The sequence below is a fragment of the Eublepharis macularius genome, chromosome 12 (assembly GCF_028583425.1).
Source record: "Eublepharis macularius isolate TG4126 chromosome 12, MPM_Emac_v1.0, whole genome shotgun sequence".
NCBI lineage: Eukaryota > Metazoa > Chordata > Lepidosauria > Squamata > Eublepharidae > Eublepharis > Eublepharis macularius.
The window spans coordinates 80493154-80556240 of NC_072801.1; the positions used below are offsets into that span (position 1 = coordinate 80493154).

A 63087-nucleotide genomic window follows, 5' to 3' on the forward strand; every position below is an offset into this window, starting at 1 on the left:
GCAGGCAATGAGAGGTAGCGTCTGACTAGGCCGTTCTCTCTCTGGGAGACCTTCCATGGCACAGCCAGGATTGGAACCCCACCTCAGTCCAGAGGAGTCATCCGTGCTAGTCTGTAGCAGCAAATAGCAAAGAGTCCAGCAGCACCTTTAAGACTAACCCACTTTACTGTAGCATCAGCTTTCGAGAACCACAGCTCTCTTCGTCAGATGCATGAGAGCTGTGGCTCTCGAAAGCTTATGCTACAGTAAAGTGGGTTAGTCTTAAAGGTGCTGCTGGACTCTTTGCTATTTTGCCACCTCAATCGGGCATTGTAGCCGCACACACCAGGGGCCCCTCACTTTGGCCCTTTAGACTGTAGCTCTGCAAACGTTGCCTTTCGGGCGGTGCCACGTAGCACTGCAGGCTGTTATCCAGACGAACCGCCTAACCGACAAGGAACCACCAGAGCGCTGCAACCGGGGCAGGCCAAGAAGCCTTGCCGGGGCAGGGAGTTCCGCAGGCTTCTGGAAGCGCAGGGGCGCCGAGCGTGGAACCCCTGCGCGGCACCGGGGGTGGGGGCGTCGGCCGGGCCGGGCTCAGCACCGCCCCGAGGGAGGCGCCCCGGGCGCCAGGGCGGAGCGGTCCCCGGAAAGTCCCGCGGGAGGGAGGCGGCGGCGGCCCCGGCAGGCCCGTCCTTTCGCTTTGCCTGGCTGCGGAACGCTGCGGCCGCCATGGCGCCGGTGGGCTGGGTGCCCGCCCCGCTGCTGCTGCTGCTGCTGGCCCTGCTGCCGGCGGGCCCAGGTGAGGCGCCGGCGGGGCGGAGGCGAAGGAGGGAGCCCCGCGGCTGAGCGCAGCGGAGGAGGGCCGGCTGCGCGGGCCCCGCGCTTCAGCCCCGAGGGCAGGGCAGGGGGGCAGGGCAGGGCAGGGCACGGCCCCGGGAGGGAGGGCGGCAGCCAGAAGGCGGCTGTGCCAGGCGGAGGGGGGGGCGCCCCGGCCGAAGGGGGCCACCGGAGCGCGCTGCCGAGCTGGGCCGTCGAGGGGCTTCCCCAGGCGCCCCGGCAGCTGCTCTGCTCTGCTCTGCTCTTCCCACAGCCCGGGGGAACGAAGGCGGCGCCGCCGGGAGCTGCAGGTGCGAGGGGCATCGCAGCCCCCCGCAGCTCCTCACCCGCTTCGCCAGCAAGCTCCAGGCCTGCGACACCTGCGGAGACCTCGCCAGGTAGGCGCCCGTCCGGAGCGATCAGCAGCCCGCCCAAGTTCTTTATTATGATGATCGTTCTGGTTAGGATCAGGCGCGCCACTTATAGTCGGCCCCGCTGCTCTCCGCGCCCGCCTCCCTCTTGCCCTGCGGACCCCCGGCCTTTAACTCTGCCCCCCCCCCCACTCGCAGGTTCAGCTTTCCAAGTAAAGCCGTGTGCGGCCTGAAAGAAGCCCAGTGGGTCATCGAGTTCAGAAATGCCCACTGCCCGGAAGGTGAGCGCCCCCTTCGGAGTTTGGGAGCCCCCTCCCCTCTTCCCCCCCCAGGCAGAGTCTCCCAGCCTTGGGGGAGGAAGTGGGTGGCTGTTTCGGTTCCCCTCTGCAGAAGTCCCTGCTCATGGGGGGGGGGGCGGTCCATGTTGTGTCTTGCCAAGGTACACAGTGGCCCCCACCATGACCTGAGGAGGAAGGGGGAATTGTTTATCTGGGTCCCTCTCCGCTTTTGGACCCCACAGCCCTCCCCCGTGCCTGCACACAGGGGGTTCCTGCCCCCCAAGCATCGGGCCTCCATCTCTGGAACTGCCCCAATGCCCCTCCTCTGTGGAGCCTGTGCCCTCCCCTCCATTTCTCACTCTCTCTATCAGGAGGCCGAGAAGGCAGAGCTGCGGGGGCAGATGCCAGCAGGGGGTTTCGCCTGCCCGCCCCCACCTCCCAAATGGCCATAGCTGCTCAGACCTTCCCCAGCTCAGCCCCCACCATCCCTGAGAAGAGCACGGAGATGCCACAGACTGCACACCCCCCCACGGATGTGGCCTGGGCGCCTGAGATGGCCAGGAGCACCTCCCACCCCAGTGCTGGTGAGTGAGGGATGGACTGCGGAGGCCCCCCTGCCCTGCCCTGCCCTGCCCTGCCCTGCCCGGAAGGGCTTCTGGCCCTCTCTGGAGGCCCTGCAACAGCAGTGCTTTTTCTGTAGGGGCCGTTGCCAGGGAAGCCAGCCAGAGCCCCGTGGAGATGGAAAAGGCGGCTCCATCCCCAGATGCCAGGGTCCCCATCGTCTCCCTGCTCGCCATTGCTTTGGTCTCCGTGGGAGTCACGGTCTTTGTTCTGTGCCGGAGGAGGAGACGGCAGCGCAGCAAGGCTCAGGGCCCCTGGGACCCCCCGATTCCTCTCGGAGAGCAAGGTGAGAAGGGGAGGGGAGGGCAACCACTCCTCGCTTGCCTCTTGCCCTCCCTTGGTTGCCCCTCATCCATGAGCCCCAGTGCATCTCCAGCCTGCCCCCTCATCTAGCTGCCTCTGCTGGTGGGTTGCGCCTCTCCCGGGTCCACACTGTTCCTGTACCTCTTGAGTCTCCGAGAAGCACTGAACCTCTTCCCTCCCCCTCCCCCCCAGAGGAAGGTCCTCTCTGCCTGCCTGGGGAGAAGACTTGAAGCTGCCCCCGTGGACCACGGAAGTGGGCTGGATGAGTGCGCCTGGGCCGAGGAGGCTGCTCGAAAGGCCCCCTGGCAGAAGAGGGGGATGCTGCGGAGGAGCGGCACTTGAAAGACTTGCAGATGGGTTGCGGATGAAGCTTCTGAGGGCGGGCGGGCGGGCGGGAGCCCCCCTGACCTAGGAGCGCCCCTTCATGCCCCTGTCAAAGCAGGCGCCCCTCCCTGCACCTGGGGCTGCGCGATCCGTGCCCGAGGGCTCCTGGGGGCCGGGGAGCGTCCAAGAGCGCCTTCTGGTGCACTCCAGACGGGGCTGGTTCTTAATGGTGGGGGGCAGGAGGCCTGGCAGTGGCCGAAGACCTCTCCCCACCGTGTCACTCTGGCCCCGGCACTTGCACGGAAGAATAAACATCGTCCCGTTTTTGTAAATATGCTGATATGATTGTTGTTGTTGTTATTTGTAGGCCACCTTTCTCGTTGGGATCCAAGGCGGATTACACACTGCAAATGATATAATGTAATCAATAGCTGGGCCATTAACCAAGCAAAACACAATTATGGTGAATGAAACAAAAGATGCAATTGGGCATGGCAGCAGTAAACTTGAAATCAAGCATGAAGTTGAGCACAGAGATGAAACCTTCCTAAAACAAAGGGTGACTAATTCGCACGACGTCTTTAACAATGTGGAAACTATCTAGCAGGAGCATATCTGCACCAGCAGGCAGTACTAATAGCCTAGTCCACGTTCCTCATGGCACAGCCCTATAATCTGGGCAGAAGGCCCTCCCGAACACGTGTGCAGAAAGGCAGGGGAGGGGGAGATGCATTCCATTCGGGGGGGGGGCACCGCAGAGAGAGCACTTGTGTGTGTGGACATTCCCAAGATGGGGCTGAGGAAGAAAGTCTACTTTCAGTTCCGCAGGTTAGTTCCTTGTGGCGTCATGACTGAAAAATGCTGCCCTCCCGCCTCAACCTTCCTTCCTCCAGTGATGCAATGGGTTTTCCCCAACTCTTCTCAAGACATGCTCAAGAGGGGAAAATGCAAGCGGGTGTGTGTGTGGTGGGGAGTGAGGGCAGCCAGAGGGAGCCAAGAGTTGCAGCAGGCGCGTCCCCCCCACCCCCGCTTCTCACTAGGAAGGTGGAACGGTCCAGAGGCGCTTCGTGAGAAAGCAGGTCTGGTTCTTGGCACATAAGACCCATCAGAACGACGTGTGGCAGAGGAGGAGACAAACTCCGTGCGGGGGAGGACAGCGGGGGGGAGGGGGGTTGCAAAAGTTGTTTTGAAACTCCTGTGGCCACGCATTGCAGACGGGGGGGGGGGAGTGGGCGGCAAGCAGCCAGCACTGCTGCTCCACAAAACCAAAAGGCACAACACCCGGGGACAAGCCTTGGATGCCCGAGACGTCTAGGAAGTTCTGCGGTGTGGCATTTTACCCGCTTTCTCTCTGGTGGCCCCCACCTTGTGGACTGCTCTGCCTGAAAAGATCAGGGAAGCCCCCACGCTCCTGGCTCTCTGCAAAGAGTGCAAAACTGAATTATTCTAGGGGGGCTTTCTACCCAGATTATAGGGCTGCGTCCTGAGTAGGACAGAGACACACCTGGGGAAGAGATGGACTACAGGCTCTGCTACTGGGTTCTGCCTGCTGAAGATCTGCTCCTGCCAGGGAGTTTCCAGGTTGCTAAACATGCTGTGTTAATTTGTTGCTCTTGGTTTCAGAAAGTTTTAATCTCTTGTGTTTAGCTTTATGCTTATTTTGACATTTTCTGCTACCATCCCCTACTGTCTCTGTTCACTGAATATCCCAGCTGGATTCTAGTGCATTTTGCTCAGTGAATGTCGAGTTTGGTGGCTGTCTTGTATTCACGTGCACTGTGTAATCCGCCTTGGGTCTCAGTGAGAAAGGAGGACAACCGAACAAGACTCATTCGCCCACTGCTGGGCGTGCCGGTCTTGGCTGGGGAGGGCAGTCCTCGAGGGCAGAATCACCCCAGCTGCTCTGGTGGAGCCTGGAGGCTGCAGGTGCCTCCTGGGGGGCACCAGGGGCTCCCCATCTCCTCTGGCCTGCCCAGCGCTCATGACGCAGGATCCGGAAGCTGTTGGCTGCCGAGTTGTCTCTGCCCAGCCAAGGTGGATCAGCCTGTAGATAGGAGGAAGGGGAGGGGCGCTGATGGCATCTGTGGACTGAGGGGGCAGCAGGAAGATGATGAAAGCCACACAACCCTGTGGGGGCATCACAGGGGTGCCGCCAACATGGCTACCCACCTGAAACCATCTTGGTTGTGCCCAGAGAAAAGTATTCTGTGGAGCGTGATTTAGTTCTGAACTTTTAGACGGTGTGCTTGGTCGGGCAGGGACTCGATCTTGCTCCCTTCCTCAGTGAACTTCTGGGTCCGCTGAAAATGACATGTCCAATGTAAATGATAAGCTGCAGAGGACAACGCAGAGAGAAGGGGCCTCTCAACCGCTTTCTCCCTTGTGGTCCCCCCACTGAGGCATCACGCTGGAGAAACACCCAGTTTTTCCAGTGTCAGGCATGGAAGGCTGGCACAGGGCTTCCCTGGCACAGGGCAGTTTTATACTCTGGGGAGGGAGGCTGGGCCGGGAGCTCTTGCCAGTCTCCAGACTGGCAAAGACTGACCCAGAAAGCAGGAGCCTGGTGTTGCAGGGAAAGGGTCTGTGCCGACTTAACCGAAAGTGGTGGAAGCAAAGGGCCCCTCAAGGTTGCTGCAGGGTTGGGGAGGGGGCGGCGGATCCCATCGGAAGCAGCCTCTTCTGCACAAAGTTTTCCTCCCCCCCTCCAAAAACTCTTCCATTTTTATTAAAAGGGGACATAATCCTGCCCCCAAACCTTGCTGAATGACTCTGGAAAATTTGGTGTACATTGTAAGATTGTTAAACTTCAGGAATGCTACTTTTTAAAATAAAATCATGTTTATTTGCCCAGGAACACCCCCTGCCCCCGCTTTGCCCACAGGTCTCCTGGGATCCCCATGACTTGCCATGGCCTCTGCAAGCCTCTCCCCCTGAAGCAGGGCAGAGGAGGGGGGGGGGGGCGCTTGGCTGCCTGCTCTTCTGGACAGGGGTCAAGGGAAAGTTTTGGCATCTGTCTAAAATACATAATTGAAAATAAATCTCCCTGCAGTGAGACATGCCACACAGACAGGATGGTTAGGGGGTATTCTGCCCCCCCCCAACATTCAACTGCTTCGGGTGCAGAGGTGGCAGGGCCGCTTCCCTAACCCTCCTGGGATCTGCGGCTCACGAAGATGTGTTCCGATTTCAGCAATGGAAGAAAAGCTTCCCTTTCTCCGGTCTCCCTTCCCTAAGCCACATCCTTTCAGCCTCATTCCCCCCTTCAGTAAAAGGAGACAGCAATAAAGAAATCAGAAGAAGATTGAGACTCAGAAGAGCAGCTGCGAAGGAGCCAGAAAAGATCCTCCAAGATAAAGGTCTCTCTCTGGGAACCAAGATCAAGATAATCCAAACTACGGTATTCCCCATTATGGACGTGGAAGCTGGACAATGAAGAAAGCTGACTGGAATGATGATGATGATGATGATGATAATAATACTTGATTTATATACCACCCTTCAGGACAACTTAACACCCACTCAGAGCGTTTTACAAAGTGTGTTATCCTCACCACAATCACCCTGTGAGGTGGGTGGGGCTGAGAGAGCTCTGACAGAGCTGTGACCAACCCAAGGTCACCCAGCTGGCTTCAAGCAGAGGAGTGGGGAATCAAACCTGGTTCTTCAGATTAGAGTCCCGACGCTCTTAACCACTACACCAAACATTTGCAATGTGGTGCTGGAGGAGAGTTTTTTGGCTACCACAGATGGCCAAAAATATAAATTAAGTGGATACTTGATGTAATCAAGCCTGAATTCTCCCTAAAAGCTAAAAACGACAAAACTGAGGCTATTGTAATTTGGTCGCATCATGAGAAGACAAGATTCACTGGAAAAGTCAATAATGCTGGGGAAAGTGGAAGGCGGGAGGAAAAGAGGAAGACCCAACATGAGATTGGCTGGACTCAGTCGAAGAAGCCACAGCCTCCAGTTGGCAGAGGATCTCAGCAAGTCTGTTAAGGAGAGGGCGTTTTGGAGGCGTTCCTCCACATGCCGTCACTCACCAGAGAACCAGCAGAAGGCGGGCAGGGCTGCAACTCTGCGTTGGGTCCCAGGGTGCTGTGCATCCTTTACAGCAGCGGGAGTTAACACACCATGCTATAAAACCCACACTGATCCACATGCTCCAAAGGTATGTGCAGTCACCGTAGCGGCAGAGATTCCCCAGGGCAGCCCCCCCCATTTTCAAAAATCCAGCCATTTAGCTATATTGGCACATCACTATAGCATCGCAACCCTCTCTTTGTGCCGGATCTTTGTATCCTCAGATTTAAAAAGAACTTTCCATTGTGGAGAAAAGCCTTTCCCCTTATATGTCTGCAACGAAAAAGACAAAAGGCGTACTTTTCTGGCAAAAAATAATTCATGGCAGGCAGTCCTTACAAGGTGGGAAGGCGCCCCCCCCTCCCCCCTCCCGGGAGCCGGCTAGGCGTCGGGCCCGGGCTCGCAGGCGCGGGCCAGCTCCCCCAGCTTGAGGCGGGCGTAGTCCACGCGGTTGAGCGCCATCTGGCAGTCCTTGCGGGCCGAGTAGCTGGAGCCCTCGTGGGGCTGCCCGGTGGCCACCTGCCGGGGGCGGGGGGAGAGAGAGAGAGAGTTGGGAGGGCGGAGTCAGGGGGGAGGGAGGGGCCACCCGCCGCCCCCGCCCCGCGGCCCCGCCCACCTGCGTGAGGTAGCGGATCTGGGCCGAGAGCTCCGCCTCCACCTTCTGCACGGCGGCAGCGAACTGCCCGGCCTGGCGCTCCAGCAGCCGCTCGTTGGGCTTCTCCTTCGACAGCTCCAGGATCACCGTCCCTGCGGGGGGGGGGGAGGAGGAGGGCGCCGGTGACGTCAGAGGCCGAGGGCGGGGCCAGGCCGGGAGCCCCGCCCCCGGGGAGCCCCGCCCCTCGCCGGCCGCTCACCCGCGCACTGCAGCGCCGCACCGATCTCCCGCTCCAGCTCCTCCAGCAGACGGAGCCGCTCGTTGGCCAGGCCCAGGCTGTACGCCCCGCCGCCGCCGCCTGCCACGGCCCCGGCCGCCGCGCCCGACGCCATGTGCGGCCCTCGCCGGCTGCCGTCGCTCCGCCCCGCGAGTAGCGCATGCGCAACGCGGCTCGCGCTCGCGCTCGTGCGCTTAATCCCACAACGCCTCCGGCGAGAAGGGCGCACTCACGTGACCCGGAGCGGCGGCGGGCGGAAGACGGGCATGCAGCGCGCGGCCTGGAGGCAGCACGTGCAGCAGGCGCTGGAACGACGCGAGGGGCGCGCGGGGCGCCTGCGCGGGCTGGTGGAGCGCCGTGAGTCCCGGGCACGGGCGGGCGGCTGAACGGCCGGCGGGGGCGCGCCTCGACCTCCCCCGACGCCCCTGACCGCCGCCTCTGCTCTGCCCCCCCCCGCCCAGATGAGACGCTGCAGGACCGCCTGGAGACACTGCTGGGCGGCGCCGGCGCCGGAGCCGAGTAAGCGCGCGGGAGGAGGGCGGCGGGGCGGGAGCAGGCTAGCGCCCCCGGTGACGCCCCCGCTTTCCCCCCACCCAGGCACCTGCTGGCGGCGGTGGAGCTGCGCCGAGAGCGGGAGGAGGTGAGTTCCTCCGGCCTCTGAGCGCGACCGGAGCCCGCCGGGGAGCCTCCCCCGCCCGAGGCAGTCTACCCCGGAGAGCCCTGTCGGGAGGGCCCGGGGAAGGCCGCGTGCAGCCGGAGGGCCCGGCCTCACTCTCCCGCTCCCCCGCAGCTGCGCCAGCAACTCGCAGTGGCCACCCAGAGCCTGGAGCGGGCCGAAGCGGAGACCCGGGAGCAGCGGGCCAGGTGGGAGCGGCGCGGGGCGGGGCGGCGGGGCTCTTCCCGGGGGTGCCCTCCGCGAGACCTCCGAGTGAGGGGCGGGCTCTCGCTCGCTCGCCTGCCCTCCGCTCCCGACGGCTGCGGTGCTCTTGCAGGGCGCAGCGCCTGGCCCGGGACCTGGGGGCTCTTCGGCACCAGCACCAGGAGCTGCAGGGCCGGGCCTGGGCGCTCTCCCGGGAGGCGGAGGAGCTGCGCGCGGAGCTGCACCGGGCGCGGCAGGAGCGGCTGGAGCTGGAGGCGCGCTGGGTGCGCGAGAAGGCGCGGGAGGCACAGCGGCTGAACTGCGCCAACGAACAGCGGGAGAAGTAAGCGGCCGGTGGGGCCCCGTGCCCACCCACCCCCCCCCCGCCTCGGCAGGCGCCCCTCCATGGCCCCTTCCCGGCCAGGCTCCTGCTTCAGCTCCGGGGCTGGCGCTGGCTGTGGGGTGCCAGGCTGTGCTTGGCCTGGGGCCCTCCTGCCGGGAGCGCCGCCTCTTCTTCTCCCGTGCTCCCCTCCACAGTACCTACTGTGGGCCTGCTGAGGCTGCTATCCTGGGACCGGGCAAGATCCGCAGGGGCTGCGCACCTTGTGCTCCCTGTTGCACTCCCGCATTGTGCAACCGCCCGCCTGAGCATCATGGAAGGCAGCTCCAGAAAGGCTCCCGAGGACACTTGGGAAGGGGCTGGAAGGGCACAGCCTGCCTGCCGCTCAAGAACACCTGCTCAGGGGGATGTATTGTTGCTTTTGCGTGCGCTTCTTCAACCTGGCAGCCTCCTTTCTCTGGACTGCCAGGTCCTGCTCTGTAGAGGGTTTTTCACTTGAAGTGGTCTTCGGTTCTGCAGTCCTCGCCCCACTGCTTATCTGCTGTTTGCTTTTGTAATCCAGCTTGAGGCTCGGTGAGAAAGGCGGGCTGCAGACAGAGTTAGTAGGTGGTCTCTGGGTCTGACCTCTTCCTGCTCGCTTTCCGCAGGTATCAGCGGAAGGTGAGCCGCCTCCTGGAGAAGCTGGAGAGGGCCAGAGGAGCGCCTGTGCTGTAAGCGCTGCCCCCTTCCTCCACTGCCAGCCATGGGCAGCCCAAGAGTGACATGGCGGGTTATTTTGCTGTCATGTCCCAGGAGGGAGGTACATTTTTAAAAAAACAGCACGTTGTGAAAAAGGTGCCCTTTAAAAAATACCTCCTGGGCCTGGAAAGGTCTACAGGGAGGCAGTTTTGCCTTGTTGTTCAGAGAGCCTGACATGCGTCTACTTGCAGTTTGGAATTCAACCCCTGTGACCTGGGGGGCTCCTAGCAGTAGATGCCTTCTCAAAGCCCCAGATCCAGCCCTCTGGGAGACTACCCCCATCTCCAGCCACGTAAGCTCTCACTTGCACTCTCTGTTCAGCATTCCCAGGACAGGCCTCAGAATGGCTGTCAGCGATGCCAACCGCAGTGCGTCTTGGGAGGAAGCTGAAACGGTAGGCAGGGAGCCCCTGGGCCAATGGCTCTCCTGGGTGGGGGGAGCCTGGAACATAGGGAATTTGGGGCAACCAGCAGCAAATTGGGTGGGGCTTAGAGCCGTGTAGCTGAACGTATCCCCCCCTCCCCTCACTTTGCAAAGAAGCCCTGGAATGGTCTTTTCCTGCCCCGAGAATGTGAGGCGAGGACAGAACTTTGCAGTTTGTCTCACTCAGTGCCGTGGGGCTAGCTTTGGAGTTTCCATGCCCAGGAGAGAGCGATGCGCCTGTTGCTTCTGCGCCCTGGCAGTGGAACTCGGGAAATGGCTCTGGTTTTTATCGGGACTTTGTTTTCTGCGATGTAGGCTGCAGCCATTGGGCAGGTGGAGGCCGTCCCCCCAAGCACTTCTTCCCCTGTGGGATGGGACAGAACTCACCCCAGCAGCACAGGTAAGAGTGTACAGAGTAACCCTCCGCACGTGCAGGGACTCGGCTGCTGTGGGTGACTGACCACTCTCTCTGTTGTTGCTGCAGGTGCGGAAGTGTGGAACAGCTTGGCGGGTGCTGCAGACTCCTGAACTGGAAAAGGGCGGGGCACAAAGGGAGCCTGGCGCAGGGGTGGGGGGCAACAAGCAGGGTATCCCTTTTATGCGGGGGTGGGGGGTCACGAATAAAAGCTTGTGAAGCAGCAAGACACAAACTCTGCCACTGAAGGGGTGCCTACGAGTGAGTGATTTTATGGGAATGGAATCTGCAAATGAGGCAGGAGAACTGCTGGCCCAGAGGCTGAGAGGGCAAGATGGCGTACCACACAAAGGAAGGACCAGGCCCCACTCTGAAGTACTGAGTTTTATTCCTTTGCAGCCGGTGGCCTAACCTCCCACCCAGCTCTGCAGGCCTGGGAGCCAGGACTCAGGCAGGTGGCAGCCCTGGCTGGATGGCTCCTTTGCTTCCTCCTCCCTCTCTTGATACCAAACAAAGTGTCCGGGGGGGGGGAGGGGGGGAGGGAAGACACACAGTGGGGCTGAGGCAGAAGGCAGCGAATGCCCAAGGAGGGCTCCAGTGCACAGGGGGTGGCTGTCCCCAAACATTAAAATCCATCAGGAAAACGGCAGCAGGGGGAGGAAGGATGCGCCCGAGGACCCCCCCCCACAGTCACATTAAAAGCCCCCCCCCACAGCACAGAAGACACAAGGTGAGGGGCAAATGGCTCCTGCAACTGGAGGGGAAAGTAATAAAAAACATTCACGGGGGGGGGGGGCCGATCCCAGGCAGGGGGGGGGGCTCTCCTAGCAGAAATGGTCATCGTCTTCCTTGTCATCCTTCAAGCCCTTTAAGCGCAGGCGGGCAAAGTCTTCAAAAACGATGTCATCATCCTGTCCGTAGCTACAGGGAGAGGAGAGAGAGAGAGAGCAAGGCAAGGGGGCCTTCCCACAAGCTCTCTCAACCTCTGCCCCCCCCCCACCACACACCCGATTCCACAGAACTGAGCTGAGGAGGGGCTTCTCAGGGGCGGGATCCACACGTTTTGGCCTCTCTGAGGGCGGGGAGTAAGATCACATGCAGTCAACCCCCCTGCCCCCCCCCACCATTCCTATCTCTTGCTGGACAGCAGAAGAGGATCCCCCCCCCGCCAAATTGGGCCCCTTCTGACCCCCGCAGAGAGACTCCCGTCTTACTTGGTTTCAAACTCGATAAGATTTGTGTCGACTGGAGTGTCCGTTTCTTGGGCAGCTGTGGAGGAGGAGCAGAGAGGGAGTGAGACCCCCTTGCCAGAGGCAGGTGATTTCCCAAAGCCACCCTGCTGCTGGGTGGGCTGGCATCCTTACCTGAAGGGGTCTGCGAAAGGGGGGTCTGGTCAGGCGGCTTGGGGTGCATAAGGACAAAGGGAAGCTCCACGGCCACGTCCCTGTAGGGGCAGGGAGGAAGGCACCATCAGGCTGGGCTCCCGTGTGGGGGAGGTGGAGGGAGAACGGGCGAGGGCAGCAACCCTCCCCCCCCCCAATGATACATACCCGCCCCGGGAGACCACCAGCTTCACTTTGACGCGGTAGGAAACCAGGATGCCGAGGACTTCCTTGTTGGCGCCCTCCTTTACGCTGCAAGGCAAGGGGGGGGGCTCTGAGTGTGGGTGGAGCCCCCTGCATGGGCAGCCCTTCTGAAGAGGATGCCTGCCAGGCTCATAAGGCACATGGGGAGACCCCCCCCCGCCACCATTTCCCCCTCTGACCCACAATGCCAGAAGAAAAAGCCCTTTGGGGAAGAGGGGGGCCAGGCGGTGGGCCGACTCACATGGTGGAGGAAGCCAGGTTGGTGTCCTCGTGCTTCAGCTTCCCGTCGAGGGCGAGGCCCCTTTTCTCCCGGTTGTTGCTCAGCAGGGGCGTCAGGGTGTAGACTTTGCAGAAGGTGGAGCTGGCCGCCACTTGGTCACTGCCCGCCAGGGGGAGAGAGATTAATGCAAGACCCACGCTGAGCCCACCGCAGTCTGGCACAGTTTACCAAGCAGGATTGGGAGTAAGGAATGGTGGGTGGTGGTTTATGTGCCCCCAAATTTGAGATCTCAGTTTTATGGTGCTGGGCGGGGGGGGGGCACAGTGATGCACAAGACCCTGCAATGCTGCCTTTGCCGGAAACTTCCCACAACCGGACTACCAGCATCCATGAACTGCAGATGCTGATACAAATTAGAATCCAAATTGGGTTTCTTTTGCTGCTGTGGGGGAGAGCAGAGGCCTGAACGGAGCCGACACTGCTCCCCCCCCCCGGCCGCACTGCAGGGGCGCTCCCTGCCTTGGACTCCATTGGGGGCGGAAGAGGCCTGGAGGGGGTGCTGGGAGTGAACCAAGCCCCTCTGGGGCATCACGCTGAGGGGCATGCCTCCCTGTGGCACCCGATTTGGTTGGAGAACTGGGCCGGGGGGGGGAGGTGATGGGGGGTGCCCACAGGCACACAGAGAGCATACTCACTCCTGTTCTATTTGGGCCACGGGGCACTTGTACTGGGCTGTACTAAACAGGCAGATGTCTGCATATTGCCGCACTGCACAGTGACAACAGGAGAAAAGAGGAAGCTGTGAGATTAGCCCTTGAATTTTAACCTCGATGAGGAATAGGGCTTGCAAGCCTTCGGCCTGGTACCTTCCGCCCGTTCCCCCTTTCCCTTGCTCCAGAAACGCATGTCCTCAGTAAGAGGAGGTAACATGCCCGGAGCTCTCTCTGCTGTAGCTGCGGCAGGGGTGTAACATCTGTCTAGTCCAGCCCCTACGCAATCCCCATTCATAAAACCAAACAGCCCGAAAGTTTGCAGGACGCCGCCCCTCGTTCTTACCAGACACTTTCACTTTCTTGACGCTCTTGCTAGAATTGTTGGTGACGTGAACGTTGACGCTGACGGGCTCACCATGGTAATAAAGCTGGGGGGAGGAACAGAGAAAGAAGGGTCAGAAGTGGAGCCAGGCAAGCCCCCACCCCATGCTTTCAATCCATCGCACAGGTTCTTTCTGGGTGACATGAGAATCGCTCCCCCCACCCCATCTCGGGTGTTTCACCCCCCCCTGCGTCCACATGCCTCTCTGGTTCTCACTGAAGGGCTTGAATTTCTCAGATGTTTTCAGGTTAATGGAGCAAGAAATGCTCTCCCCGTTCCAGGATGCATTTCTGGAATGCACTTTACTGAAAGTAGCACCAAGGTATAGTTGGGCAAAGAAATAAAAATGATTATTTAATGGCACCGTTACACCGCCCAAAGAAATCTGTATTTGCAGGAAAGCAAACCGGGAAAAAGATGCGATTCTGGGAAAAACAGATTTCTTAGGGCTCGGTCCGAATTCTAGCCTCCCCCACCTCCCCCTCTCCACTTTAAAGAACTTCGCCCACTAGTTTAATGGGCATTCCTCCTTCGGGCTGCCCCCCCCCCCCGGGAACAAGCCACAATGGTTCGTTACCTCCTTGTCGAGGGACGCTTCGAGGTGCAGGGACCGATCCGACATCAGGAAGTGGCGGGTGGTCTCAGCCATGGGCTGAGGACCGGGCGTCTCCGGGGCATACTGGACTTTGCGGATAACGAGGCGGACGGAGTTCCTGCGGGAGGAGAGGCGCGGAGATGGCGTGTGCCCAGTCAGCGTTCACACGGATGCTGGAAGCGCATGGCCAAAGGCCCAGCCCTTCTCTGGCCTGGCTGCTGCTCCCTTAGGGAGTGGGGCCAGCTCCGCAGGAGCACCCTCCCCAGAGGGATTTGTGGACTCCTTTTAAAAAGGCCGTGTCAGGCGACAGCTTCAAATGCCAGGATTTGAGTCCAGGGGCACCTTAAGGAGACCAACAAGCGTTTGAAATTCGTAGTCAGCCCCACACGACTCGAGACAGCTTTCGCCTTGAAAATCTTGTTGGGTTTTTGAGATGCTTCTGGACTCAAATCCTGCTGTTCTGCTGCAGACCAACAGCTGCCCACCTAAAACTATGCACTGAAGGTTTTAACCGTGTTTTCTTTCTTTACCAGGTAAATGTTTCAGTTTCTTCTTATCTCTTTGTGGGCTGGCTTTATCACTTCCATTTAACTTTGCTATATTGGAAAACTACTTTTTTTAAAAAAAGAGTTCCCAGTTTACGATTGCGGCCCTGGGCCCCGTTGAAAGCACCCAGGCTGGCCCTGTTGCTGAAAGGGTGTTCTGGGTCTGCTCAGTGCTTGGGGTGGGGGCTTGTTTGTTTCCACCTCAAACCAAATGTGGTCCCCCCCCAATTCCCCCCCCCCCCCGGTTTTAAGACCACCGCAACCTTGTCACCTTTTATGGATCTTCTCATCTACGTTTTTGGCACAGAATGCCCGGATCTCGAAATCTACTCCACAAGCCTAGAGGGGAAAAAATCCAGAGCCCCCCATTACTCTGACAATCCTGAATGTTGACCCCCCCCCTTGCATGACCCCCCCCCCTTACCCAAGCCCCTACCTTCCCTGTGTCTTCGGGGCCTGGCTGCAGCGTCACTGAACAGGGCAGATTCTGAGGGATCTGAGGGGAATGGGGGGAAACGCACCGTGAGGGGGGGGGCTTCCATTTAACAAGCATCTCCATCAAGTTCTAGTTGAAGGACTGGGAAGACCGCCCCCCACCCTCCCGCCGCCACAGTGTTAGATGTGTGAGCTTGGGGCAAGGGGGACAGGGGCTGGCAGATTTGGGGGTGGGCAACCAGTGGGATCTGGCAGTCAAGAGAGCAAGAGCAAAGGAGCAGTGGGGAGTGGGCACTGCACAATACAGTGGGGAAAGTGCGGGGGGGGGACAACTTACAATGAAACTGAAGGGGTGGGCGTTGGTGCCCAGTTTGCGCAGCAGCCGCTCCTGTAAGCGGGTGAGAGGTTCGGGGGCATCCTCAGCGGGCGGGAAGGCCTGCCACGAGGCCAAGAAGAGGTCCTTGCGGAAGGAGAGGCCCAGCACGTCGAGGTCCTCGCGCCCATATCGGAAGGCACAGGTCAGCGTCACAAAAACTAAGTTGGGCAGGTGGGAAAGTCAGCGATGAGATACACCCCCAGTCAAAATCCTGCAACCACTAGCTAAGTTTCTACAGCAAAAAGGAAAGGAAAGGGAACGTCTTCACACAATCTGTGATTCTTCAAACGGAGCGCCTGCTATTTCTATTCTGCGATGAAAATTCCATGGACGTTTTTAAAGACACCTGGATGACCTCCCATTTGATAAAAGCCACTCAACAGGGGCACCAACCGCCCAGGCTAGGGTCTCTACCTTCCTGGAGGACTTAATAGGTATTCGGAAAAGTAAGTCAGAAAGTACCCCCAAAAAATTCAGGCTCAGAATGTTGACTTGAAAGGGAAAAGGCTCCGTGGGCCTGTGAACATAAAGAATCCCGGTGGGGAAGATGTTTTTCCCCAGGGAGAAGGTTAGGATTTCCCCCTTGTTCCCACCCACTTCTTCCTGTTCACAGAGACGGCATTCTCCCTAGACATGCAGAAAACTAAGCTGCAAGGGCCGGGGCATGCTCAGTGCTCTCAGCAGGGAGAGGAAAGGCCACAGGGGGGGAGGGAGAGCCGCTTGCTGGAGGCCCTTGTTAGCCACCTGGAAGGGATCTCCCAACTGTGTTTCCCCTTTGTCCAGAGGCCTGCTCCTGCCCAGTCCTTGACAATAGTCTGTTAAAGCACCCCCCATGAGTAAGAGAGCTTTCCCCTTCTGAGTTTTCAGTAAAACTGGTACCTAAAACATCTTTCCGTGGGCATACTAGCCCTTTAACTAACCAGGGCAGTTCCCAGGAAGCCGCTGGCTGCTGGGGCAATCTGAGCTCAGGGGTAAGTCGGCCAAAGTGCCAGCAAGTGTCCTTCTATGCCTGTCTATAAAACAGCGCCACTCTGCCAATGCAGGTTCTCTCTTGCACATGGCTTAACTTCCACTTACCCTTCCGATCCTTCAGGTATTCAGGATCCACAAGAACTACTCCATCTAGAATACGGGAGGAGGGGGGGTTAGAAGAAGAGGGAGAAACAAAAAGGCAAAAGCATCAGAGAGCACCCCGTTCTCCCTGCTGGGGCAGCCCCATAGCAACTCCCTCTTCTCTCCTGAATCTGTTCCCCTTCCCTGTGCCCAGTGGAAGCAGAGTTGGCACTCAAATTCGTGCTGTGCTGTGGTAGGGGAAGAGAGAAATAAGTTGCCTTTTCTTCAAGCCAAACTGTCCCGGCTCCTTGGTTCCAAAGGACACTTATACCTGCCAGAACAGCACCAGCATCAAGCCGGACTTCTCAGGGTCGCTCTGAAGCCTTCAGAAGGACCCAGAGGCCTGCTCTGGCGGCTCCCTAGCGCAGGGGAGGTTGAGGCAGGTCCTCCTGCCTTGGAGAAGCCTGGAGGGCCTCTGGAAGGTAAGCAGGCTGGGAGGGCAGGAGAGACTGCCCCCTCCTGCCAGGGTTGGAGCCCGACCCCCCCCCCCCGCTGCCCTGCCCCACCCCCACTTACCAACAGGGTCGACTCTCTCCAGGTGGTCCACAAAGTCCCTCTTCCCCAAATAGACAGTAAGCTGGAAAGGAGGAAGGCAAGCCGACATTAGAGAGGCCAGCAGAGTAGAGTTTGGGCACTGGCCCCTCAGCTCTGGCCACCCTCAATACTCCCAGAACCCCAGTGGCGCCTGACTCAGCCCCACAGAACCAGCTCTCTACCCCCTGGGTCTACTTGGCTTCCCAGCTGCTGCTGATAAACCTGCTTTCCATTCAGTACCCCATTCTTGCTGCTTCGGGGTGGTGGTGGTGCCAGACCACATAAGCTCTATCTTATATACCTCCCCCCTCCCACCAACTGCCTCACCCTTTTTCTTGCATCCCTCCAGAAAGCCTCTGCCAGGCGTGCCCCCCCCCAAGAGAGAGAGGCAGCCAATCTGGAAGAGGGGCATTGCCACGGAGACACGGGGAAACAACAAAGCGCTGCTATCACCCAGAGAAGGATCAACAGAACCCAGCCCAGGAAAAAGCGCCCCCCCCCCGGCCCGGCAACCTCCATTCCCCAAGAACATGTTTCTGAGAGGAGCTGGGGTGCTGCCTCCTCACATTCGGGCCCCCGCCCCCCGCCTCTCTGCGCTGCTCTTTCAGCCCATTGCTGTGCAGGTTGATTTGAAGCTCGCAGCCAACAGGCTACTGGCCTCTGCCGGCCCTCATAGTCTTTGGGCAACAGCACAAGACTCCATGCACACAGCTCCACAACAGCAAGGCTCGCGTACACTCATGCGCCACGGTGGCTAGTGGGGAAATGAAGCAGCCTTGCACATTCATTGCTATGCCGCCACTTGGTGGAAATCCTGCCGTTATTGCCCCCCGCTCCCTGCCCCTCATCCCACATCCTAAAGGCAAGTTTCAAGGCGGCGAGGCGAGGCCCTGGACTCAGCTGCCACTTCCTGCTACTGCAGAAGCAGCTCAGGGAGGAAGGAAACGCAGGGAGGGTGACAGGAAACCCACAAGTGAGGATGGGGCAGCAGGCCCACAGAAATGGCTATTTATACCGTTGTGGAGCTCAGAGGGAAGCCAGGGGGGCAAACAACTTGTTGCTGTGGGACTGGAGGGGGAGGGGGGCTTACCTTGCAGTTGGGGCTGGACTTCTTGAAAACCCTGTGGGGGTGGGGGGGGGGAGAACAACTCCTGTCAGAGGCAAGCACCCTCTCCTCTCCTCTCCCCACTCCAACGAGCCCTGCAAGCGCAGCCCCTCCCCAGTCCACTCAGGCCCGGGGGCAGCGGGAGCGCCCCCTCCCCCCACCCCTTTGCCCAGCAGCGCAAGCGGGGAGCAGGCGGAGGCGTTGCCGTGGGAACAGCATCAGCACCAGGTGCCCGCCGTCCCCACGGCAACGGGAGCAGCTGGCGGAGGCCGGCGGAGGCGCCCCGGGGGCTTCCCTCCCGCCCTTTGCTTCCAGGCTGGGCGGGGGGGGGGAGTGGGAAGCCAGCCCCGCCAGGGGAGCCGCGGCAGCCCCCGGAACCCCCACCCGACCCGGCCGGAGGGGACGGCGCCACACGGCCCTCCCTCCGCAGGCCCCGCGGCGGCGCCGGGTCCGGTTGCTTGCCGAGCAGCGCAGCTGGAGCGGCGGGCCGGGGCGGGGGGCCCGGAGAGCGCTTCGGCACAGCGGGCCTGGCACCGGCCCCCACCGACGGCCGCGGGCGAAGAGGTTGCTGACGCGCCCGGGGCGTCCCCATGCGGGCGGGCACCGCTTCCCCTTTCCGCGCCTGTCGGGGCTCCCGGCCCATCGCGGCTGCTGCGCGCCCCCCGCGGCCCCGGCCCCTCCTCGCCCGCCCGCCCGCCCGCCCTGGGAGCTTCGCGCCCGTCGGGGGCTGCTCTGCGCCCGTCGCCCCGAGGCCCGGCCGGCGCGCTGGCGGAGAGAGCCTGGCCGCGGGGCGGGGCCGGGGCCGGGGGGGCTCCCACCTGGTGCCGGCCTTCTCGCCCATGCTGCCGCCGCCGCCGCGCTGCCCGGCCCTGCCCTGCTACTCGCGGGGCTGCGGAGGCGCGGCGGGGCGTCGGGGCTGCGGGGCGGCGCGCGGCGGGGCCATGGCTGGGGTCCGGCCCCGGTCACGTGGGCTGGGCGGCGGCCAATGGCGCGGCGCGGCCGGGAGGGGGCGGGGCGCACGTGGGGCCGAGGGGAGGGGGCCTGCGGGCGCGGCGAGCATGCGCAGACGGGCCCCTCGCCCTGCCTCTCGCTTCGCGCCGGCCACTCTGCCCATGCTCAGAGGCGCCGGGATGGCGGCCCCGCCCCGCGCTCCCGGCATGCCCTGGGCGGCCCCACGCAGGCGCAGTGCGGGCGCGATGGCGGCAGCGGCGGCCTCGTCGGGGGCGGCTCCGGCCGGGCCCGGCCCGCTGGTGCTGGAGACGCTGGCCGGGCTGGTGCGGGGCCCGGAGCCCCCCGGGGGCGAGGGCGGCGGGAGCGCGGCGCTGCCCCGCGGCCTCCCCGGCCTGGTGCGCTGCGCGCGGGACAGCGGCGGGGGCGGCGAGGCGCAGGTGGGCCCGAGGGGGGGGCCGGGCCAGGGTTGGGGGGGGGGCGCTGGGCCTGCTGGCCGTCCGGCCCCCGCCCTGACCCGCCCCCTCTCCCGCTCCCTCTCCCGCAGGCCTCGCCCGCCCTCGGCGGCCTGGTGAGCGTCAGCCACGTGCGGCTGGGCTCCCTGCAGACCCGGTGAGTGGCGGCGGCGGGGGGCGGCCGGGCGGGGCCGGGGCCGGGGCTGCAGCGGGGCCGTCCTGACCGGCTGGTCTCTCTCCCGCCCCCCCCCCCCGCAGCTTCGAGGGCCTGTGCCTGCTTTCCCTGCTGGTGACCGGCAGCAGCGCCGAGGCCTTCGGCCAGAACTGCCTGGGCTGGCTGCGGAGCCTCCAGCAGGTCATCCAGGTGAGCGGCGGGGCGGGCGCGGGCAGGGGGGTGGCGCGGGCAAGGGGCGGGCTCTGCCGCGGTGGGCGCCGCCTGGCCCCGGTCCGGCCCCGCTGCAGGCCCGCCTCAGCCGCCGTTGCTCCCGCAGTCGCAGGATCCGCCCGCCACGATGGGGCTGGCCGTGCTGGTGCTGCGCGACCTTCTGGGCTACTCCTGCCAACTCCCGGAACTGGCCCGGGACCTGGGCACCAACCACATCCCGGGGCTGCTGACCTCTCTGCTGGCGCTCAAGCCCGAGGTGAGGCTCCGGTGGCTGGGCGGGGGGGGGGGCTCAGGGCTGTGCCTGGCGACCCCTCCCCACCCAAGTGTTCATCCTCTGTCGTGTCTCTCTCCCCGCCCCCCCCCCCCCCACAACGTTTGGTTTGCTTCCAGTGCCAGATCTCTGCTTTGGAAGGAAGCAAGGCCTGCATGATGTACTATCCCCGGGCGTGTGGCTCCTTGCGAGTAAGTGCTGAACCTGCTGGCGGTGGGAGGGCGAGAAGCCCTGGGCGCTGGAGGGGGCTGTTGACTGATCTTTTTCTGCCTTCTCAGGGTAAGTTGACAACCTATTTCCTGGCTCGTGTGGATGCAGAAACACCTCATCTGCAGCAGGTAAACGTCTGGATTTTTTAATGCATGCAGTTTGGAAATGTAGCATTTTAGAACATTGTTTGATTCATTCATACTTGAGGACTTCAAGCCACTTACGTCAGTCCTCTTTTCTCGTTTTATCCACACAACAACGCCCCTGTGATGTTGACTAGGCTGAGAGAGTGGGACTGGCCCAAGATCTCCTAGTCACGGAAATGGGAACTGGGCCCCATAGGTTCTGGTTCAGCACTCTAACCGCAGCACCACGTTAACAGTCATGAGTTTTTTTTATACGTACTGCATCTTGTACGGGATATAACGAGAAGAGGGAGGGTAGTTTTGGCAAATGCTTAACTAGGTAAAACGTTCTCGATGCGCATATGATGATAAAGGGTCCACGAGTGCAAGTGCAGAGTGGTGAAACGCACCCAAAACCATTAGAGACCAAGCTTCAGAATACAATAGCAAATGAAAAGCGTTCTGTGAGCTCAGTCCATGGCCTGCTGCAACAATTCATATTATGCAGCGCAGCGCAAGAGATAAAAAAAAATCAAGGGCATTTTTACATTAGTTTCTGAACGCGTAGGTATGTTAACCATAAACATTGTGCAATTGACTACTGAGATCTTACGGCCGAAACGCATGTGGTCTGTCTTTGCGTTGGTTGTTGAACTGTATTATTATCTGTGTATGGAGAACGTTCTAGCAATTTTGAACCTAAGTACATAGCCTTCCTTTCAGGCTCTACGTTTTTAACTTGAAATTTGTGCACGCCAATAATATTTTTTTTGTATTGTTACAGGAAAAGTAATAATCCTTTTTTGTACTATATAGGGATCCAGTTACAAACTAAAACTATATTTTAGTTTGTAGTTGGACCCCGGGGTAGTTCTGGCCTCCAGGAGCCAGTGTGCTGCAGGAGGGGGGATACTGAAATTCCCTATCGGAGGTTGGCTGGGGCACAGCAGGGAGGGAGGGGTGTGTGCTCAGCCTGCCTCCTTGCTCTCCCTAGCTGGCCTGCGACTGCTACGCTCTTCTGCCCTCCCTGGGGGCCGGCTTCGCCCAGGGGCTCAAGTACACGGAATGTTGGGAGCAGCAAGTCCACTGCCTCCTGGCCACACTCCACAGCCTGCTGGGAACCCTCTACGAGGGCGCTGAAACAGGTACATGTTGCCCAGGAGGGAGCAGCAGTCCAGGTGCAGTGGTGTGTTTGGCTTCTTGCGCTGAGCTGGAGCACCGCGTGGTTTGCAGATGGAAGGTCTGCCTTGGTTGGCAGCTCCTCCTGTTCCCTGGCACTGCCTGTGCTGCGATGGGGAGGAAACAAAGCAGAGTTCCCCCTGAGAGCCAAGCCCTACAACACGCCAGCAGCCTGGGCACCCTGTGCCACACAGCGTGTTCTGGCTTTGCCTCTAGGAGGAGTGGATTTGATCACTTGAGGGGGGCGGTTAGAAGAGGAGGATCGGATTGCAGGTTAGCTCTGCTACGCAAAGAGTTCTGCGAAAGAGCAACGCCAGTCCTTTGGCATGGCTGAGGCTTAAAACGTGCCTTATGCATAGCCCTGATCCGCTGTTTGTCCATTAGTGCGCAGGTGTCATTGTCAAGTCAGATGTGTGGTGTTAATGTGCAGTCTTAATGCTCACTTGTCGGGTGCCTGTGTTTTGCAGCCAAGCCTGAATGAGAGCACTGCTAAGCTGCCTTGGATCAGGACCCTTTTCTTAACATCCGAGGTCCTGTAACTGGAGAGCAGAGGGAGCTCGCTTGCCCATGCGCAACTGCGTGCCCTACCCCTGCGCACTGCAGCCGCGAGGTGGAGGTGGTGGTGGGGGGGGGTGTCAGTTTCCTGCCTGGTTGAAAGGTGGGGGCAGGGGGACGTTTGTGCCAGTGGGGCGTAGAGCGTGCTTCCTGGTGGGGCTGGTCTCCGGTGGCGCTGCTGGACTTCTCCCGCCTCCTGCTTTTTTCAGAATCTCTCCATTACGAAGGGCGTGGAGTTGAGATTCCTCTGCCGACGCCTGAGCAGGGAGAAACCAGCTTCCTTCTCCACCTGAAGCTCCGGTTCACAGGCTTGGCAAAATGCTTGTGCAGGATGCTGAGGTAGAGCTGCTCCCCTCCCACGTCTTTGCGGCCTGTGATAGGTGCCCCCCCCCCAATACGCTTCTGTTCTTCTTTTAGTAATGAATTTCCAGCACCCGTGACGGTTCCTGTCCAAGACATCCTGGACCTCATTTGTCGCACCCTCAACGTCTCTACAAAAAACTTTGTGAGTAGCAAGGACTTGGACTAAGAGGCTTGCCCCCCCCCCCCCGGCCCGTATGAGGGAAGGGGCCCTCGCTGGGCCTCCTCCTCCTCTACCCATTCTGTGCCGTGACACCGTGTGTGTGCGTGTGTGTGTGTGAGAGCTGTGGTTTCTGGGTACCTTTTTGGGCAGTGTGCCCTGCCTCTTCGCTACCGGAATGCCAGAAAAGCCCCGTGGCAATGCCAAGGGGCTTCTGTGGGGAACTCATTGCCACTGTGTTTTGTTGGGACTTCCAGAGAGGCTGGTGGCAGAATTCCTGGAATGGTCTTCTAGGGACTTCTGCAGAAACTGGTTCGAGTCCCTGCTTGACGTCAGGTTCGTTTTAGGCAGGAGGGGCCACGTGGCCCATCCAGCCACAGCGCTCCTGTGGGCGCTTGCTTCCCTTGGCTCACCCTCCTCCACAAGGCATCCATCCGCCTTGGGCAGCACCACCGCCTTTTTCCCAGCAAGGGGGGGGGATGCTTGCAGGGAGCAGGGCAGCCATGTCACCCTCACCAAAGGCAGCCCCCCCCCCTGGTGGTTTGCTGGGCAAACGGGAGGCCTGGGTTTGATTCCCGGTAAGGGGGGTGCTGGCCAGTAGGCAGAGCCCACCTTCTGCCCAGCAACAGGCCAAGCAACAAGGGAGCAGGAGGCAGAGGCCAGACTGGAGCCCTCGACTCTCTCTCTCAGAAGCAGTTCTCTAGTGAAGGGCAGCAGAGAGCATCAAGCTTCACTGCCATAGGCACCAGCCACATGGAGCAGGGCCAGGGGCACCGCAGAGACAAGCCCGGTATAGGGGAAGAACGTAGGAATCACATGCCCCCACGGCTCCTGGATGGCTTCCCACAAACCGGAGGTGCCACCTGTTCAAATTGACTGCCCCCCCCCCACGCTTCCCCTTCATTTTAACTGCAGAGCCCCCCGATTCCATCCAGCCTCGCCTGAGCCCCCCCTTGCCCCCCCCACGAGTGCTTGGGAACAAGAAGGGGTGGGATGGAAGACTGACCTGTCAAGCCAACACCAAACAGAGACCCATTTGTGGGACAGCATCAGGGGACGGGCTGCCCACTTCCTGTGTCTAGTGAGGCTCCCGTGACTCTGCCAGCTGCAGTAATGGGAGCCTAGTCGGTGGTGGCACAGGCTAGAGGGAGGGATGGTGCCAGCGGCGCGTCGTGTTGATGCCATGGTGCTGGGTTGCCAGCACGGTGCCCCCCCCCCCCCGTCGGTTTCGCAGTCACTTACTGCTAGCAGCGGGGATTGGGGGAGTCCGGACTGCGGAGGTGGTACGTAGGGCAGTCAGAGGGGTTAGGAGGAGGCGGCAGTAGGACGCCCCGCCCTGTCCCCCTTGCTGAGTTGTGTGGGGAGCATTGGGCTTCCGCTGGTCCTCCCTGTCTGGGGGCTCTTTGGGCTCCCCGGCCGGAGACGGAACAGTTGTAAAGGTTCTGAGCAGAGCATCGTAGCATCGGGCCCAGACAGTCAGAATGTTGGTTCTCTGCGTGGGCTCCTTGTAGCTTCCCACCACCCAAGGGCAAAGGGCTTCAGGCCCCGAGGGTGCTGGGCCTGAGCCTCATGCGTGGGCCCTGGTGACCTGCGGTTGGGGGTTAACGCAGTGGGTCTGTGGGGCATGTGCAATTGATCGCTGGTTTGGTCGTCCCCCTAAGCGGCTTGGGGGCTGGGGGGAGGTGTAAGGGAGCAGTTGCTTTTTTCCTAGGCATCCGTTCCCGGAGGAACTGGCCTGAGCTCTGCCAGTGTTTCGCAGGGTGTATCCAGGGCAGAAGGTGCCTGGGGAGGGAAGCCCTGTGCTGGCAACGGCGTGCCCTGATGTCAGTGTTAGTTTTGCGCTGGGCCGTCAGTCTGGCTTGTGGGTGACGTGTTTCCAGGACATGCTGGTGTAGCGTTTGTCATCCAAAGCCCTTAGGGGCTGCGGTTGAGGAAGGCGTGGTCTGTGTAGTCTACTTGTGCTCAGAATGCTGCTGGAGGAGGGAGGGCAGGTGCTGTCTTCACAGTGCAGGGTTCTGCTGCTGACCCCCCCCCCCCCTTTTCCCGGCTTTTTCAGGGCTGGTTTGGTGATGGCCCTTTGCGAATGCTGCTTCTGCCCGCAGTCCACCTGGAGATCTTGGACTTGCTTTCTGCTCTCATTTTGGCGTGAGTGGGGGGGGGCTGTGGGTTGAGGGGATCCCCCCCCCCCATTTGAATGTTTGTATCTGACCCCAGCCCTCTTACTGTCCCTGTCTTGCAGGTGTGGCCCTCGGCTGGTGCGCTTTGGGGGAATTCTTTGCCGCCTGTTCCCACAGGTGCTGACTTCCTGGAGTGCTGGGCGGGACCTGCTACTTCCTGGACAGGAGCGCCCTTACAGGTTTGTGGGAAGCCAGTGGAACTGGGGTGGGGAGGGAGAAAGGTAACCTGGACAGGCAGGTAACGTTTGGTTCAGTGCCTGGGTGGTGGGGTGGGCTCCGTGTCGCTGGCACTTGCAGGCCAGAGTTAACTGTGACTTGCTGCCTTGGTCCTCAGTGCAGTGCGGACTCGACTTTACCAGGTGCTGGATCTCTGGGTGCAGGTGGCTGGAGCAGCTTCCGGCATCCTGCAAGGACACAAACCTCGCAGTGAGGCTCTCCTGGGCCATTTGATTGCTGATGTCAGCCCCCCGAGTGAGACACTGAAGGTGAGCTCTGCTGCCCTTCCCCGCTAGCATCCAGGTATCCTCCACCTCGCCCAGTCTGGTGCTTGATTTTGTCTCTCCTCCTTCTCTGCAGTTGCAGGAGGGCTGCCCTGGGCCTGATGGGAAGCCCAGTGCCGCCAAGAGACCCAGGTTGTCTGATCTGGGGAGCTTGGGGTCTGTGCATCGCAAGTATGATCCCCAGGCCAACAGCGACGTGTGCCTGGCGGCCCTGCAAGGTAAAAGCCAGACATCAGCTTAAAGCCACCCAGGCAACGGCAGGCCTTCCGGTGGGGGCTGCTTTCGAAGAGCATGCAGAAACGGTCGCTGATGGTGAATGCCGTGGTCTTGAGCAGCAGCTGATGCCAGCAGAAGGCCCTCCCAGTGGCTGCCCGTCTGGGTCTGGCTCTGGCCCCCAAACACTTGCGGGGTGGCATGTGGAACCCTGGCATTGTCCTGGACAGCCTTCTGCACGGCGCCCTTCTCTGCCTGAGCATGGCCCACAAGAGATCAGGCCCTTAGGCTAAAAAGGGAGCTTGTTTCACGGGGCCTGCCCCTGCCCCTCTCCTCTCCCTCGTCTCCAGTGGCTTAATGGGGGTCCTAGGCAGAGATGCAGGGGAAGGGTGAGGAGAGTGAAGCTCGCTGACTCCCCCTTCCAGTCCCCTCTGGCTTCATCAAAGCTTTCTCTCCCCTCTTCCGCCAGGCCTGAGCCGCACCGTCCTGCTCAGTGGCAGCCTTCTGAAGGACCAAGCCCACAAGGTGAGTGGGCTTCAGGCAAGGGCGCCTGGTGCTGGACTGCCCATTAGAGGGCCTGGTGGTCGTGCCTCATGCTGGATGGCCCCAGGGGGCCTGTGCGGTGGCTCTGGCTCCTCTTTGCCTTTGGGTGCTGGGAGGGTGGAAGGCAACTCTGCACATGGTCAAAGTCACAGGCTTCGTTAGTGAGTCCACCTCTTTCGGGGCTGACCTCTGAGTCACCAGCTTGGGTCCCTTGATTGCCTCCTTCCAAGATGGCCTATCTACCTCTGTTCCATGTGCTCGGCCTGGCAGGGAGGGGAAACCCTGGGGACTGTGGGGAGGGGAGGGGGGAGTTTGCTGGAGGTGCCACAGAGCTGCATTCGCTTCCTCTTTCGACGTTTCTGCCAGAGACTGCAGGAGCTGGTCATCCCTCTGCTGATCCGATTGAGCCAGGCCGACGCCTTCCCTGGCTCTCCGTACTCGAGTGCCTGCTGCCGACAGGAGCTCTACCGCCTGCTGTTGGCCTTGGTGTTGGCACCGGCTCCCTCCTGCCCCCCTCCTCTGCATTGCGCTCTCCGGCTGCTGAGCCAGGGCCGTGCAGATGCCAGCCTCCAGGTGAGCCTTGCTGCTGCTGCAGGGGGGCCTGCGGGGGCCCTGTCGCGCCCCTTCTCTGCCCCTGCCGTTGTTCAGAGACCGCTCTCCTGACAGCAGGCGTGTCTTCCTCCCCAGGTTTCTTCGTTCTGTGCGGAGGCCTTGGTGGTCTGCAGCTCCCTTCTGCACCCCCGGGTGCCGTCCTTGCAGCTCCCTTTGGCAGGGCCCTCTGGACCACACCCCAGCTCCTCTGAGATCTCGCCTGCCACGGCCTCCCCGTTCCGCCCAACCCCCCCTCTGCCTTTTCCTGCTGCCAGGCTCCCGCCTCCCGCCTCCCCTTCTGCGCCCCCCTCTGTGGCCACCTCTGCCAACTCCCTGGGGCTGCCTCTGCCCAGCCTGAATTTGGGCCAGCTGCCCCCCCGCCTAACCCCTGAGGAGCCCCCCCTTCCCCCCTCCCCCGGCACAGCAGAAGCCGCAGCCTTGGCGGCAGGAGTCAGGATGCGGCGCCCGATCTTTATCCACTACGACAAGGAGGAGGAGGAGGATGTGGAGCTGTCTCTGGAGAGTGACTCTGACGACAGTGTTGTCATTGTGCCCAAGGGGCAGCTGGGGAAAGTTGTCAACAACACGAGTGCGGCAGCGGTGGCGGCGGCCCCTGCTCCTCCTGCCCCCCTGCCCTTGCCTCTGGCCCCTCCCCCTGCCGCCCCTGCCTCCCCCCCGCCCGTCTCGGAGGAGGGCCCTGCCGAGCCGGCTGCGCCTCTTCCCCAGGGGCCCCCGCCTCCTCCCCCAGCAGCGGTGGTGTTGCCGCCTTCCCCCGCCCCTGTGGCGAATGATGCCGTGCTGCCTGCCTTGGTTGAGGAGGGCCCCCCCACAGTCATCAACATCAACAGCAGTGAGGAGGAGGACGAGGAGGAGGAGGAGGACGAGGAGGAGGAAGACTTCCCAGAGGATGAGGACTACTTTGACGAAGAGGAGGTGGGTGGGTGGCTGGGGGCCTCCTCTTGGCCGCCACTTATGCGGTGTGCTCATGTCCTGAGATCTCTCCAGAACTTGGAATTCTGGGAAGATGCACGTGGTTTTATTCCCACAGAAGCTTCCTGTGTGTGTGTGTGGTGTGTGGTGTGTGTGTGTGCGTGTGCGCCTGCCCCTGCCCCTGCAGATGCACGTCGTGGTCCTCGCTAGACGTTCGTCCTCTTGCCTCTGATGAAGCAAGCAGGCTCTTGCCTACGGAGGCTTTTTCTGGGGCAGAGCGGACTCTTCTTTTGGTGCTGCAACCAACCAGCGCAGCTTCCTTGGCTAGGCCGGTCTGCTGCTGAGGGCCTTTCCGAGCAGCCTCTTGCTTCAGCAACTGGCCCCTGAGCTTTTGGGAAGGCTGCGGAGGGGTGGGGGGGGGAAGACGGGGGATGCCCGCAGGTGCGGTGAGGGTTCTCTGGGAATGAAGGCCCCTGCCTCTTCATTGCTTGCCAGGAAGAAGAGTTTGAGGAGGAGGAGGAGGAGGAGGAAGAGTTTGAAGGAGAACTGGACGAGGAGGAGGAGGGAGAGTTGGATGAGGAGGAGCTGGAGGAGCTGGGTGAAGAGGAGGAGGAGGAGTTTGATGAAGAAGAAGAGGAGGAAGGGCTGACAGAAGAGGAGGAGGAGGAAGAGGAGGAAGGCCTGACGGAGGAGGAGGAGGAGGGGCTGCCGCCCACATTGCTACCGCCCAGGAACAACGAGGAGCCCCCTGAGCTGCTGCCGCCAGTGATTGAAGAGGCCCCCAAGCTGGTGGGAGAGGAAGAAGGAGCGGCAGGGCTTCTTATGGAGGTCGATGAGGAAGCCTTCCACCCACCCGAGGCGGCCGTGGCGGAAGAGCTGGCCTCGTCCCCTGCTGAAGCACCGCCTGTGCCCCCCCTCTTGCTGCCCGGCACCCCTGCCCTCCCGCTGCCCTCCACTCAGGAGGCACCCCCTCCACGGGCTGCCTCCGTTGAGCGGGAGGAGAAGCCCTGTCAGGAGGAAGAGGAAGGCGGCCCCCCAGACGGGGTGGCTCTGGCAGCCTCCTCTCCCGGGGCAGCGGCAGCAGAGGAGGCAGCAGCCCCGGAGGGCCACGCTGGAGATGCGGGAGAGGGGTCTTCGGAGGCAGGGCCCCTGCAGGGAGAGTCGGAGAAGCTGTCGCTGGCAGAGCAGGAGGTTGTGGAGGTGAAAGAGGAGGTGAGGTGGGAGGAGGGCCGGGGTGCTGCACCCCCCCCCCCCCGAAGGCTTGGGAGGGGCGGGGGCTGAGGTGGTCTCCTGCCAAACCCTGAGCCCGAGGGAAGCACCTCGGCTGCCCCTACTCTGTGCAGCCGGTGCTCCAGGTCCTGAGGGGAATGGCGTGTCCGTGATTCAGTAGGTGCGGGAAATGAAACGTGCAGCGTCCAGATTTCTTAATCCAGTGAAAGCCTGGGAGCTCAGAGCACTGGGCACAGCAAGGGGTGCTCATACCCCCAGATGCCGTTCACTGGGCAACTGCAACTGATGCCACCGGGAGGCAGCTGTGAAGTTCCTGCATTGTGCAGGGGTTTGGACTGATTGGCCCTGCAAGCCCCTTCCTATTCTATGATTCCACCGGGTCTGTCAGGGTAGCGTGTGGCCCACACGGGGACAGAGAGCTGCCCAAGCGAGTGCCAGTTTAGGTGGCTTTGGGTCTTCTGGGAGAGTGGCGAGGCTGCTTTTACCCAGGCGAGGCTTCCCAGGTGGCAGCTCAGCCACGGAGCAGGAGGCCTCCGTTCTGAGACACACGGAACATTTGCTGTGCATCTGGGAATGGGTTAGGGTTTTTGTTCCTGCACTAAATAGGAAGTGGAGAGAGACCCCCCCTCTCAGTATTAAGAAGTCAGGGGCACTCAGTGAAGTTAATGGCAGCAGAGAAATGATGGAATTTTCCTACCACACTCAATTAACTTTTGGAATTTGCCACTGTAAGGTGTAAAAATGGCTTCAGTGCAGGGTGGATAAAAATCAATGATTTTTTTAAAAAAATCAAAAAAATCGATTTTTTTAATTTAAATCGGATTTTTTTGATTTAAATGCTTTTTGAGGAAAATATATTACCATCCAAAGGTTATTCCATCATGAAATAAAGATTAGTTTTTAATTATGTAGAATAAGGCTGTATACGTTTAATTTTTTTGGTAAATAAATTCCATTAATCCATTCACAATGTCATGCTCTTCCAGAGGTTTTTGTAAGATTATTGGGCAGTTTCTCTGCCTACAAGATATTATCACAGATGCTTGGTTTTGCAGTTCTCAAAACTGAATTTGTGTCAGCTCAGCAGAGATCACATGCCTCTTCTTCACAGCAAAAATGTTATAACATGAACAGAGTTGAGAAAAAGACCTTAATCCTATTCTACAAACCTATGAAGACAGAATCAACCCCTCCAGTGCTAAGTTTCAAGAAGTTCAGTGAATAGAAGCAATATTTTTCTGATTGTTTGGAGTGGAATAGATCTGCACAAGAAGAAACTAAGTGTGAGGAGGGAGGGGCAAGCAGTACAAAATGAAAGTGAAACTTTTTGAGCACAATACTGCACAAGTCTTTGGATCTTTTGTGTGTATGACCTGAGGTTTATCACATTCTTTCCTTGGAGGAAAAAACCTATAATGGCAGCAGGCCGTAAAAGAGACCCAGTTTGGGAATACTGTAATGAAGTTCCTTTACCTATCGGTAAGGCAGGCATCTACTTGCATATTAAAGTTATACCAGCAAGAATTAGTCTTTATGTAGAAAACTATGATTTAAATCAAGCCTTACTGACTAGTGATTTAAATTGTGATTTAAATCAGTTTGATTTAAATCAAATCCACCCTGCTTCAGTGCTCATAGGAGAGATCTGTTCGTCGTCGTCAGCTATGGCAGCATAATAAAACCTCTGTGTTCAGAGGCAGTGTACCTTCAGCGGTTGCTGGGAGGCAGCCATTGGGAAGGGCCATTGCCTTCATGCCCTGCCTGCCTCCCTCGGGCATGGGGTTGACCGTATGAAGCTGCCTTGAGTTCAGCCCAACTCTTGGCCTACCCAGCCTGGGGGTGGCTCTCCGGGGCTGAAGCAGAGGCCGTTATGAATGACCTGGAGGGGCTGCTTGGGATTGGACCGGGGACCTTCTGCATGCCACAGAGGTGCTCTGCCAGTGAGCCATGCGTAGCCCTTACTGTGGGTGACCTCATTTGGCAGCAAACGTTGGACATTTTGTCCTCCCAATTGGGCTGCTGCTGTGAAAGCTGGGGGTGTTGCTCCTGGATGACCTGCACATTCTCCCCTCCTTCACCCAGGCAACGACGACAGACGAGACGGAAGCCATGTTGGCTGACTTTGTGGACTGCCCACCGGACGAGGAGAAGATGCTCCTGGAGCCCGGCTCCTGACTGAGAAGAGAAGCAGCATCATGGCGGGAGGTTGGACTTAAAAGCGTGTTTTGTTATTGGGGGAAATGCATTTTGTACGAATTGAAAAGTTCAATAAACGTCTTTGATTTGGTGTTTTGGTATGTGGGGATTTGTATGAGTGAGTTTCTTTAGCAGGCTTAGAGGAGGGGGCAGCGCCCTGCTTGGCCTCAAGGCAGGGAGGGTGTTGGGGTAGGGCTGGGCTAAGATGGGCGTGCCCCATAGGGCCTCCAGAGGCTTGGGGGCTGAGAGTAAGAAAGGCACTGCTGAAGGGGTGTTGGGCCAGCCTCTTGTATGGCCTTCGTTCCTTTCATTCATTCCCCAGTTTAGAGTGGGCTTTTGCCTGGTGCGTAGGGGATTGAATGAGTTGTGGTGATTCGCTGATGCCCAGGAAAACAGGCTGTGAATCTCCAGTAAACGCTTATTGGCCCCCTCGCTGGTTGTGTATGCACATTTTTATTTTAGCGTTAAATATTTATGTATAAATTTTAAGCATTGTTTTACTCTCTAATTTTTTAAAATGTTTGTTCAGCCCCTGGGGCACCCTATTTGGGGGGAAAGACAGTGTATAAGTGTTCTAAATAAATAATCTAAATTGGAATTAAGGCATCAAGGCATATAAGGCCTAACTCTAAATATCTTCACGTAACAGTATATTATTGAAATCAGCTATATTGTGAGGGAGGGTGCACGTGTAATTTCTTGATGACAAACTAAAAATCTGTGTGGCCGTGTCCTTTCTGCAAAAACAACGGGATGAAAGGTACGTCTATATGTGCAGTCCTGATGTAAGGTCAGATGGAGTGAACACCAATGCCCAAGAGCCCATGTGCATAAATGTCCCACACCCAGAATTCACCCCAATATGTCGACCATTTGTGAATCGGGCAAGGGGGGGCCAGAGTTGATCCATCCACCCCAAGCACAGAGGAGTTTATTCCTCACATGCTGATGGCTCTGGCCAAAACAGGACAATGGTTTAGTAGCTAATAGTTTATTTATTAAATTGTATGCCAGTATAATTACAGAATAATTACAGTTATAGGTGCTAGAATGTTGCACCTCAAAGGACATCTGAAACCAGTCCGCACCCCAAGATATAAGGGCAGGCGGACTCATATTCTAGCTGTATCTGAAGAAGTGAGCTGTGAGTCACGAAAGTTACTACCCTACCACAAATTTCGTTCATCTTATAGAGGTGCTACTGGACTCCTGTTGCCCTTTTTCATTGTACCCGTGTTCTGCCTGAATGCTCCAATCCTGATGGCTGGAAATGCCGTGCCTATTCAACCTTATATGAAGTGCAGTCCTGCGGAGGGCCAGCGGGTCGGAGTATGCAGTCCGGATCTGGGATTTGGGAAAAAAGCTGGATTTTTGCCAGTCTGTCTAGATCTTCCCTGAATCAGAGAATCAAGGGTCCAATCCGGGTAAATCCAGGAAATGAGACTTCAGCCTCTGGCTGGCTCCTTCCTCTGCTTCTGCTCCTTAAAAAAAAAACCTGGAGGGAGGGAGGGAGCATGAGGCAGGGAGAGGCGTGCGAGTGGCCCGTTGGTCAGGGCCTCTCCTTGTCTGCCCGGCATCTGGGTGAGAGTTGGTTCAGTTGGGCTCAGCTGCAACAGTGCCCCTGGCTGCAGTTCGGTTTGGGTGGAAATCTCTGTTTTGATGTGATTCTCTGGTTTGATGTTGATCCCCTTGATGCTCTTCTGAGAGCCAGCTTGGAAATGTTTCCCACATAGAAAACAACGGAGAGTAGCTGGGCAGCTTGTCCAGGGGCATTTGGGTTTTGAGGGGACTTCACTTTGGTTCTGTTGGACTTTCTCCGGGTTGGTGTTGCATTTGGGAGTGTGTCTTTGGCCACTGGCAGTCTTGCCTGTGTGTGTTTCTGCCTGAATAACAACGTTCGATTTATATGCCGCCCTTCAGGACAACTTAATGCCCACTCAGAGCGGTTTACAAAATTATCCCCACAACAATCACCCTGTGAGGTGGGTGGGGCTGAGAGGGCTCTGAGAGAGCCATGACTGACGCAAGGTCACCCAGCTGGCTTCAAGGGCAGGAGTGGGGAATCAAACCCGGCTCTCCAGATTAGAGTCCTGCTGCTTTTAACCACTACACCAAACTGGCTTCTTTGAAACGTTTCCCCCATTTATTTGTTGATTTGATTCATTAGCCCACTCTCCTTGCAAGCAGGCTCAGGCCAGATGACAATGTAATATATATATAATAAAACATATAATAAAACAGTAACATTAGATAAATATTATTAAAACATTATAAAACATAGGGCAGCACACCATGCATCCCACATCTCAGTTCTCAGATATCTTCAGGGTCCACTGGGCAGGATGGCCAAAAGCTAATTATTACAGGGTCAGGTCACTCACACACACACACACACTGATCTGCCTCAACCACCATAAGCCTGGCTGTGTAAGTCCTACTGAGACCCGGAGCTGAGGATCTTTCCTGGATTTTGTCATATATGGGTATAGAGATTTTGAGCCAGTGGTGGATGGCTGTGGTTAAACGGCTACGGGTGAATAAACTGAAACTGAACCTTGACAAAAGTTAGGAGATGCTGGTAGAGAAGGCTGGGATCTGAAAGGGCTTTGTGTTCCCCATCTTCAGTGTTGTTCAGATGACCTTCGCTGACTCAGGGGCTTGGTGGTGGTGGAGAGTGCCCTGAAGTCATAGCTGACTTACGGCAGCCCCTGGTGGGGTTTTCACGGCAAGGGACTAACAGGTGGTCTGCCACTGCCTGCCTCTGCAACCCTAGTCTTCCGTGGAGGCCTCCCAGCCAATTAGCGACCAAGGCTGACCCTGCTTAGCTTTTGAAATCTGACAAGATTGGGCTTATGTGGGCTATCCTGGTCAGGGTGTCGAGTTCAGGGGTCATTTCTTTCATCATTTGTAGCCTGCCTTTCTCACTGAGACTCAAAGTGGACCCAATATCACTACTGGAGAAGCAAGTTGACTTCAACTTCCCCGATGTGTGCTGGGAGACAGGCTCAGCAAAGCGTCATGAATCACGTAATTTCCTGACCTGCCTGGCCGATAACTTCCTTTTTCAAAAGGTGGAGGAAGCTACAAGGGGCTCAGCCATACTAGGCTTGATATTAACCAACAGGGAAGAATTGGTAGCTGAGATGAAGGTGGCAGGGACCTTAGGGGGAAGTGACCATGTCCTCCTTGAATTCCAGTTGCTGTGGGGGGCCAAGGAAGTTCGTAGCCAGACTCGTAGGTTAGATTATCGTAGGGCCAACTTCGATGAACTCAGAGGCTTGATGAGAGTCATTCCGTGGGGGAGTGTGCTGGAAGGGAAAGGAGCGAGTGAAGGGTGGGCCCTTCTCAAACACGAGCTTTTGCAAGCTCAAGCCCTCACTATCCCAGCAAGACAGAAACATGGTAAGGGCTCCAAGAAACCGATGTGGATGTACAGAGAGCTCCAGAATACGCTAAGGGATAAAAAGGAAATGTTCAGGAAATGAAGAGAAGGACAGGCCTCTAAAGAGGAGTATATGAGGGATACTAGGTACTGCAGATCAGCCATCAGAGAGGCCAAAGCTCAGTACGAGCTGGGTCTGGCCAGGAGGGCTCGCTACAATAAGAAAAACTTCTACAGATATGTGAGAAGCAAACACAAGGTAAAAGAGGCAATTGGACCGCTGTTGGGAGTAGATGGAGAAACTCTGATGCAGGACAGAGAAAAAGCAGACAGGCTTAATGACTTTTTTGCCTCTGTTTTCTCCCTGAAGAACTCAGGCACATCTAGAGATAGTAGAAAATGTGGCAGGACACCTGAGTGGCTAATTGACATTGACAGAGAGGTAGTGGAGAGGCATCTGGCTGCACTGGATGAATACAAATCCCCTGGGCCGGACGGGGTGCACCCAAGAGTGCTGAAAGAACTTTCCAGAGAACTTGCAGAACCCCTGTCCATCATCTTCAAGGTCTCCTGGAGGACTGGGGATGTGCCCCAAGATTGGAGAAGAGCGAATGTTATCCCAATCTTTAAGAAAGGGAAGAAGGATGACCCAGGAAACTACAGGCCGGTCAGTCTGACTTCTGTTGCTGGGAAGATATTAGAACAGATTTTAAAGGGATCAATCTGTAAGCATCTGAAGGACCACTCAGTGATCTGGGGAAGTCAGCATAGTTTTGTTCCTAACAGATCTTGCCAGACCAACCTGGTTTCCTTCTTTGATCGAGTGACCAGCTTACTGGATCAGGGGAACTCTGTTGATGTGATTTATCTGGATTTCAGTAAAGCTTTTCATAAGTTCCCCCATGACATTCTGATGGGCAAACTGGAAGACTGTGGAGTAGACTATAGGACAGTTCGGTGGATAGGGAACTGGTTGGAGGACTGCATCCAAAGAGTGGTGGTCGACGGCGTTTCATCAGATTGGAGGGAGGTGTCCAGTGGGGTGCCGCAGGGCTCGGTTTTGGGCCCGGTACTTTTCAATATTTTTATCAATGATCTGGATGAAGGAGTGGATGGGCTGCTCATTAAATTTGCTGATGATACCAAATTGGGAGGGGTAGCAAACACCCAAGAAGATAGAATTAAAATTCAACAAGACCTGAATACTCTGGAGAAGTGGGCAGCTGTGAATAGGATGCAATTCAACAAAGACAAGTGCACAATATTACATCTGGGCCACAAAAATGGGAAGCACAAATACTGGATGGGGGATACACTTCTGGGCAGTAGTATATGTGAAAGGGATCTTGGGGTAAGAGTGGACTGTAAACTGAATATGAGCAGTCAGTGTGATGCGGTGGCAAAAAAGGCTAATTCAATCCTGGGTTGTATCAAAGGGGCCATAGCGTCGAAATCGCAGGCAGTCATAGCCCCTCTCTGTACTGCCTTGGTCAGGCTGCACCTGGAGTATTGTGTGCAGTTCTGGAGGCCTCACTTCAAAAAGGATGTGGACAAAATCGAGAGGGTGCCAAGGAGAGCGACAAGAATGATCAGGGGTCTGGAGACTGAGCCCTACGAGGAAAGGCTGAGGGCCTTGGGAATGTTTAGTTTGGAGAAGAGGAGGTTGAGGGGGGACCTGATTGCTCTCTTTAAATATTTGAAAGGCTGTCATTTGGAGGAGGGCAGGGAGCTGTTCCAGTTGGCAGCAGAGGGTAGGACCCTAAGCGATGGGCTTAAATTACATGCACAAAGGTACCGGCTGGATATTAGGAAAAACTTTTTCTAGTCAGAGTAGTTCAAAGGTGGAATCAGCTGCCTAGGGAGGTGGTGAGCTCCCCCTCACTGGCAGTTTTCAAGAAGAGGCTGGAGGAATACTTGTCAGAGATGCTTTAGGCTGATCCGGCACTGGGCAGGGGGTTGGACTAGATGGTCTGTATGGCCCCTTCCAACTCTATGATTCTATGAAGTTTGTGCAAAAAAAAAAGGGGGGGCATTCTGCCCGAGTTGTGTAGCCCAAAAGACGGGTCTCCAACCTTGACTGAGCTGATCTGGCCACCCGGATCTCTGCCACTCTAACACTGAGACTAGATGGTTGTTGTAAAGATTATTGTGGCGCGCTCCACTTGCTACAGAATGGCACCGCTTGGTTGTTGCTGGGAGCTAGCTGGAGCTGCGTTAGGGTGGTTAGCCTCCGGGTCGTAGCTGGAATCACAACTGAATGTCTCCCGGCGACAGAGATCCCTTCCCCTGGAGAAACCGGCTGCTGAGAAGGGCGAACTCTAGGACCTTGCGCCCCGCTGAGGCCCCTCCCTCCCTCAAACTCCGCCCTCCCCAGGCTCCACCCCCAAATCTCCAGGAATTTCCCAACCTGGACCTGCCAACCCTAAGCTGCATGTCACGCCCAGTTTGCACGCCCTTCCCAGGCTGCCCACCAGCTCCTAGGCTGGAGGCAAGGAAACGAGTCTGGCGCGCGGAGCCCCCGCTGGCCCGGGCCCCGCCCCGCCCCCTACGCGCTTTGCTTAGCCGAGCGGCGCTTGCTGAGAGGCTCGACCGGTTGCCTGGACGAGGTCGGGAAAACCCGGGGTCTGAACGAGGCATGGGGGGGGGGGGGTCACACACACCCCGCTCCCTGCAGCGGCCCCTGCCAGGTCTCGACCCCGGCAGCGGCACCGCAGGGCAAGGCAGGCGTGCGCAGCGCCCAGGCCCGACGGCCGAGTGGCGGGAGTTCCGCAGGCGGCGCGGGGGGTGGGGCTGCTTGGCGGCGCTGCCCCGCCCACCCTCCGGGCTCCACCAATGGCCGCTCGCGCTCGGGCCCCGCCTACGGGGCGGGGCGCGGCTGGTGCAGCGTCCGACGTCGTCGTCGTCGTCGGGGCGTCGGAGCGATGGCGTCGCTGCTGTGCTGCGGGCCCAAGACGGCGGCTTGCGGGATGGTGCTCAGCGCCTGGGGCGTCATCATGCTGGTGGGCGGCGGCGGCGGCGGCGGCGGCAGGGAGGGGAGGGCCGGGCGGGGAGGGGGTCCTCCTCCGGGGGGCTTTCGGGGGTCCCTCCTCCTCTTCCTCCTCCTCCTCCTCCTGCTCACCCGCTGTCCCCCCTCCCGGGCAGGTGCTGCTGGGCATCTTCTTCAACGTCCACTCGGCCGTGCTCATCGAGGACATCCCGGCCACGGAGGAGGACTTCCAGGGGTGCGTTGCCGGGGGCGCGGGAGCGCGGGCGCGGGGCTGCTCGGCGGCTGGCTGGCTGGCCGGCCGGCCGGCTCTGCTGCGGGGGCGAGGCGGCCGGCCCTGACCTCTGCCCTCCCCTTCTCTCCCCGCAGCAAAGGGCCGGAGAAGATCTACCAGCTCTACAACCAAGTCAGCTACAACTGCTTCATCGCGGCCGGCCTCTACGTGGCCCTGGGCGGCTTCTCCTTCTGCCAAGTGCGCCTCAACAAGCGGAAGGAGTACATGGTCCGCTGAGCCCTCGCCCCCCCCCGGCGCCCCCCATGGAGCCTCTTTCTGCCCGGGGGGGGGAGGAAGGAGGGGCTGGAAGGGGCTCTTGGTTGGGGGCAGGGGGGAGCAGGGGCTTCCTTCCCTCCCCCCCCCAGCAGCTGCTGCCTACCAGCCTCTTCCCACGAGCTCAGCCAGGCCTGCTTTCTCTGCCCCCCTCCCCCTCACCTCTTCCCTACTCCAGAGCAGCCCACACGAGGCCAGGCCTGCGTCTGGTTCTGGCTGGCACAACCTGGACTTCAGTGTTATGTAAACAGCTGGGCGCCCGGACTTCCCTCCCCAGTTCTGAGAACCAGGAAGGGAGGGGGGGCTGCTCCTTGGAGTGTCCGGCACATTCTGGTTCCGGTCCCTGTTGCATGGCTTTGGCTGGACTTGACCTCTGTGCTGCCTGTCCCTTGTTCGGACTTTCCTCCTTGAAGTGGGGGGGGGGGCACGTGAGCCTGCAGGTTAGTCGGGCAGCGGTTCTTGTGACCCCCCTGGCGTCTGTTCCCCTGGGACCCCATTCCCAGCTGCTGTCCTGGAGGTTTTTGGTCCTTGAAAGGCACCCCAACCCCACATCTTGTGATGCCTGCCTGTGGTGGTGTTTCTGCTGGCTGTCCGGGCCACCCCTAGAGAGAGGCCGGGGGAGGGAGAGGGCCTGCATGCCGTGCAGTGGAGCTGGCGGGCACGTGGGGCTGGCCGTTCTCCCATCTCTTCTTCAGTCACGTGTGCAATAAATGGCGTTGGACCCTCTGCCTCGCTCTGCTTTTTCTGTTCCTCAGGCCAGGTTTCCTCTTCCTGGGCAGGGGGCAGAGGAGGAGAAAGATTCCCAGCCAGGGCCTTCCACAGTGATCAGAGATGCTTTAGGCTGATCCTGCGCTGGGCAGGGAGTTGGACTAGGTGGTCGGTGTGGCCCCTTCCAACTCTGTGATTCTGTGGTGGTGTTGGCGCAGTTCTTAAAAGTGCTTTCCAGTTTCAAAGTGACTAGCGGCTGGGATGTGTGTGTGGCCTGTACAGCCCAATAATTCAGGTTGAGGTTTGGAGGGGGGCGGGGGGCAGATGTTGCCAGGAGACTGAGCCCGTCCTTCCCAGGTCAAGCCTAGCAAGCTAGTCAGTGACAGCTTGAAAGGGAACCAGTCTCCTGTTAATTCTGGGCCTGTGGGGATCATGTTTTGGCTCCAGCTAGGAGCTTTCTGTGGCCATCTTGCTCCAAAGAGCGACTCTCCTGATGCAGAGGTGCATCTTCTCAGATGATCTTTGTGCTTTTATTGTGGATATAATGACGGGCTGATCCCCCTCCCCAACTTGGGCTCAAAACAAGCTGAAACGTGGAGAATTGCCTTCGTCCCAGTGCACGAGCCGGCGTCACTCCCTGCAGCTGAGTCAGTGGCTCATTGCCTCGTGCAGCTGACAGGGCTGATGGGGGGGGGGGGCGGGCGGGTTTGCCTGCTCAGCTTCTTGTAAGCGCTTGTCATCTCGGACACATAGAGGCAAACTTAATAAGAGCAAAGAAAGGCAGAGTGGAGGGCCCCAGCAAACGACTGCTGTCGCTGCTGCTAAAGCACAGTTCTTGCTTCAGTGCCTAGCAGCAAAAGGTAGCCTGCCCTCCGTTCTGCACCGTTAGCAGCAGCAGCAAGGCTATTAGGCAGACATCGCTGGCCATTAAAGGAGAGCGTTGCACATTTGGAGCCGAATTATACGCAGCAGAGATCTCGAGGTCTGATTTCTTTGGGAATGCTTTTGGATAACCACAATGTTTCATCTTGGAGGGACGCTGTCTTTTCCTCCAAAAGACTGAATTTGCAGTCCTAAATCTCAAACGTGCGCCGTTGCCACAGGTCAGCCACCAGTGGTCAGGAAGGGGGGCGGGTTCCCTTTTTGGCCACTGCCAAACAGCCCTGCAGGCCAACCTTAGAGGCTGTTCACCAGGGGAAATGTTGCGGATCGCAAAGTCAGCTCACTGGTTCGATTGATCTGTACTGAAGAGGCTTAGCATGCTATTGCAAGCAACTAGTAGTCTACTTAGATCCGTAAGGCGGGCCACGAGTCCTGCCTAGTTTGTGGAGGGTTTAATTTCCCTACGTGTTAGCTAATCATAATGCATTAAATATCTGCCAAGTAAAACAGTAGGCTCCCCATGTACAGTAAATCTAAGTCGCATCAAAATGGCTTAATCAGTCATTGCCCTCCCCCTGGCAGGAATTAACTACACAGGTCACAAAATACAGAGCCATCTCTCCCTTTCAAATGGGGCATATAGACGCAGCGGGAAAACAGCCACAACCTGCTGCCGCGTGCAGTTGGCGTCAGTTTTGCATTTCCTCTTTATGGACTAAGGAAACCCCATTTGTTACGGGAAGTGTGGCTTGAGAACATAACTGAGGGTGTGATCCTGCATCTGCTGAAGAGGGCTTGGGGGGTGGGGTGGGGGAATGTTTCTTGTTCCTCATTTTGTCTGCACAAGTTAGGGAGAGAGTCATGAATGGCTGATCCAGAGATACCAGAGGGCAGACTGGCACCCGGATGTCCCACCGCCGTGCTGGCCACTAAGGTAACTGGTGCTTATGGCACAGAGGCGTGTCCCAACCCTGACGCCTGTGGGGTGTTTTGGAAATGGGGAATGGCTGCTGGGACCAATCACCAAATGGTGGCAGAGCGCCTGCGAAGTGTTGTCTTGTGGTGGTGGCAGCTGTTTCGGAATGGGCGCACCCGATGGTCCTAAAGGTGAAGCCGCCTTAAGGTCTTCTAAAGTGCAGGAGATTTTATTTATATCCAAGCCCAAATTCTCCCTTGAAGCCGAAATGACGAGACAGAAGCTATCATCATCTGGCCACATCATGAGAAGACAAGACTCGCTGGAAAAGACAATGCTAGAAAAGGAGGAAGACCCAAAATGAGATGGCTTGACTCAGTAAAGGAAGCCCCATCTTTCAGTTTGCAAGGTCAGAGCAAGTTGTGTAATGATGGGATGTTTTGGAGGTCTTCATAGGGTAGCCATAGGTTGGAAACAACTCGATGGTGTGCATGCATGCACATGCGCGCGCATGCACGCACATATTTTTGCCCTGTTTTACCTCTGGATGGCTCACAGTAATAATTGCGTTCCACGTGAGTAGCTGTGTTTGTAGTAGAAAAGAGCTTCAGGTCCCCCAGCACCTTAAAGACCAGCTAGATTTGCAAAGTCAAAGCTTTCTCAAATGCTTGTCTGCCCCAGAGTTCTAGTTGGTGTTTAAAGTAGTAATTAAAACATGGCAAGTTAAACCCCAAATCCACCCCTCCTGGCAAAAGAACAGGCCTTGTGGCAGTGCCTGAAAATCTCCAGCAGGGGGCGCCCCTCGTGGCTTCAGGAGCCCATTCGGCGGGGGCGGGGGGGGAGCCCTGCTGGAAAAGGCCTGGGTTCTGGTCCCTGCCAGGCGGGCCCCTCTGAGAGAGGAAGCAGCCAGCAGGTGGCAGCTGGGGCATAGGAGCAGGAGGAAAAAGCTGGTCCTTGGGGTGGGTGGGTGTTGGCTTTAGAGGTCAGGATCAGCTCTTTGAACTGAACTTGGTAACCAACTGGCAGCCAGTGTAGTTTTTTCCAAAATGGGTACTTGTTTGGCTGCCTGCATCCTGGACCAGCTGCTGTTTCCAGGTGGTCTTTTCTTTCAAGGGCAGCCCAGCATAGAGCGTGTTGCAGTAGTCCAGCTGAGAAGCCTGGCTCATCCTAGGCAAATGGGCTCGGTCTGAGAAACAGAGCTGGCAAACCAAGTGGACCACCTGATGGAAGGAAAGCCAGGCGTGGCCCCTTGCTTTCAGGAATAAGCAAGCAGCAGCCAGAAAATGTTGGGTGTGTGTGCGCGCCACAGTGCCCAAAGGTGAGGTGCTGAGGACAGCTGTTGCAGCAGACTGACACAGGGACCCTTTGGGAGTTTCACAAGAGTAGTGTTATTCAAACCTGAATTCTCTTCCTGGAAGATAGTAAAGAGTCCAGTAGCAGCTTTAAGACGGACCAACTTTACTGTAGCGTACATCTGACGAAGAGAGCTGTGGTTCTTGAAAGCTTGTGCCACAGTCAAGTGGGTTAGCCTTAAAGGTGCCGCTGGCCCCTGCTGTCGTGCAACTACAGCCTAGCCCGGCTGGCCCCTCTGGGTCTGTGGAAGATGCGTCCCCTCCCGTTGGCTGCATGCTGGCAGAGACGCCAGGCAGCTGGCGGGTGTGTGACAGGATTGTTGGGCTGGGAAAGTTGTGTGAGGTCATCTCCGCCCCCTCTGAAGGGCCGGCCGTAAACGGGCGGCCTCCATTGCCGCGGCCTCTGAAACGAAAGCCCCGGCTGGGGCGGAAGGGCTTGCCTGGCTCCCCTCGTCTGGGCGGAAGGGCGCTTCGCCGCTCTCATTTGTGCTCGCCAAGCGCTTCTTCGGCGGCTGCTTTTCAAGCGGGGCTCCTTCGCGGTGCCCCCCCCCCGCCGCCCCTGTTTGATCCCGTGCAAACGTCAGCGGCAGCCCCGCATCTGCCGGGGGAGGGCGGCGCCCGCCCTCTCTGGCCGCCTGAGCCGCGGGGGCCTTGCCTTCCTTCCAGGCCCGCCTTCCCCGCCGCCGCCGCCGCCGCCGCCGCCCGAGGAGCCCCGCGGGAAAGAGCCGGGCCCCAACGCCGCCCCCGCGCCCGTCGCCATAGCAGCGGCCCGTCCCCGCCTCGTGCGCGCGCCACTGGCGGCCTGGCTGCGCGCGGCGGAGGCTGCGGGCCCGCCATGACCTCGGCCTCCACCAAGGTACCGGCGCGGGCGGCGGGGGCGGGGCGGCGGGGCCTCCCCCCCCGGGCCTCCCGCCGCCCTAACCGTCTCTCTCCCCCCCCTCCCCGCCGCAGGTGGGCGAGATCTTCTCCGCGGCCGGCGCCGCCTTCACCAAGCTGGGCGAGCTGACCATGCAGCTGCACCCGGTGGCCGACTCTTCGCCCGCGGGGTGAGCGGGGACGGGGCGGGCGAGCGGGGACGGGGCGGGCTGCGCGCGGGCGGCCGGGCGGGCCCGGCGTCCTGACCCGCGTCCCCCCGCAGGGCCAAGTGGACCGAGGCCGAGATCGCGCTGCTGCGGGCGTCGGTGCAGCGCTTCGGGGACGACCTCAACCGCATCAGCGCCCTCATCAAGGAGCGGACCGTGTAAGGGCCGGGCCGGGCGGGCGAGCGGGCGGGGTCGCCCCGAGCCCGCCGCCCGCTGACTCTCCCGCCCCGCAGGGCCCAGCTGAAGGGCGCCGCCAAGCGCAAGGCCTACGAGGACAGCGGGCTGCCGCTCCCGGCCGAGTCCCCCAAGAAGGGCGCCCGGAAGGGCCCGCCGCCCGCCCCTGCCCCGACGGCCCCCGACGCCGCGGCCGCCCCGCCGAAGAAGCAGAAGGCCGCCGGTGAGTCCGCGCGGCCGGGGCGGGGGGAGCCGCGGGGGGGGCCCTCCCGCGCGCTGACGCCCCCCCTTCTCTTTCTCTCGCTCTCGCCCTCCGCCGCCGCCGCCGCCAGACGTGACCCTGAGCGCCCTCAACGACGCCGACGCCCACAGCGACCTGGTGGACATGGAGGGCCTGGGCGGGGCGCCCCCCGCCAAGAAGCTCAACTTCGACCAGGGTAAGGGGCGCGGCGGGCCCTTCCTTGCCCCCCTCCCTCCCCCCCCCCGAGGGGGCCTCCTGCGGGCAGGGCCGAGGGCCGCCCGTCACCCGGCCTGCTCTCTCTCTCTCTCTCTTCCAGACAGCCTGACCCTGGAGCCCGGCTTCCTCATGACCCCCGGCCCGGACCTGCCGCTCCTCTCCCGCTGAGCGAGGGCTGCCCCCCCCCACCCCGTGGACGGGGGCGCGGGCGGGGCCGGGGGCGCCTTCTCCGGAGTGCTTCTGCCAGGCCCTCCCGGCTCCCTCGCTCTCCTTCACCCTCCTCTGCCCAGCCGGAGTGGAGGGGCTGCCCCCCCCCAGCAGGCGGGATGGCCCTTGGATCTGCGCAGCACCCTGGTGCCTCCCTTGGGCGCCCCCCCCCCCGCCAGACACCAAGGGGATGCCCCAGCGCCCCCCTCCTTGGGCAAGCCGGGTCCCCTCTTCATGCCCCAGCCCCTGTATCTGTATTTCCTCCTATTATTGCAATAAAAGTTGTGCTGAGCCTGGGTCCGCCGTCTCTCTGAGCTCCCCATGGTGGTCTTTGGTGCTGGGGGTTGCTGCGGAGAGAGGGGCTGCAAGGGCTGGATGGCCTGGTAGAAGACCCCCCCACCCCCACCTCGGAGCTGCCGGTCTGGGTGGTCCGTGCCTGGCCTCTGGGCGTTCAGGCCAAGCCCCCCTGGAGCAGCACAAAGAAGACTGGCGGCAGCGGGGCAGGGCAGGGCCAATATTGATGTGCTGCTAGAGGGGTGCTAGCGCTGCCTTCCTCTGCTGGAGGCGCTTGAGGGTGGGCAGGCCTGAGGAGACATCTGGGGGCTCTTAGGCAAAAGGGGGAGGGGGCTGCTTTCCGGACATCCATAGGGAAGAACAGAAGGTGCGGCAGGATTCCCACCTGCTGGTTCCTGTAGAAATCCTGGCTGCTCACGTTAACACCACAAAATGGTTTGTGGATTCTTGATTGCCCAACAAACCATGTTGTGCTGCTAGGGCGGGTGCCAGTTTGTGCTGCTCCATCATGAAGGCCTGGTTCCGGTGCCATCAGTCCTCTCGGCAGGTTCTGTTCTCGGTATGCCGGGATCCAGGGGCGGGGTGGGGTGGGTGCCAGTGGGCATGGGTTGGTCACAGGAGCATGGTGGCTCCAGGCCCTGGACGGGTCCAAAGGGCAGGAGGTGCGCTCCCGCCACGTTTCTTTCTCTTGCTGCCTTGGGTCCTGGAGGGAAAGGCTGGGGGGGGGGGCAGCAGAGCCCTCTTCCTCCCCCAACCCCGCTCCTTCCTTCCATTCCACTGGGAAAGGTGTATTGGGTACTCACGGCGGAGGAAGGGTCAAGTGGGTGTCAGAACCGAAGAGCCGGGGGCCTTGTAACTGCACAAGGCGGGGGAAGGATCATGTGCTGGCGAAAGGTGCGCGTGTCTGCGCATACCTGGGAGGCCTGCGATGCCAGAGCGCACCGGTACAGCTCAGCATTGACCCCAAGATGGAAGCCAGGCAGAGACACCCAGCTATACAAGCCAGTTTGGGTGTGAAGGTCCTGACCCAGAAGTTCATGGGGCCCACAGAGCCTCCCCTTGGAAGGTGGTGGGCAAGAAGGTGTGAGAAGAGGCCAAAGAGAATGCCCAAGCAGGGAGAAAGTTTTCCTGGGAGGATGAAGGGGCAGCGGAGGTGGACCCTCCGAAGAGGTGGTGATGGTGTGGGTGGGAGGGTGGTTGGGGGTCTAAGGCCCATGTAAAAATCACCGCTGTGTTTGCATTATCACCTTTCCAGGAGCAAAGTGGTTCATCTCAGTAAATGTGCATTTAGACCTTTGGCAGTACCGCCATACAGCATCATCCTAACATTTGATTTATATACCGCCCTTCAAGACAACGCCCGCTCAGAGTGGTTTACACAGTATGTTGTTATCCCCACAACAATAATCACCCTGTGAGGTGGGTGGAGCTGAGAGAGCTCCGAGAGAGCTGTGAGTGACCCACGGTCCCCCAGCTGGCTTCAAGTGGAGGACTGAGGAATCAAACCTGGCTCTCCAGATTAGAGTCCTTCCGTCCTTAACCACTACACCAAACTGGCTCTGTATGAAAGGGTCTGGGCACATTTACAACTGCTGTTACACAGAAACCGGCACTTATTTCCATAAATCTGCTCTTAAATTGTGTGGGGTGAGGCACCGTTTCTGCTTTTGAATTAGGTTTTTGGGAGGGGTCACAAGTCCCTAAAAGAGCCACTTTTCCAAAGTCACTAAATCGCAAGATTTGTCCACAGGCTGTGCTATGAAGCCAGCAGCGTGCAAGGTAGGGGTGGCTGGAGGGGACGTACCAGTTAGAGGAGAGGCCCTTTGCATGAAATGGAGCCCTATGCAAAATTTCTCATCGCCTTTGCTCTTATCCAACAGATTCTTCCATATAAAACATTCCCCCCCCACCACCAGTTTTCTGGGGTTGGGGGGGGGAGTGAAATATACATAGAGTTCAAAGTGCGTGTAGGGGGGGGCTCATGGTGCATCAAATTGTTGCAAATGGCTGACGGGAGAGCGGTAGGCGGCTGAAGGCTTTTTTGTGTGTGTGTGGGGGGGGGGGAAGGTTTTTAAAAAATTCCTAGGCTATGAATTGGAACTAACAGCACCAACAAAATTTAAGGCGCTTTTGTGGTTTGTAGCACGCATGGGGGATTATAGTTGGCTGGATCCTTTTGACAAAAAAATATTTTCAGGGTTTTGGGTGGGGGGATTAAATTTTTACTTTTGCAGTTGAGTCACACACATACACGGAGAAGGCAGTGCTCCTTTCTGCCCAAGTCCCCCCCCCCCGCTTCTTCAGGAGCTGCCATTTCATTTGGTGCTCTGGTGATCATTTCAGGGGGTCTGGGGGTGCCTGACTCCCCCTGCTCAACCCCTTTTACTTTCCTAGGAGAGACCTGGGGTGGTTTCCAGGGCTGAATCTGGTCTTCCTCCCGGGGGAAGGGCTTGTAGCCTTCGAGGGCGGTTGTGGTGTATTGTGAAAATGACGCATTTCTTTTCCAAGGAGGGGTTCCTGGGTGGGGGCCAAGGCGATTGGCTTCTGGGGCTCATTCGAGCAAATTGTGGGGTTGGTTGGGGGCTCTTTGGGGGCTGCAGCCTGCCCTCCCACCGGACAGGAGCCTCGGCTTCATTTGAGCTTTATTTCTGTTCTCACAGGGTGTGATTCTTCTCTTTTTAGGAGGATCCATTTCCACCCCCTTCTCCGCCACCAGACGTGGACCAGTTTGGCCTTTAGGTCCGCAGAGCTGCTTTGGGGCTTTCCAGTTGTGTGCCACCCACTCTTTGCCCCAGATCAGCAGCCTTGTGGGCCCAGGAGGCCGCTGGTGGCTGCTCTGCTTGCACTACCTGGAGCACTGCTGGGCACCCACCAACCAACACCCCCGGCGGCACCCCCGCTTCCACACCGGCCCTGGCCCCGATCCCAGCCCTCTGCACCTCCAGCTTACCTGTTCTGCTGCCCCAGTGGCCCCATCCAGGAGCGTGGGGGGGGGGGGGCGAGGTTTCCAGAAGTCTGACTTTAGCCCTTAAAAATAGCTCACACCCACCAGGGGCAAGTGGTTTGGCAGCACCCGGCTGCCCTCTGGTTCTGGCAGAGGGCCCTTCTCAGTCCACTTGGGGTGCGTCCTCAAAAATGGAGGCGGCTCTGCCCCCCTTCTGTTCCAGCCTCAGAAACGGGGGGGGCCTCCTCCAGCTCCCCCCCCCAGGCGTGTTGCCCCTCCTTTGCCAGGGGATCCAGGATCAGAGGGGGGAATGGCAGAAACCAGGAGGGCCCCCCTTCCGCCCCCCAGAGCTGCCAGCCCTTCCCGTGCGGTTGTGGAAGGCAAGGAGAGACCGAGAGGAAAAAAACAGGGTGAACCGAGAAAAGCCTGCTCCCGTTTCCCCTTACGCAACTTTCTACACTCGAATAAGCCCCTTTGGGGTGGCGGGAAAAATCTGCAAAAAATGCAGGGGGCAGCCCCGGCGCCCCCCTGGCCGTGTGTGAAGTTTGGGGCGGGTGGGGGCAGCCGCTCCCCGGGAAAAAATTCGCTTTGGCGCGGCTCCTCTCCCGCCAGCTTTAACGTCCCCAGCTGACTTTGTCGCCGTGCCAACTTGCGAGGCTGCCTTGGCGGCCGACCAGCGTTTCCAACGGCCACTTGGGCCCTGCCTGCGGGCTCCGAGCGCGCTCCCCCCCTCGCCCCCCGGGCTCTGCCCCACCGCCCACCCCACCCCGCCCCACCGCCGAGGGCTGCGCGGCGCTTTTGCACACACAAGGCCGGCGCCGCGGCGGAGAGGGGCGCGCGTGCTCGCGCTCCGGCTGCACCCGGGCTCCGCCGCGAATCTGCCGAGGCCGACGCGCGGACACGTTTACCCGGCCGGCCTGCACGGCTGCGCTGCCCCCCCCCCAGCGCCAAATGCGGGCGGGCAGCGGCCCTCCGGCCCGGCGCAGGCCGCAGAGGTCAGAGGGCAGCCGCCTGGGCTTGGCCTCGCGGTCGGGCTGCTGCCCCCGGGCTGGGCAGGGGGACCTCAGTCGCCAAGGCCCCTGTCGGCAGTGCCTCTGGGCTGGTGCAGAGGGCCGTTCAGAGCCAGCGCAGCGCCGGGTGCGGCAGGGCCGCGGAGGAGCCCGAGGGCGGATCTGTGTATGGGGGGGGGGGATGAAAGCGGCGCAAAGTCTCCCCGCTGCCGTTGTTGGAGGGGGCAGGACGGCAACGCTTTGCCCGGGCTCCCTCTTGGCTGGCCGGGTGTGGGGAGGGGACGCAGGGACAAGCCGGAGAGGAGGCCCGGCTCTCCCCCCTTTCCTAGCCTCCCGGCAGCCCCGCCAGGCAGCTTCGGCTGAGCTGGAGCTGGCCGAGGCCCCCCAAGGCGCTCCGTGGCAAAGTGAAGCTTTGAGCCTGCCCCCCCGGCACTAACCAGTGTCCGGCACTGCCCTGAATGTGCTGGCGGGGGGGGGGGTTGAGGGCTACGAAACTGCCTCCGTTGGGAGCTGGAAGTCGACGCCTCGCAGCTTGGGGGGGGGGGCTTCTGCCCCATGCCCTCTGCGCGGCCTCCAGGGCAGAAGCGCAGTCGGGAGAATTCCCGGGCCAGGACTTTATTGCCTTGCCGGGCTTCTCCAAAGCTGCAAAATGCATTTTTTTTAAAAAAATGTGTGTATCAGCCTTTCCTCTGTGCAACGGGGGGGGGGGAATCAAGTGGGGCAGCCATCTTTGCCTCAGTTCTGGCCGGCGGGAGACTTGCCCCAGCCTGCCTTGCACAGACCACGCACCGCAGAAAAGCAGTCCTGCAACCTGCCCCCCCTCCCCGAGGGGCCGAGGCTCACGGGGGGGGGGGGCAGAACGGCACAGTGTGTGTGTGTGTGTGTGTTGGGGGGGGGGGGTCAGGCACAGCCCTGCCTCCTCCGCGGCTCCTGCTCGACGGGTGGGGCTCGGAGCGCCCCAGCCAGCGCGCCCTTGGCCTTCCGGGCTGCCTTTAGAGGGGGCCGCCGCCTCGGAAGCGGGGCCCGGCTGGGGAGGCTGAGCTGCACCTCGCCGTCGCTGCCAGCGAGACCAGGGCCGTCCGGCAGCCCGGAACCGCGGAAGACGAGCAGGGCGGGGCCAGGGACCGGTGCCCGCTGGGGCCCCGGGGCGGATCCAAGAGAAGGGGGGGGGCAACGCGGATCCTGCCGCCCGGGTCTGCTCCCGGGGGCCTAGTGCGGGGGTCGCGCTCCTCCTCGAAGCGCCAGACCCGCATGGGCCCCGCAGCCCGGGCTTGGCTTTGCTCGCCGTCGCGTCCCCCACGAGGCAGGAAGCGGCGCCCACCCGGCCCGCGGGCCCCGCAGAGAGCGCCGGGCGGCGGCCCCTCTGCAGCCACGTGGCCGCCGCCGCCTCCCTCCCGCTCTCCGTTAGTCCCCCGAGGAGCGTCGAATCCTCCACCCCCCGCCCCCGAAAGGACGCGCCGTCGCAGGCCCGTCGGACGGAGGCGGCGTTATGGCGCCCCCTGGCGGCTTCGCGGGGAACGGCTGGGAGGGGCCGAAAGCTGCGCAAGCGCAGGAGCGTTGGCACGGGAGGCGGAGGAGGGGCCGCCACCGGCTCCTGGGGCGCCAGAGGTTGAGCTCGAGCGCGGCGGCGGCCGGCAGAAGCGCTGCAGCCGCAGGGCGAGGGGGCGCCCACGGGTGGGGCGTGGGCTGCAGAGCGGCCGGCAGCGACTTCGGCCCTGCTCTCTGGCGCGCGTTCCCTGCGGCCTGCAAGCGCCGGACGCGCAGGGGCCTCCCCGCCTCTTTGGTCTCCGCTGTTGTGCCGCTTGAATTCTAGTTCCCGCGCTCTCCTTAATTCCTCAGGGCGCAATCTTATCTCCCATGTTATTCAATCTCTAGGTAAAGCCTTTAGGAGATCTCGTTTGCAGCTATGGAGTTGGATGCCATCAATATGCAGGTGACACCCAACTTTATATCTTGCTATCCAGGTCCTCACAGGATGCGGTAGAAATCTTAGATCGCTGCATGACAGCCGTGGTGAAATGGCTGAAAAACTGGAATTGAACCCAGACAAGACTTGCCTGATGCTTGTTGGGAAGGCAGAGAACTTGAAGGACACTGAGTTCGTCTGACCCTTGCAGTTAGGAGCCTAGGGGTTATACTGGGTCCAGCATTATTACTAGAAAAACAAGTTAAGGCAGCTGCAAAAACGCTTACTACAATCTCACCCTAGCCTGGAAGATGGCTTCTTATCTTGACACGGCTGACCTGGCCACCTGGATCCATGCTAGGGTAACATCAAGGCTTGACTAATGTCTATACATTGGACTCCCATCTAAGTTAACTAGGAGGTTCCAATTAGTGCAAAATGCTGCAGCTCGACTGTTATCAGGAGCAAACAGGAGCTTGAACATCACCCCCATCCTACAGTCACTCCACTGGCTACCCATCATTTACCATGCTCAGTTCAAGGTATTAGTTATTACATACTAAGTTTTCTTTTTTCTTTTTAGAAAATTTTTATTAGGTGAGAATATTAATTTACAACTTTCAAATAGCATCTCATTATCCTTTCCCCCGCCCTTTCCCTCCCCCCCTTTCCCAAGACTTCCAACAGCTTTCCAACCCTATAGCCTAATCTATTCCCAATCTGTCCCCCTTTTCTGTAACTCCTTATCTCATGTTTACTTACTCTCTTATTCAATTAAGCCCTATCTATTAACGTGGTCTTGGCATTGTAGTTCCTGACGTTTCGCCAGCAGCTGTGGCTGGCATCTTCAGAGGTGTAGCACCTCAGAGGTGCTACACCTCTGAAGATGCCAGCCACAGCTGCTGGCGAAACGTCAGGAACTACAATGCCAAGACCACAGCAATACAGCCCGGAAAACCCACAACAACCATCGTTCTCCGGCCGTGAAAGCCTTCGACAATACACCTATCTATTAACTTCAAAAATATTGTTATAAACTTAAAATCTATTATCTATTACTTTATATTAGCTCCACATATATTTAAATTTAAACTAACAGTCGGATAAAATATCTGGGGAGATATTATAGAAGTAATAAATGAGATATTGCAGATTCAAATACAGAAGAACCCAGAACTATTGCTATTGAACTTAAGCATGGAAGATGTTCCTACTCAATACCGAACATTACTATTTTATATGACGACGGCAGCAAGACTTTTATATGCGCAAAAATGGAAGGCGCAAGAAATACCAACTATTGAAGATTGGATGCATAAATTGCTGTATGTGGCGGAAGTGGATAAAATGACAAGGAAGCTGAGAGATCAGAACCTAGCAGAATTTTTTACGGACTGGGGAAGATTGAAAACATATTTAGAAAAGAAGTGGGACGTAAAGGGGGAATTATGGCAATTTGAAAATTATTAGAATGGATTTGTTATTAGAAGAGATAGAGTCTTTACCATATGAAGTGAAGTATTAGCTAATTGTTAGCCCAAATGTAAGTGGACTTAGAGTTAACAGATATTGTTAGAATTATCACATACAAAGTTCTTCATGGCTTTGGTCTGGCATACCTACGGGTTGCCTCCCTCCCTATGTTCCTCCACGGCAGCTTCGCTCATCTGAACAGGGCCTCCTGCAGGTGCCAGGCTGCACACGGGTGAAGTCAGCAGCAGCCCGTGCACGGGCTTTCTCTGTGGTGGCCCCTGTCCTGTGGAATGACCTGCCTGAGGAAGTCAGAAGAGCACCCCCTCTCCTGGCTTTCTGTAAACGATGCAAAACTGAACTATTCAAAAAGGCTTTTCACTCAAATGGGAGGGCTGTAATGTAGGGAAGGGGTCTCAGATGCTTCACTAACGAGTTGGGGATCGTAGACTTCATCACAATATTGCCTTACATATTATCTGCTGCTTTAAATATGTACTCCTATGTACCACCAGTTTTCCACGTTGTCTAATGTTAGTCCTAGATTTATGTTCTGCTTCAGTATTTTTCTACTCCGTATTGGATTCTTGCTAATACTATGTCTTTTAAACTTGTATCTGTTTACCCTATGGCATTGTTTATGGAAATGTACTTGATACACTGTATTGAAATGTCCTTGTTACTGATTGTACTAATCTCGTACCGTGTAATCCGCCTTGAGTCTTAATGAGAAAGGCAGACTATAAATGACATAAATAAAAACCAGTGTAGCATTTTCTACTCTCCAGTGATCTGTACAGAGCCTGAATTGAGCAATAACGTTTAGTATAGCAACACTTCCACGCCTGAGTGCCTTGACAGCCCGTGGTCGCATGCCACCTGGACCTGGAGCCCTGCTGGGTTGGAATTTGTTGTGGAACTTCATCTCTCGTTGCCTCCGTGTGACGCAGTTCTTCAGAGTCCCTTCTTGAGGACGTTGGCTCTGGCGTGGGAATTTGCCCCACACTTCCCAGTGATACCAAGAAGCCGTTCAGCGTCTCTGCCATCCCCCCCACCTTCCTTTAGCAATCATTTTATTCCTTTCTCGTCTCGGAAGGCCTCCCCGCCTCCCCGGCCAGTTCCCTGTTCCTTGTTTGTCTTGATGGCCCTGACATCCTCTTCCCGTTCCCAATTGTGAGCGTCGCCCTTCTTTTGCCAGATCCCATCTTGCCCTCTGCTCGTCTCGTTTCATTTTTTAAAGGGAGCCTTTCTGCACTTTATTGCTTCCTTGACTCAGATTGTTCATTTAGTTTAGACTTCGTGGTACCTTTTCAGAGTTGAGGTGTACATTTTATCTGTCTCTGTTAACAGGATTTTGAATGACGTCCAAGCATCCCGGAGGAGCTTGACTCTCTTAATCCACCCTTCTAACTTCCTCCTGACTAGTCCCCTCATTTTAGCAAGTTCCTCCTTTTGAAGTCAGAAGTGATGGCCTTGGACTTTGGGGGCGGCTTCCGGGTGTCGTGAATGCTGAGCTTAATAGCATTGCAGTCACTGTTGGCATCGTGACTTGGCCGCAGTCAGGCACCGAACTGAGGTGACAAAAGCTTTATTGTTAAAACTGACAAAACTGGATAGGAAAGAGGAGAGATAAGCCCAGCTGCCTGGCTAGTTGGAGAGCCAGAGACTCTGTGGAGAGTTCTGGAAGGAAACGCCTCTTTAAACAGAGGCTGCTTCCGCCCGCCCCCCCCCAGCAGTCCTGTCTAGCTAGAGCATGCTGCCCCCTGCAGGACCTTTCTTTCTTTCTTTCTTTCTTTCTTTCTTTCTTTCTTTCTTTCTTTCTTTCTTTCTTTCTTTCTTTCTTTCTTTCTTTCTTTCTTTCTTTCTTTCTCTCTCTCTCTCTCTCTCTCTCTCTCTCTCTCTCTCTCTCTCTCTCTCTCTCTCTCTCTCTCTTTCTTTCTTTCTTTCTTTCTTTCTGGTATATATCCCAGCAGTCAGGTTCCCAGTCCATGTAATCCCTTGCGTATCTCAGACTAGACCTCGAGCCCCTTTGTGACCAGCTGCTCCAGTGCACGGTCATTTATGCGGCCTCGAAACCTCATTTCTGCGGCAGGATTTGAGCCTTCCCTTTCCCCTCTATGCTTGGGACTGCGCTGCTGAGGCCCCGGGGCCTACGCAGGAGTCTCCTTGCATTATGGGCGGGAAGGAATGGCACAGGCCTCGCGGATGGAGCTGGGGCCACAGTGGGATTAAAGGCCCTTGGGTTGGTGCTGGCCTGGAGACCCCCAGGGTGCTGCAGTGTCCCCCACTTCTGCTGCTAAGAAGGGAGGAGTCCCCTGCCGTGCCCAACAGGCTGCCGCGCTTGCCAGTGCTGAGCCTCGCTGAGCCTGGCATCCTCCAGCCCAACTGTTGCAACTGGCTGGTTGTGATTGCTACGTGCTGATGGAGGAGCGCTCTGAGCATGCTCTGCTACGCCGCCTTGATCGTCATTCCAAAGGATGCCGGTTCCGCCAGAGCCAGCCGCTGCACAGTCTCTTTCCTGCCTTGCCCAGCCTTAAGACAGGCCCTCCGCCTTCTGGGTCCACAGAGCTCTTGCCATGGGGTGTTGGGCTGAGTCCGGATGGCCACTTAGCAGAGTATGCCTGAGAGTGCGTGGTCGTCTGCATTGAGCCTCGGCGTCCTTTTGGGCCAGTGCCAAAGATCAGGGGAGCAGCGGGGGGCGGGGGGTGGTGGTGATGGCAACACTCTACTTGCCTTTTGGGAGGGCAGTACAGGCGCCCTGCAGGTTCCAGCACTTGGAAAACAGCTGCCTGGATCTGCTCTGGCACCCTCCCCAGCAGGAACTGTTGCCCTTCAACCCCAGAAGAAGCCCCCTCCCCCTCCACACCACGACACCACGGAGGCGGAATTCTCTTTATTGAATGTAGGAGTTCACACACAGCTTGGAGATCTACACACAATTGCCATGCAGGCAGAGGAGGAGGAGCAGATCGGGGGAGGGGAGCAGAGCAGAGCGCCCGTTGGTGTCGATCACTCCCCCAAACGGGGTGGCTGCAGGTCCACCGGGAGGGTGTGCATGCGGCCTTCCAGGGGCCAGCTGGACCACGCAGCAGAAGGTACATTCTAGTGGTGGCTGCCAGGGAACCGTGGAGCGCAGGCGTGGCTGCGGCCCTAGGAGCCGGCCAGGTCTTTCTGGACAAGGTGGTTGGCAGGGGAGGGGGCAGTTCAGGGGCATGTTTGGGTGCGGCGTGCGTGGATCACGTGGAAGCAACGTTGGACTGGGGAGCCACAGAGGATGGTGTCTGGGAGGAGCCGGGAGGCAGCTCCTTGGCTCTCTATCCCATCCACTATAGGTGTAGTACTAGAGAGAGAGGTTAATAGAGACAGATTTACTGTTCCCTTGAAATGAACACGACAGCAAGGAGTCTGGTGAGGAGGTCGAAGTGCTACATTTGGATCGGGAAGTCCTGGTGCTGGGGGGGGGGTGGAATTGGGTAGCGGATGGGTTGCATTTGTGGGCAGAGGGGCTGGAAGTGGGCCTTGACCTTTGGAAGAGGGATGGCCCCGCCCCCGACTGGTGACTGCTTGGCTAGAGGGAGTGGAGGCCAGTTTGGTGGGCAGGGCTGCTCGCATCTGCCTGGACGTGTGGTCTGAGCCCTGGGCGTGGAGGGCTGGCAGCTTCGCTGAAGGCTCGTGTTCTGGCTAGACCAGGTGCCCTTTTGTTCTTGGTTGGGCTGCTTTGAACAGGGTGGCTAGTGGGATCTGTGGCCTGGGGCCACTCAGGACAAGGTGGCAGGCACATCCGCCCTCCGCTCCCCTCTCACAGCTCTGAGCAGCGCTCCTGTTTGCTGTAGTAGTGGTCGAACTGGTTCTTCCAGTGCATCATGTAGGAACTCCAGCGGTGGAACTCCACTTTCCACTGCCTCTCGGCCTCCTCAATGTTATCTGGGCAGGCAGACAGGGCAGAGGCGCAGATGCAGAGCAGAGCAGGTGGCCGAGGGCAGGAAACAGAAGGAGAGAAGCCAGTTAGGAAGCAGAAGGCCGCAGCAGGGCCGCGGAGGGGCTGGAGCTCCCGACGGGCTCTGGAGAAGCCCCCCTCGAGGCCCAAGGGTGGCAATTCAGGCCTGTGGGCTGCCATGGCATGGGTAATAATGGCTTTGGGGGGGGGGATCAGTCAAGGAGAGAGCTGCACTGAAGGAATGGGGAGGCCCCAGAGATGGTTAGAAAGCAGCAGAAGGGATGCAAGAGAGAGCTGGGCTGGCCGAGAGGGCAAGACAAGGCGTGCTGGCTTCGGGGGGGGGGGGCTCCGAGGCAAGCCACTCTCCCCTCTTCACCTTGGGAGGCCCTGTGCGGAGCATTGTCTGGCCCAGGGGCTTTCCCTCACGGCCAGGGCCTCCAGCTGCCTTGCCCGCAGAGGTGGGGTTTCTTGCTATCAGGAGGAGCTGCTCAGAGGAGCTCAGCGGGGAGGGGAGCAGGGGGCGGCCCCGGCTGCATGCCTGGCAGCTCTGCCTGGAAAGGACCAACAGGTAGAATAAGGTCGTTACTGGATGGAGGGGGAAGCTGGCCGTTCTACCCTGTGCCAAAGTTACGACCAAAATGATTCTGGGACGACAAAAGGTCAGGCAGATACTCCTGGCTCGCATTGGCTTCTTGCTGATACGCAACCGTATAATCGGCCCGTTCAAACTGCTTCCTAAATCCCCATGTGCGGATGCCGTTGGACTGGAGGGCTTTCGAAGGACCGATGCGGCCAGTTTAGACTCAGCTGCCTTGTAAACTTATCAGTCTGATTCGAGAGCTCATCCCCAAGAACGTTCCTCTGATTTCAAAAGGAGCATTCTGGTCGGACTGTTTCCACTGTTGTGCGCAGAGGCTTGCCTGCCTCCGCCCCCCCCCGGGCTCTCCCTGCCATTGACGCTCCCCCCTGGCTTCCTGGCGCAGAAGTACCCCCGCCACCCTGATTTGTGCTGCAGCTGGGACGACCCCCCCCCCCCACTCCAGCAAATGTAGCTCATTCCTCTCCTGGATTCAGCCCACAAGGAGCTCAGGACAGAAGATACCATGGAAGGAGGAGGAGGGGGAGAAATGGGGCGGTGGGTGGGCTGGAGCCCCAACCAGAGTGAGTGCAAGGCCCGGCAGAGTCTACAAGGGAGAAGAAAACGAGGCATTAAATGCTGGGTGGGGAGGCTGGAAGGGCCGCCTAACATTTACTTAAAAGATCCAGGCACCAATGTCCTTCAACCCTACTGTGGTGGAGGGGGGGTACTATACAGTGCCTTCTGTAGGGTGGGGGGCAAAAGGTCAGTTTTCCTGTGACAAAACCCTTCACCAAAGCCGGAAGAGGTAGTCGTCGATGGGCATGTAGGGAGCAACTTTGGGGGCGGCGGGCAGGGGCTGTAGGGGCCCATGAAGCACGCTGAGGAGAAAGTTGGTAGGAACCGGCCCGCCAAATCCTGGCAGGCCGCTGGGTTTGCTTTTCCCAGTCCGCCCCACTCTTCATGAGGTTTTGACCCACCTGTCACGTTGAGCAGTTTGGGAAGGAACCGGTTCCAGAAGGCGCAGATCTGGGCACGGAGGCTGCGGTCCACCACCAGCGGCTGCGTGTTCAGTTTGACATACTTTTGCTCCGACATGGTGTAGGGGGGCCACACTTGCCCTTTCTCTGAGGGCTCTGTGGGGTCCCTGTGTGGAGAGGAAGAGGGTGAGTCATAGATGCATGGAAGGCGGCGCCTTGGCCCCTCTCTGTCGCTGGTCTTGCTTCCTGGCTGCTGAGGTTTGGGGGCCTGACTGGCAAGCAGGGTGGAAAGGGTGCCCCACCAACATGCAAAGGGCAAAAAACCTCCAGGCATTTCCTCCTCTTCTAGGCCCCACTGTATGTCCCTTGTTTTGGGATCAACAGCCCCGGCACCCCAAAATGGGCTCCCAGCTGCTGCCTATGGCCTGGAATGCACAACCCCCTTTCACCCACTGAGAGACCCTCCAAGGAGCCCACTCAGAAGTCCAGCCGCCAGAGTCCAGTGCCACCAGCCACTGCTGTCCAGCTGTCACGCAGCCCTTTCCCTGTCCTCAGCTACCCGTGCAGGGAGAGAGAGGAGAGAGTGGAAGCGAAACGGGGGATTTTAATGTTTTGTTTTGTAGTTTAATTGCAACATTTCTCTCCTCACCTTCACTAACTCGCAGGATTCTTGATCCATTTTCATTTTTAAAAATGATTTTTGATGGGTGCTTATAAAACAAAAATCTTTTTGCTAGAAAAAGTTAAAGAAATGTTATTAAGAACTAACTGGCCCAAATGTAGGACACTTTAAAAAGAATAACCCATTTAGCCAACTGACACCAATGACTAGGAATATGGTCAGCTTTTCAAATTGGGAGTATAAATACATGTTCCCGACAGTCTGATGTTACATGAGTATAAATACATGTTCCTGACAGTCATGTGAGCACATATGTTCATGGGCGCATGCGCGTGCACGCACGCACACGCACACAGGGCCCTGTCCTTACGCTTCCCTTCTGTGCCTGTTTCTTTCTGAGAGCTGCTGTAGCACATGGCTAAGTGGCTGGCCCACACTCTGCGGGTTCAACTCCCCCCAACTGTCCCAGTGGCCTTGGGGCAGCCCCTGCTCTCAGCCCAGCTCCCCAGCTATGTTGTGGGGATAACATTTTATTCACTGCTCTGTGGCCCTCATCTGTCCAGAAGGGTGGTATAGAAGCACTCTGTTGTTGCGGTGGTGGTTGTGGTTGTTATCACCTGTGCCTCCAGATGCCTTCCTTTCCCCCTGTCCCCTCCCCCATCATACCCTGTGCGGGCAAAGTTGGCCCAGTAGCGCATCATCCGCCGGCTTAATTCTTTCTCTTCTTCAGTGTAGTTGAGGCTGCTGTTCAGTGGCAAGCCAAAGACAAATTCGATTTCGTAGCCATGGGGGACACCCATCCACAGTGGCCAGATGAGGTTGGAGGCTCGATGGTCGAAGAGGTAGGCGTAGACTTTATTACCATGCTCGGCGTAGCGTGCGGCAAAGTGCATGACGGGGCAGATGACGTTGTGGTCCCCCACGATGTCGTCCATGGCCTCGCGGTTCTTCTCGCGGTTGTTCTCGTCCTTCCAGTCAGTGTACTGCAGCACCACAGCCTCCGCTGCGATCTCATTGGCCTGAGGCACCCCAATTCGCACGCCGTCCAGGAAGTCCTCCCGGCTGATGAGGCTGTCGTTGTCTTTGCTGAAGCCGGGTGCCCCGTAAAGGAGGAAGTAGCTGCCCTCATCTTTCACCACTCCGAGCAGGATCTGGGTCTCCTTGAAATTCCTGGTGTTGAGCATGGCCTCGGCAGTGTCAGGGAAAAAATCCCCATCAATGACCGGCACAAAGGAGAAGCGGAAGACGCTGTCGTAGGGCAGGACAAGCCACTCCTTGTCGATCAGCTCCTGGGGCTCTTTGGTCCGCAGGCAGCTCACCATCTCAGAATCGTTGGTGGAATGGCAGCCCACCAGCTTGGCCAGGTGGGTGGCACGGCGCCGGCTCTCCGCCGGAGTGATCGTGGCCCACGGCCCATTGGGGGTCCCACTTTGCAAAATTGCACGCTTGAAGAGGTCCCGGCTTTGGGCAGAAAGGAGATGCATCCCAACAGAAGCAGCCCCGGCACTCTCTCCAAAAATGGTGATCAGTTTTGGATTGCCCCCAAAGGAGTGGATGTTGTTTTGGATCCACTGCAGGGCTAGACGCTGGTCTAAGAGTCCCACGTTGCCAGGAGCCTCCGGGCTCTCTAGGAGGGCCAGGAATCCAAAAGCACCAACGCGGTAGCTAAGAGAGACCAAGACAACATTCTCTGTGTAAGTCAGGAATCGGCCGTCGTAGACATCCAACGAGGAAGACCCGCTGTAGAAGCCACCCCCGTAGATCCAGACCAGGACGGTGGCGTTCTTGGGGCGTGGCGATGGGACCCAGATGTTCAGGTAGAGGCAGTCCTCACTCATTTCCTGGTTGGGGTTCCACATTTCCGTGCCATGGAAGCCCGGGTACATCTTGTCCACAAACTGGTAGCAGGCATGTTGGTATGAGGAGGCCTCCCGAATGCCACTCCATGGTTTTTTTGGTTCAGGGCGCAGGAACCGCAGCCTGCCCACTGGGGGCTCGGCAAAGGGAATGCCCAAGAATGCAGAGACGTGGCTATCAAGGACCGCCATCCGGGTGCCCCGGAGCCGTCCTGCCTGAGTGTTCACTGTCAGCTCGTCGCTCTGGGCAGACACAGCCACAGCTAAGGAGAGGAGGAGGAGGTGGCGGTGGTGGTTCTGCACCCAGGACCAGCCTTTGGGCATTGCGCTGCCTTGATTCTGGGGCATCTGTAAGGGAAAGGGAGGAGACGTAGTCACCAGAGGCCTCTGCCAAGCCATTGGCCCTCCCTTGCCCTGGTGGCCACTTGCTGGCTGCTGTGCCTTCTGGGCCTGGCCCACCCCCTCCTTCCCGCCTGATAAGGGACCTCCGGCCCCCGTCAGCCCAGCCCAGCCCTTATCAGCCCGATTCAGACAGGAGAAGAAGTCTCCCAGTCTCGCAGGGGGTGGGGAGGCCAGCAGTCCTGGCTTGAAAAGGAGGCAGACCTTTCTGGCAGGGCTTACAGCAGCTCTCAGTGCCAGGGGCCAGCCCTTAATATTGGGGAGGGACAGGTAAGGTCTCTGAGCATGTGGGTGACAGAGGAGTCAAACGGCTGGGGGGGGGGCTGTCTGGAAGTACTGGCACCAGAACTTCCAAGCAGCTTCAGGCTTTGGCGTGGTTTGTACTGACCTTGTCTCCTTTGCAGCGTGCCTCCATTTTTGTCCCCCCCCCCCGCAAGAGAGCCCACCCCTGTGGCAGGCAGCCCTTCTGCTTCCCTGCCTGTTCCTCCTGCTTTCCTCTTAAGCTCCCACCAAAGACCTCTTGGCTTCAAACGGGGCAGGGGGGGCTTGGGGCCCAAAGGCCATGCGTAGCCCTCTGGGAGGAGCCCAGTGCGTTCTGGGGGAGGGGCGGGCACCAGGGAGCCTCGCGGCCACCTGCCAGCAGCACCCTTAGGGGCTTTTACCCCACTTGGGGGGGGAAGCATGTACTTTACCACAGGCGGTTGGAAAGTAAGAGAGACAGCGTGGTGAAGTGGTTAGAGAGTGTCCGACTAGGATCTGTGAGGCCCTGGTTGAAAGCCCGTCTCCGCCAGGGAAACTCACCGGGTGACCTTGGGCCAGTCACACCCTCTCAGCCTAACCTACCTCACAGGGTAGTTGTGCAGATAAAATAGAGAAGAGAATCATGAAAGCCACCTTGGGTGCCCAATGAATTAAATTCTGCTCCAAAGCAACACCTTAACTGCTCAGCCACGCAGGGCTGTACTGAGATTCTTCTTTTCTCTAATAAACATTCTCTAACAGGTAATCAGCCCTCAGACTGAAGAAAGGTCAGAAGTTTATTTATTCAGCGTGTCAAGTGAAAATCTTGTATCCCAGCCAATGATCACTCAGTGTTATCTTTTAAGATTTTTATTTAAAAGCAGTCTAATCACTCTTGAAATGATTAAATACAAAAGACTCACAATGATATGAAAACACTAGCATATGTCGATAAAATTAGAAATCCCAAAAACTGACGTAATCCCTTGTTCTATCTATCTTAAATTTAAAAGGTAAAATGCAATTTCTAAGATTCTGACCAAAGCATTTTCAGAAACCCAAATCCGAGAGATTCAGGGGTTTTAGGGTATGCACGATTATACACGCACAATTATGTCAACCTCAGGTGCTTATAGTTTCATTTGAAAGCATGACGTAAGATACCTCTGAGCACTGAACGGCGCTTTTTGAAAGAACGCTTGTTTCATACCATTTGGCCCGTTTGTGGATTTATTCTGGGCATGAAGCCATTTATTCATGAATTATCTTTTTGTAGGTTGGAACAGTGAGAGCAAAGGTGAAATAACAAGAAGCAAATGCCCGTTTGCAGATTTGGAAACTAAAAGGAAATTCTTGAGCCTACTTTATTCAAGAAGCGATATCGTGAAGGTCCGAGTTGATGAGGGTCCGGGCCAGAGGGTGGAACAGCCAATTTCCCGCCTCCTTGTCTGCTGGAGTGGGGGAGGCCCCCATGGCCAGGGCTTCCTTGGAATCTATTGTGTCAATAAAGGGATTGCGTAAGCAGTGGAGAGTCCCACTTAAGCTGTGTCCCGTCCTGGCAAGAGAGAAGCGTGCCTCTGAGAATGCGCAGAGTGCTCGCACACCTGCTGAGATAAAGTGGCTTCTGGGCAGGCTTGAATCCCAGCCCCTCTGTTGTTGGACTTGAGCGTGGCTTGGGGGCTTCTGGATCTGCAACGGGGTGGGACCCTTTGATAGCAGAACTGCCTCTGCCCTCACACTTGGGCTCTGCTGGGTCTCCCAGTCAGACTTCGTCCTCCACCCGACCCCTTGCTAGAGCGGGGTGTGTGGGCCTCTGCTGCATCCTGCCCCCCCATGGGCATTCCCCACGGCTACCCTCCCCCCAACCAAAGCCTGGATCCTTTCTAAGAAAGCTGAGCTTGAGCTGCCTCCACAGGGTCCCACCACGCCAGTCTTCTGCTGGGACGTTTGTGTGGTGTGAACGTCCAGAGTGGTTCAGGCAAGACCTTCCACGCAAGGCGGCCTGGCTCAGGGTGGGGGTGGGGGTGGGGGGAATGGCTCTCCCTCCTCTGCCTGCCTGCAGCTGGCCCTTCAGCCAGACCGGTGCAGGGGGTCAGGGGTGCAGCACGGGCAGGGGCCTCTCTTCTCCTGCTGGGCTTGCTCACATCGCCCTGGGATGTGGATGGTCCTGCTATGTCAGTGGGGGGGGGGAAGTGGAGCAGAGCCCCCCCCCCACTTGGCTATGGGAGTGGGGAAACATTCAGATCTGATTTCCATTCTCAGATGTTTGCCCAGCAGCTGTCTGCTGATTAAAATAACCTGGGTCCAAAATAGACCAGCAGGGTGTGTGTGGGCTTCTGACCAGGCCCCGTGGCATTTGCGGGAGTCGCTGGCGGTGTGTGAGAATCCTGCGCATTCAGCAGGGGCCTCGAGATCTGGGCCGGAGGGTGGGGGGAGCACTGGTTTTACTGCTGCTTGTGTGGCATTGGTAAGATACCCGCGGCCCGCTGTGTGCTGTATGCCATGCAAAGAGACAGCACGGGGTAGTGGTTAGTGTGTCAGAGGAAAGTCTGGGAGGTCCAGGTTGCCGTGGAAGCTCCCTGGCGGATCTGGGAAGAGCTACCCTCTCTCAGCCTCGGGACAGAACGGCAAATGATCTAAGCCGCTTTGGGTCTCCACTGGGGAGAAGGGCAAGGGGCAAACAAGTCTACACATTAGTGGAGGGTCTAAAGAGTGTGGTGGGAGTCTCCGAACCAGCTCGTCTGGAGGGCTGCATTGTGGTAGATGACCCCGAGAAGGCGGCATGGAGGCAGCCACGGGCAGCTGCAGGTGGAGATCCACAGTCCCCCCCCCCCGTAATGGGGGAAGGGCACACGGATGAGGGAGGGAGGGAGGGAGCCAAGATCCCTGTCACCATCGCTCGTCATGCGCCTGTTAGGAAACCCCCCGGCCGGAAGCAATTGCCGCCCTCCCCCCTCAGCAAGCAGAAATCTCATCTGATCCTTGGCACCCCTCGACATCCGAGTGCCAGGGCTCCTCTTGCACAGAAAAGAGCCTGGAAACAACCCCCTCCCTCCTGCTTAGATTGGAACTGGGCCAAAGGCCGAAGGAGGCCACCCGAGGGCA

The 63087-nt window shown here is 58.4% G+C and overlaps 9 protein-coding genes across 15 annotated transcripts in view; 6 read left to right on the top strand and 3 right to left on the bottom strand.

Annotated features, from left to right (window-relative positions):
• The first annotated feature begins 632 nt into the window (after window positions 1-632).
• On the top strand, window positions 633-3027 carry CXCL16 (C-X-C motif chemokine ligand 16). Of its 2 annotated transcripts, XM_054993539.1 has the most exons (6): window positions 633-781; window positions 1073-1196; window positions 1368-1450; window positions 1819-2031; window positions 2148-2354; window positions 2564-3027. In XM_054993539.1, exons 1-6 carry the CDS (start codon window positions 712-714, stop codon window positions 2599-2601), a joined length of 735 nt encoding a protein of 244 aa, XP_054849514.1. In that variant the 5' UTR covers window positions 633-711; the 3' UTR covers window positions 2602-3027. The 2 variants fall into 2 exon arrangements, with proteins under 2 accessions (XP_054849514.1, XP_054849513.1); XM_054993538.1 differs by having other exon boundaries at window positions 2148-3027.
• A 3716-nt stretch (window positions 3028-6743) lies between these two features.
• On the bottom strand, window positions 6744-7821 carry MED11 (mediator complex subunit 11). Its single transcript, XM_054992201.1, has 3 exons — window positions 7633-7821; window positions 7395-7525; window positions 6744-7297 (listed from the first exon to the last, which is right to left on the bottom strand). Exons 1-3 carry the CDS (start codon window positions 7763-7765, stop codon window positions 7160-7162), a joined length of 402 nt encoding a protein of 133 aa, XP_054848176.1. The 5' UTR covers window positions 7766-7821; the 3' UTR covers window positions 6744-7159.
• LOC129340024 (autophagy-related protein 16-1-like) lies at window positions 7764-10659 on the top strand. Its single transcript, XM_054994568.1, has 9 exons — window positions 7764-7965; window positions 8013-8169; window positions 8248-8290; window positions 8441-8514; window positions 8643-8852; window positions 9497-9559; window positions 9909-9981; window positions 10326-10410; window positions 10495-10659. Exons 1-9 carry the CDS (start codon window positions 7764-7766, stop codon window positions 10536-10538), a joined length of 951 nt encoding a protein of 316 aa, XP_054850543.1. The 3' UTR covers window positions 10539-10659.
• A 135-nt stretch (window positions 10660-10794) lies between these two features.
• ARRB2 (arrestin beta 2) lies at window positions 10795-18989 on the bottom strand. The gene is made up of 15 exons (XM_054994781.1): window positions 18848-18989; window positions 18015-18045; window positions 16907-16967; window positions 16355-16399; window positions 15239-15435; window positions 14903-14962; window positions 14738-14805; window positions 13904-14039; window positions 13288-13372; window positions 12927-12999; window positions 12253-12390; window positions 11976-12059; window positions 11790-11869; window positions 11640-11694; window positions 10795-11346 (listed from the first exon to the last, which is right to left on the bottom strand). The coding sequence occupies exons 1-15, from the start codon at window positions 18868-18870 to the stop codon at window positions 11250-11252; spliced, it is 1233 nt and encodes a 410-aa protein (XP_054850756.1). The 5' UTR covers window positions 18871-18989; the 3' UTR covers window positions 10795-11249.
• Window positions 18990-19216: 227 nt separating this feature from the next.
• On the top strand, window positions 19217-31158 carry PELP1 (proline, glutamate and leucine rich protein 1). 2 transcript variants are annotated; one of them, XM_054993165.1, is made up of 18 exons: window positions 19217-19417; window positions 19525-19589; window positions 19691-19796; window positions 19924-20073; window positions 20208-20279; window positions 20367-20426; window positions 21418-21568; window positions 22367-22496; window positions 22575-22662; window positions 24734-24822; window positions 24917-25033; window positions 25189-25339; window positions 25431-25572; window positions 26037-26092; window positions 26477-26683; window positions 26798-27634; window positions 28127-28843; window positions 30944-31158. In XM_054993165.1, exons 1-18 carry the CDS (start codon window positions 19226-19228, stop codon window positions 31034-31036), a joined length of 3423 nt encoding a protein of 1140 aa, XP_054849140.1. In that variant the 5' UTR covers window positions 19217-19225; the 3' UTR covers window positions 31037-31158. The 2 variants fall into 2 exon arrangements, with proteins under 2 accessions (XP_054849140.1, XP_054849139.1); XM_054993164.1 differs by having other exon boundaries at window positions 19226-19417; window positions 28127-28831.
• A 6161-nt stretch (window positions 31159-37319) lies between these two features.
• Window positions 37320-38695, top strand: RNASEK (ribonuclease K). The gene is made up of 3 exons (XM_054993488.1): window positions 37320-37438; window positions 37581-37660; window positions 37792-38695. Exons 1-3 carry the CDS (start codon window positions 37361-37363, stop codon window positions 37931-37933), a joined length of 300 nt encoding a protein of 99 aa, XP_054849463.1. The 5' UTR covers window positions 37320-37360; the 3' UTR covers window positions 37934-38695.
• Window positions 38696-42184: 3489 nt separating this feature from the next.
• C12H17orf49 (chromosome 12 C17orf49 homolog) lies at window positions 42185-44043 on the top strand. 3 transcript variants are annotated; one of them, XM_054993391.1, is made up of 6 exons: window positions 42187-42683; window positions 42779-42873; window positions 42966-43067; window positions 43143-43306; window positions 43416-43520; window positions 43645-44043. In XM_054993391.1, the coding sequence occupies exons 1-6, from the start codon at window positions 42663-42665 to the stop codon at window positions 43647-43649; spliced, it is 492 nt and encodes a 163-aa protein (XP_054849366.1). In that variant the 5' UTR covers window positions 42187-42662; the 3' UTR covers window positions 43650-44043. The 3 variants fall into 3 exon arrangements, with proteins under 3 accessions (XP_054849368.1, XP_054849366.1, XP_054849365.1); XM_054993390.1 differs by having other exon boundaries at window positions 42188-42683; window positions 43641-44043; XM_054993393.1 differs by lacking the exon at window positions 42966-43067 and having other exon boundaries at window positions 42185-42683; window positions 43641-44043.
• Window positions 44044-47936: 3893 nt separating this feature from the next.
• Window positions 47937-49801, top strand: LOC129340025 (proline-rich proteoglycan 2-like). The gene is made up of 2 exons (XM_054994569.1): window positions 47937-48161; window positions 48992-49801. Exons 1-2 carry the CDS (start codon window positions 47937-47939, stop codon window positions 49799-49801), a joined length of 1035 nt encoding a protein of 344 aa, XP_054850544.1.
• Window positions 49802-54260: 4459 nt separating this feature from the next.
• Window positions 54261-63087, bottom strand: part of ACHE (acetylcholinesterase (Cartwright blood group)) — a 13008-nt gene continuing 4181 nt past the window's right edge. Inside the window, exons 2-5 of one of the 3 annotated variants that reach the window (XM_054995653.1) lie at window positions 61346-61475; window positions 58154-59691; window positions 56866-57032; window positions 54261-55295 (exon numbers count right to left, since the gene is read on the bottom strand). In XM_054995653.1, coding sequence (XP_054851628.1) covers window positions 55171-55295; window positions 56866-57032; window positions 58154-59691 — 1830 coding nt within the window. In that variant the 5' untranslated portion in view covers window positions 61346-61475 and the 3' untranslated portion in view covers window positions 54261-55170. Of the gene's footprint in view, window positions 55296-56865; window positions 57033-58153; window positions 59692-60130; window positions 60155-61345; window positions 61476-63087 lie in introns of those variants that run through there. The other 2 variants (XM_054995654.1, XM_054995652.1) reach the window with 2 other exon arrangements.

Bases quoted from the DNA above. Each gene is read 5' to 3' on its own strand.
- LOC129340025 (XM_054994569.1), top strand. From the start codon at position 47,937: ATGCGGGCGGGCAGCGGCCCTCCGGCCCGGCGCAGGCCGCAGAGGTCA. The intron at 48,162-48,991 runs GTATGGGGGGGG...GGCTGCCTTTAG, and splicing joins GAGCCCGAGGGCGGATCTGT to AGGGGGCCGCCGCCTCGGAA.
- LOC129340024 (XM_054994568.1), top strand. From the start codon at position 7,764: ATGTGCGGCCCTCGCCGGCTGCCGTCGCTCCGCCCCGCGAGTAGCGCA. The intron at 8,291-8,440 runs GTGAGTTCCTCC...GCTCCCCCGCAG, and splicing joins TGCGCCGAGAGCGGGAGGAG to CTGCGCCAGCAACTCGCAGT. The intron at 9,982-10,325 runs GTAGGCAGGGAG...TCTGCGATGTAG, and splicing joins CTTGGGAGGAAGCTGAAACG to GCTGCAGCCATTGGGCAGGT.
- RNASEK (XM_054993488.1), top strand. From the start codon at position 37,361: ATGGCGTCGCTGCTGTGCTGCGGGCCCAAGACGGCGGCTTGCGGGATG. The intron at 37,439-37,580 runs GTGGGCGGCGGC...CCTCCCGGGCAG, and splicing joins CCTGGGGCGTCATCATGCTG to GTGCTGCTGGGCATCTTCTT. The intron at 37,661-37,791 runs GTGCGTTGCCGG...CTCTCCCCGCAG, and splicing joins ACGGAGGAGGACTTCCAGGG to CAAAGGGCCGGAGAAGATCT.
- C12H17orf49 (XM_054993390.1), top strand. From the start codon at position 42,663: ATGACCTCGGCCTCCACCAAG. The intron at 42,684-42,778 runs GTACCGGCGCGG...TCCCCGCCGCAG, and splicing joins TGACCTCGGCCTCCACCAAG to GTGGGCGAGATCTTCTCCGC. The intron at 43,521-43,640 runs GTAAGGGGCGCG...TCTCTCTTCCAG, and splicing joins GAAGCTCAACTTCGACCAGG to ACAGCCTGACCCTGGAGCCC.
- MED11 (XM_054992201.1), bottom strand. From the start codon at position 7,765: ATGGCGTCGGGCGCGGCGGCCGGGGCCGTGGCAGGCGGCGGCGGCGGG. The intron at 7,526-7,632 runs GTGAGCGGCCGG...CCCCCCCCGCAG, and splicing joins TGCGGCGCTGCAGTGCGCGG to GGACGGTGATCCTGGAGCTG. The intron at 7,298-7,394 runs GTGGGCGGGGCC...CGCCCCCGGCAG, and splicing joins AGATCCGCTACCTCACGCAG to GTGGCCACCGGGCAGCCCCA.
- CXCL16 (XM_054993538.1), top strand. From the start codon at position 712: ATGGCGCCGGTGGGCTGGGTGCCCGCCCCGCTGCTGCTGCTGCTGCTG. The intron at 782-1,072 runs GTGAGGCGCCGG...CTCTTCCCACAG, and splicing joins CCTGCTGCCGGCGGGCCCAG to CCCGGGGGAACGAAGGCGGC. The intron at 1,451-1,818 runs GTGAGCGCCCCC...TCTCTCTATCAG, and splicing joins AAATGCCCACTGCCCGGAAG to GAGGCCGAGAAGGCAGAGCT.
- ARRB2 (XM_054994781.1), bottom strand. From the start codon at position 18,870: ATGGGCGAGAAGGCCGGCACCAG. The intron at 16,400-16,906 runs GTAAGTGGGGGT...CCCGTATTCTAG, and splicing joins GGAGAGAGTCGACCCTGTTG to ATGGAGTAGTTCTTGTGGAT. The intron at 15,436-16,354 runs GTAAGTGGAAGT...TGCCCAACTTAG, and splicing joins ATACCTGAAGGATCGGAAGG to TTTTTGTGACGCTGACCTGT.
- PELP1 (XM_054993165.1), top strand. From the start codon at position 19,226: ATGGCGGCAGCGGCGGCCTCGTCGGGGGCGGCTCCGGCCGGGCCCGGC. The intron at 19,590-19,690 runs GTGAGTGGCGGC...CCCCCCCCGCAG, and splicing joins CTGGGCTCCCTGCAGACCCG to CTTCGAGGGCCTGTGCCTGC. The intron at 22,497-22,574 runs GTAGAGCTGCTC...TTCTTCTTTTAG, and splicing joins TGCTTGTGCAGGATGCTGAG to TAATGAATTTCCAGCACCCG.